We start from the raw sequence: 71,601 nt of genomic DNA, 5'->3' as shown, positions 1-71,601 counted from the left end.
ACACAAGCCAGTCCAGATTTGAGGCGGGAAGATCTATGCCTTTCAAGATTTTGCCAATGCCAGTGGTCGCCACCTAACCTATTTTGCAACACTTCCTAACCCTTCCATGTGCCCTTCACACCTTTATTTCACTTTTCAAAATCACGTCCTTTTTTTCCCTTCGTCTGAACTCTAATCTCTATTCTAACGAATTAAACAAAAAATTACCTTTTTTTCCCCAATTTAGTGACTTTTAGGTAAGTGATTTTAATGTCTGAATTCAGATCTAAAAAGGCAAACCAAAAAAAAAAAAAAGATTCTTTTGTTTTCTATGTCGTTTCACCATCGTAGACAGCTTGGAAATGCTGTTTTGAACACCTCACCATCACACACAATCACTCGAATTCAACAAAGATTCTTCACTCTCAATTGAAAAAAAAAAAAGAACAAAAACTTTCGTTCCTTTCCTTTTATCAGTTTATCACCAACAATACAAAAATTAAAACCCAAAATCAACAACTTTAAACTTAAATCAAACAAAAAAGGAGGTACATGATGATTGATTAAAGTAGGGAGGGGGGGGGGAAGAAGAAACTTTGGAAATTAAATTTAAGGAAAAAAAATATTAAGAAGGGTAAAGTAACAAGAGGTGGAACACAATTAATGCTGCAACATGATGTTACCTCCAGAAATTGTCTAGGATTTTGAAGGAGCCTCCTTGGGTTTTCTGAGGAGAATCATGTGCATGGGGGAAAAAATTCCAGAATCCCCACCTCTGGTCAAATAATCAGCGGTCTTGAACAACATATCGTGAACATCAACGGTTCCTTTAGGAGCTATGCCTATGGCAGCCAGCACAATGACGAGAATGTGGTTCCTCCAGTAGGCGATTCTACCCATCTTAAGCCTAGTCCACCAGGGGAGAGACGGTGGCTTGGCCAGATCCTTCTCCTTCACAATCTCAAATCCTACCTTTTTTGCAGCCTCGGCAATATCGGAGTAGCTCCTGAGGCCAGGCAAAGCATCGCCTCTTTCGATACCTTGAATAACCTCCACGTGCTCGGGGTTATCTGCTCGGTACTTTTCAGTTGTGACCCACTCGTAAGACACGTAGAGAGATCCGGGTTTCAGTACCCGGAAAACCTCGGCGTAGACATCTTCCAGTTTCGGCGCGTGGCATGTTGCTTCGATGGAGTAGGCGCCGTCGAAGCTGTTGTCTTGAAACGGCATCTCCAGGAAGTTCCCGCAAACAACTTCGCAAAGAGAATCTAGCCCGGCTTTCTTGTTGTGCATGCGGGCGCGGTTCACTTGGTAATCGTTGATCGTGATGCCCACGACTTTGGCTCGCGAGTGAGCCGCAATGGCACGCATAGGTCCGCCTACCCCGCATCCTACGTCGAGGATTCGGTCTCCGGGTTTGACGTCGATGAGATCGACGGCCATCTCTTCGTGGAGACGCGTCGCGTCACGGTGAGATTTCCCGGGGATGGAAGGAGAGAAATGGAAGGATTGACCCCAGCCCCATTCGTATATATCGGTGACTAGATTGTAAAAAGTGTCGACGAAGTCCGGGACTTTCTCGGCGGTTTCGATCTCCTTTGGGCGGCGGAAGAAAGACCAATACTGCTTGTAGTTGTCTCGAACCTTTTCAGCGGAAATGGAACCGCCGGAGAGATCGACAGCTCGCTTGCCCTTCTGCTCTGCGGGGCCTAAAACGCAAACGAACCAGTACAGACCGCCGGCCAAAAGAGCCCCGGTACAGAAGAGAGAAAGAGAATCCATGAGAGAGAGAGAGAGAGAGAGATAAGTTTGGTGAGTGACGGTAGAACAACACACCCTCTTGAAATTAAAGAGAATTTTGTTCGACATGCGCAAAGCGTATATGGCGCTAATGTAGACGCGCTAAGCGCGTGGTGACAGATTTGTCCAACATAAGTCCAGACTCTTAGTTGGTCTAACAAAAACAAAAGAAGTAGTCGGATGTACAATGTACTAATTGTCTGTAAGTTACTGTTTTACCCTTGGCAACAAATAAAAATAATGAAGAAAATTACATGTTGGGCTTGGGCATCCAAAGGAAAAGTCAGGATTATACATTAATTAATTATTATTAATATACATCTGATCTAGGTTAGATTTAGAATCTCCAATTTTCTTTATTGTTAGTAGTAGTAAATACAGTTGTCAAGAACAGAATTTGCAGAGACCGGCTCCGCTTAATACGCGATCTGGGCATTCTATAATTGCGAATATCGTGAAAGAATCCTTGATGGTATTTCTTCTATTAAATTCATTTTCAGTTATTTTAGAAAGATCTGTAAAGTTTTTAATTTGCCAATAATGGTCCCCATATAAGACTTCACTGCTTCCACGGACAAAGTGCCGGCTTTGCTTGTGTGCAGGTGCAGCTAATAGTTTTAATTAATCCAATTGCATTCTACTCAGGCTACAAGAGAAAACGGGCAAGGCACGTGACAACAGCTAACGAGACAAACATGAAACAAAGCATCTCACAGCTAATGGAGTGTGGCCAACAAAGAAATGATGTCCGTTATTTCTCACGTGCTTAAGCAAAAACAAATATAAGATCCAATACCATTTTATTTCTCTATTATAAAATTTTTTAAATTTTAATACATCCAATTATTACAAATAACTAATAAATTTATCAATTAATTCAATTCAAACTAATTAACCATAAAAAAATAAGATCATTGGAATCAAGAGATAAAATAAGATCATATTGTGAGAATGAATTTATCCCCAAAAGGTTAAGGATATCCTGTGATGGTAACACGCTTATGACAGTACTTGTTGAGTAGCTTTCATAATGCATGTAAATGGGGAGAGCTTACTCAAGATACTATAGTGGAATGACTTAACGAATAAATGAGTTTATAATTAATAGTAAAAAAAACTGGAACTTAATAATAAATCATTTGAGCTCTAATTATATATGTATAATTGGTCCCTTCGTTAGTTCGTTGAAACCATAAATGAATTGCATGTAGAACCAAATGAACAGAAATAAATGGAAATGATGACACTAGAGAAATGGGTAGCATCCACAAATGAATGTGTTCTCTCACTGAGTATAGATGTAATTTGAGAATTAATTTAAATTTTTCGAATATTATTTAATTAATTATAATTAAATTAATTAAATTAAACTAATTAGTCATTATGAATCTATTGAATATGAAAATTAAATATATTTCCTCATAGATTCTTTTACGGTTAAGAAAACCATTTAATTAGAAAATTAATTTAGTTAATTTGATTAATTAAACTAATCAAATAAATAATATTTATTTTGAATTAAATTATAAAATACGAGATCAAAAGTCAATGAAATACATTTAATTGAACCCAATACATTAGATACCCAATACTACCCCTCACGAATATGAAGGGGCAGCAACCCTGGTAATATTTACTAGGATGTGCCGCCCACCCTTCTCTCAATTAGACTAGGAGAGTGTTTTCTATAAAATGAATATTATATGTGTTATACTTATTCAACCATGATTCTCCTATCTCCATATAAATAGATGATACTGGTAGAGCTATTAATACAAGTTTTTATATGGAAGTTTCATATAATGTTATTCTGCCAGAAAGGAGTGATAATTTATTTTATAAGAACAAATTCTATTTTTTGGGAATAACAATTTCTATCGGTTTCTATTAAGAGAATTATTTTCCTACTGAAAGTAATAAATTGTGTTTGGTTCTATGGTTGGTTTTTGTTGTTCGAGCCCACACTAGACACAATTTGGGGTACGAGGATAGCAGAGAAGGTTGTTCGGTTGAAAATCTAGAACGTTTTGGATCCGTCTCGAACAAAGCACAGGTATTTTTCAAAAAACACTTTATTACTATAAATAACACAAACCGACTCGACTTTCAAAATTTTAAATTTTCACAGTGAATGAAAATTGTTTTCTAAACTAGATTTTTCTAATAGTTATTGTTGTTAACATGAAAAATATTTTTTTAGAACAAAAAATGTCCTCTCAACCACATTTCGAAGCATTGAATGTCTCAAATTAAAGAGTTCACAAGTCGTCTTTGGTGCTTGTGTAATACCTCGAAAATTACTACAGTAAGAAAGTATATTATGACATATTAATTCAAGAAATGATTAAATCGTAAAAGTGAGAAAAATTTTGTTGCCTAACAATAAATACTTAAAATTTGAGGGGTTAAAGTATAAATATGAAAAAGTTAAAGGACCAATAGTGTAAATATTGTGACATCCCTAACCCGTATCCGTCGCCGGATTAGGGTTACGAGGCATTACCTAACAAAACATAGCTTAGCACAATCATTTATTACATTTCATGGACAAAGTTATATCCACTTCTTTACAAAATTTACCAAACTCAATTAGCTACAAATCTCCTATTTACATAAACCAAATTCGCATATTAGATTCTCATAGCCAACAAAAATCAATCATGATTTACTAATCATTTCACATAATCAAACCTTACTTCAATATTTAACCAGATCAATAAAACACAAAATTAAAACACGTAGCTAATTTAAACAAACATGCTTTACTAATTAAATCACATTTTCAAATCATGCTTCAAAATTCAACCATTTCATTACCATTTACCTAATCAAATTTTCGAACCAAACTATCATACATCAATAATACATTACATGTGCTTCATAAATCCAATGTTCGAACCTTAGTACCATCAAATTCATGTCATTCGAATACTTAAAATATATTCAAGCATATATCATTACATTTCATATACCGAGCATATGCCAAAATCACATATACACAACCAATTCATTTCTCACCTATTTGACTATCAAATTAGCCACAAAAGTCCTACCAATATAACCATTAAATCTCACAAATTTTATAACATCTCATGACCAAATAATACTAATAACAAGACACTTTATAATCATCATTATGACCACAAGTATTTCACAAAACATGATCATCATTCACCATTAACTATATGTACCAAAATGACCAATTCACAAGCAATGACATAATCACCTCATAACTTATAGGAACGTGTACCACAAATCAAAAACACATCTATCAACTACCTTGTCATCACACAAACTGAATTGCCACCATCCATCACACAAAATATACCATAACATACTTCCCAATTTGATCTAATTACATGGTCGATTATACATCATCATTAATTTAACTTTTAAGCCATTTCGCATGGCTACTTATATACAATTTAAAACTATCCATAATAAAACTAGCCTATACATCATTTACAAGCCAACTCACATGGCTAATTTCATATCTCAAAACGTATCCTATTGACACTAGCCTATACATCATTTACAAGTCAACTCACATGGCTAATTTCATATCCCAAAATGTATCCGATTGGCACTAGTCTATACATGCCATATAACATATATACAAAGCTTCAAAACTACCAACTAAAATATCTGATAGTGTGATTGAGTCGCTGACGGTCTCCGGATCCGAGCTGGCTTGATTTCACTACAAGGCACACACAGAAAACACAGAGTAAGCTTTATAGCTTAGTAAGTTCGTATACAATTAAACTTAATCTATCAATTGGATATACAATACAGTCAATAAGCATTTCATGATAATTTGCTTATCAATACACAAACTTTCCATTTCATTTCATATGATCATTACTCATTTATATATATTCCATCAAACCTTATACACATAGTATCAACAACCACATAGGTTTTGTACGTATTTGTACTATCTTGTATTTATTTATCACATTCTCACATTTTCGCTCAATATGTTAAACCATCCCGAAACCTTTCAATGCTTAAAGATCTTGCACACTTAGTGCTATATGATTAGCCGAAGCTATAACGATGTCGCACACTTAGTGCCATCACATTAAATCGAAGCTCTCTCAGTATCGCACACTTAGTGCCATATACTTTTGAATCATCACCGAATGCTATTATAGCCTTACATTCACATTTTAATTTATTCCAAAACATAAAAAATAAATTGATAAAATAGTACATATTACATACGAACTTACCTCGGACGTAAAAATGACAAAATTAGTCGATTAGTCAAGTACTTTGTTCTTGCCTCGATCTAAGTTCGGGTTCCTCTTTTCTTGATCTATATTATAACAAATTCAACTCATTTAATCACATAATCTCTCAATTTAGTCAACACACATTTGGGCATATTTACACATTAGCCTCTAGACTTTCACATTTATCACAATTTAGTCCTTGTTACAAACAATCACAATTCATTCAATTTAATACAAATTCATATCAGCCATATTTTTCATCTATTTTAAAATTCAACCACTAAATTTTTATATTTCACAATTTAATCCAAAATTGACATTTTTACCAAAATTCACTTTACAAAACTTGTACATCTAACAACAATGATTTATTTTCCATCATCAACTAACAAAATGCTCATGCATTCAACAATGGAAATATTCAACTACTTTAACAATTTTGAAATTGAAGACACGGGCTAGCTAGTACTAGTTGCAATGATCACAAAAACATAAAAATCATCAAAAACCGAGTCAAAATGGACTTACAATTGAAACATGCATGAACCGAATGCTCAAAGCTCCCAAACTCATCTTTTTCTTTTGATACTCGACTATGGAGAAAGATGATAGCATAAAAATGGTTTTTTTTTGTTTTATTTAATTAAACATTATTTAACATTTTACTAATTTGCCATTAAAATAAATTCATATTTACACAAATGCCAAACCAAATATCCTCCACTAACTCACAATTGGGCTAATTATCACATAAGGACCTTTACTTTAATATTCTATAGCTATTTGAAACATTTAGCTTATAGAACACAACTTTTACGCTTTACGCGATTTAGTCATTTTCACCGAATTAAGCATTTAAACGGTAAAATTTCTTTACGAAAATTTCACACCATCATATATTCATGCTGTAAGCAATAAAATAATAATAATAAAAGCATTTCAACTTTAGATTTGTGGTCCCAAAACCACTGTTCTGATTTGGCCCAAAAAAAAAGGGCTGTTATAAATATTTTAAGGCTGGAATGATCTAGAAACTAAGGAAAATGGATGAATTAGGACCAAATTGAATAGGTGAAGAATTATAAGGGACTAAATTGTAATTTTATCAAATTAAGTGATGACTCTAGGATGAAATTTTAAAAGACCATAAATGGAAAAATGGTCAATTAGAAAGAGAGAGAACTCTAGAAGGCAACAATGATATTAGAGATATATTGATGATATTTTATAATTATTTAATTAGATAAATATTATTTTATTAATATTTTAATGAGATATTTTATTATTATTTTATTTAGTATAAGAAGAAAGAAAGATGAAGAATTTTCATCATCTTTCCATGCATCCACGTGAGAAGAAAAGAGAAGAAAGAAATTTTCCTTTATTTACACACTACACCAAAAGAGGCCTTTAGCGGCGCATTTAGCGGCGTTTAAAATTCAAATGCCACAAAAAACCGAGCAATAGCGGCGAGTGTTAAAAAATGCCACAAATTACAAGCAACAGCGACGATTACCCACAAGCGCCGCAACTGAGTTAGGTAAACGGTACCGTTTTCATAGTCAGATTCGAAGACATTAGTGGCGCTTCAATGGAAACGCCGCAAAGACAAACATTAGCGGCGCTTTATCAAGAAGCGCCGCAAAAGTGGTTAACAGACGACACCGTATTGATTTACGTTTGATGACATTAGTGGCGTTTATAAGTGAACGCCGCAAAATATCCTGTATTCGCGGCGCGTTCACAAAAGCGCGACAAAGTTTTCCAGCGAACGACGCCGTTTTCTATTAAAATTTATAGAGAAATAGTGGCGTTTTAAATGAAGCGCCGCTATGGCTTCAGCGGCGCTTTACTGGAACGCTACAAAATATTTTACTGAACGACGCCGTTTTCGTGATGAGTTTTATACACTATGGTGGCGCTTATAATAAATCGCCGCTGAAGTAAACCATTAGCAGCGTTCTAATTAAGTGCCGCAATAAGTTTTATGCATACGCCGTCGTTTTGTGTTGTGCTTAGGAACATTAGTGGCGGTTTGTTAAAAACGCCGCAAATGTCAAGCATTAGCTTAGCTGCTTTGTTGAATAATTTTGAATAATTTTAATTAAAACGACGTCGTTTTGTTGTATAGGTTTAGGTACATTAGCGGCGCAACCTTTAAAAATGCCGCATAAGTTAAGCATTAGCGGCGCTTTGTTGTAAGCACCGCAAAAAGATTTAAGCAAACGGCATCGTTTTGCGGTGGAGGTTTAGAGACATTAGTGGCGCGTTTTGGGGAAGCGCCGCAAATTGTTAAGCAAAACAATATTTTTTTTGTTGAGCTTTCAATGCATTGCCTGTTTAGGCCTTACAGTTTATTGTTTATTGTTTAAGGGTTGAGGTTTAAGATTTAAGGTTTATAGTTTATATATGTTTTATAATTTAGGGTTTAGGATTTAAGCATGTTTATATGTTCTATGATTCAGGGTTTAAGGTTTAGGCTGAGTTAGGGGTTTAGGGATTATGGTGCAATGGTCGGGGTTTAAGTGTTTAGGGTTAAAGGTTAGGGGTTAGGGGTTTATAGTTAATGTTTTATGATTGAAGGTTTAGGGGATATGGTTAAGGGTTATGTATTATGGTTTGTGGTTTATCATTTGAGGTCGGGGCTTAGGGTGTAGGTGTTAAGGGGTTAAAGGTCATGGTTTATGAATTATAGGATTAAAATTTAGGGTTGAAGGGATAAGAGGGGCTAGGTCAATTTAGGATCAAGGGTTAAGGGTTTAGTGTTTAGGGTTAAAGGTTTAGGGTTATACGTACCCTAAACTGGATTAGGGTTTAGGGTTTAAGGTCTAAGGAATATAGTTTAGGGTTTAGGGTTTAGGGTTTAGGGGATAAAGGTTATGGTTTAAGGGATAAGGGTTGTGGTTTAGGGTCTAGGTTAATTAGTATTTTTGAAGATTACAACTTGACTTCACCGAATTTAATTTTTAATTTGATGTTTTAGAAAAATACAAACACTATCTACGGATTAAGTTCCTACATTAAATTTTAATAAAAAACCATCACTAAAAATCAAATTTCCCATTTAATAGAATTAAAAATAATATTGTCATATTGTTGTATGATATTTTAATTTTTTTAAATTATTAAATAATTGGAAATTATTTACTCTAGTGGCGTTTCGGCCAGAAACGCCGCAAAAATGTGTTTAAAATTACGTAAAATGGCACCGTTTGGCTAAAGGAATTTGAATTTTAGTGCTATAGTGGCGTTTTATATTGAAACGCCGCAAATACATAAATGTTTCTCTGTACAAAAACGGCGTCGTTTTCTTAAATGATTTGAACTCCTTACTGGCGTTTTTATTTAAAACGCCGCAAAATGTTATCTTTAGCGGTGTTTGGTATAGAAACGCCACAAATGTGTATTACAAAATGTTCAGAACGTCACCGTTTCATTACATGAATTTGAAATTTAGTGGCGTTTGTATGAAAAACGCCACAGAAGGTATACAGTAGTGGCGTTTTTATAGAAAAGCCACAAATCCGTATATGTTTTTGTGAACGAAAACGACGTCGTTTTCTTGAATGATTTGAACTCTTTAGTGGCGTTTGTATTTAAAACGTAGCAACTGTAAGCTTTAGCGGCGTTTAGTATGAAAACGCCACAAATGTGTATTAAAAAATTTTCAAAACATCACCGTTTCGGTTGAGGAACAGTTCTGTTATTCAGAACGTCGTCGTTCTGCTTGGCGTCACATACTTTGACCCCTTTCGAACCCTAAAACCCGTACCCAGCCCCTAAACTCAGTTTCATTCCCCTTCCCCTTCCCCTTCCAAATCCCTAATTTCCTTAGCCGATATCTCCTCCACTCCCCTAATTTGAGACATTGACGGAGTTATTTAGTCTATTCGGTTCTTCATTTCGTCGGTATAGTGCGTTCAAATCCTCACAGCATTTAGAGGAAGATGAACAGTGGAATAGTTTTTGGGGTAAGCACGAACCGGTTTTATTTCCCTTTTTTTCGTGTTTAGGGTTCAATATCGTTAACAATCCATTTCGTCCATGGACTTAGGGTTGCCGAACACATAAAACAGTGGAATTTTTTAGTACGGTTGAATCACATCCAGCCCGATTTCCAGAACTCTTTGTCTTCGTTTAGGTATGAAATTCGCATCTCTTAAATGTAGCTTTACGAATTTATTTGTTTAGGGTTTTGAGGATTTGTTAACAAATCTGACTAAGAGAAGAAAAATAAAATTGTTCAGAAGGGAAGAATCTGAGTTGTTCTTTGTTGTTTAAGGAATAGGTTCAGTCAAGATGTAATTGGGGAATATAGTTGTTAGTGTTTACCAAAATTCTTGTATGCTACACACACAAGCCTGCACATACATAATTTGCCGAATACACTCTTAGCAAAACCCTATGAAAATTTAATGCAGCAAACATCATCCCTAACTCTGCAACCATCATACATGAATAAAGCGTTTAATTCACAATCTTTTCTTTACGTTAGGTTTTTACCCACTTTATTTATTATTTTATGTTACCCCACAGTTATTTTATGTAACTGTATTACATTTTGACAGAGGAATGGTATGCTTTCGAATGCATAAGTAATTTTTGTATGTATATATTTTTGTAATTTGTTTGTGGTTAAAGTTAATTGATTAATTAAAAATGATTTTGCAGCATATTGTAAACCTTGTTTTGTATTTCTAATTGTTTTTGTTTAAAGTCTTTCTCGTAGGTTTAATCAAGATAAAATTTAGGTTTAATCAAGATTAAATTTAAGAAAATTTTATATATAAAATACACTATTATAATATTTTGATTTAGATAATTTGACAGTTGATTTTTCACTTAAGTTCATGTAAATTTGTTTTAGTTATGAAGTTGAACAAGTTTAGTTTTTCCTTAGTTAATTTTTTCTTTCATTTGGTTGCAGCATTTTAGTTTTGGCAATCTAGTCTGCAAATTTGGTACCTCTCACTAGTTTAAAGCAATACATAGAAAGGTAAGTTGATCCTTTATTTTAACTTGTTTTTTCGTTTTATAATTTGACATGTGATTTTGGACTGTTTTTATAATTGGTATCTTTGTATTTGGGACTGTTATAATTTGGTATTTGGTTAATGTGGCTGCAAGTTCTTTTTTGCTGGAAGTTCTGCTTAATGTTGCTGATTAATGTTAGGGATTAAAATCAATTCAGTTCTTTTTTTGCTGCACGTTGTGGTTAATGTTGCTGCTTATTGTATTTATTTCTGGTTATTGTTCTGGTCTTGAAGATGTTTTTTGCTCCATCTTTCTACTAAGTGTTTGAATTAATTTCTGTTATGGAATATAATTGCAACTATTATACAGTATTCCCATGGTTTGTAAAGATCCAAATTGAAATCAAATATAATTGCAATTGTGAACTGAATTGATTTAAAGTTTTTAGTTCATGTAATTTTGTTTTAGGTTCAGATTCGATTTGGGTTCTTTGTAATGTTATATTTCAAATGATTAAATAATGCATAAGTTTAGAAAAATTCTTGAGTTTTGTAATTTAAATGGTTTTGGATTTAGGATATAAAGGATTTTAATTGGCTTTTGTAGCTAATTAGATTGTACCTTTTCATCTGTTTTTGCTGCTAAGATGGTACATTTTATTGTTTTTTGCTGCTAAATCAACCATCTACCGATACCGAATTTAGTGCGCAACCTTTCGTGCAAAAAACGCAATCATTTTGGGACACAAATATTACTCATATATTATAAGACAAAATTTTTTTAATATATAACATATATTAATATGGACATATAACCTATATTCCAATTTTATTAATAATAAATTTTATAATTTATCGAATAAATGTCCTTTGGATATATAACCTATATTTCAAATTTATTAGTAAACAATTTTTAAATTACATAACAATTTTTAAATTATATAACTTACATAACTTATAAATATTTTTATACATTTTAATATATATTTTAAAATCTATATTTTTTCAAAATTTATCAATCATAGCATAACTTAAATTTATCAATCATATCATAACTTATATATAAACTTACCTAATACATGCATATCTTAAATAACATACAATACATAAACATGCATATAAACTTGCATAACAATTTTAAATTACATAACAATTTTTAAATTATATAACTTACATAACTTATAAATATTTATATACATTTTAATATATATTTTAAAATCTATATATTTTTCAAAATTTATCAATCATAGCATAACTTAAATTTATCAATCATATCATAACTTATATATAAACTTACATAATACATGCATATCTTAAATAACATACAATACATAAACTTACATATAAACTTGCATAACAATTTTTAAATTACATAACAATTTTTAAAGTATATAACTTACATAACTGACATACCTTACATAAATTAAATAATTGTTCAGAAGGGAAGAATACACTTTATTAACTTGTGTTTTTTGTAGGCGAGGTTTGCTTTAGAGGTCTCGGATGCTTATGTAAAGAAGGCATTGGGAAAAAGATGGAGAGACAATAAAAGTACTTTGAAGAAAAATGATTTTAAGACAAAAACAACCCTCGATGAGAAATTGCAAAATGTCCCGCCGGGTATGTTGAGGTACCAATTGGAAGATGCGGTTAGATTTTGGCATTCTCAGAAAGGCGAGATACGACGTACTTCCAAACTATTGTAATTATTTTGGTTTATAGTATTTACTATTTACGTACTAAAATTTTTATAACGAGGATCGTGAACGAGTTGGAAAAAGCGGTACAAACAACAAAAATTCACTCAAACAGTAAGATTCGAGAAGTTTTGCATGTGTAGTGAGGCGGAGGTATTTTAATTTTTAATTCTCAAATATGTATAACTTTCTATTAAATAATATTTTTACTACTATATTGTAGGAACAGTCGTCCGGTCAAAAGTTGGACGCCTTCAACTTTTGAAATTACACATAAGAAGAAAGATGGATCTGCTATGACTCAAGTGGTGAAATTATGGTACGCTTACTTAATACGATTTCACTTGTTTTAGTTATTTATAGTGTTTATTTTCTAATGGTTTAATTCATTACTTGTAATGCGACTATTGTTATATTGCATTTGTTTTTTTTACTATATATTGCGTTCCTAACTATGTGATTTATTTATTAGGAAAAATTAAAGGAAAAAAGACAGAGTATGAAGCGATTGCTTCTAGTGATAGTTCTGTTCATCTTGAAGACATTGATAACCGGATTATTACTGAAGTTTTGGGTCCTGAAAAGTATGGTCGGGTTCGATTTCAAGGATCTTTTATCAGCCCAACCCAATATTTTGGATCCAGCTCGCACCAATACATAGCTTCGGGGAGTCAATCTCAAGCTGAAGTTCAGAGGTTAAAAGACCAGATGGCTCAGATGCAAGCGACCACATTTGAGGTTCAAAGCAAATATGAAGAACTTCAGCAACAACTTAAATCAGAGGCGGCAGTGAGGGAAGCAGATGCCGCAGTAAGAGAAGCAGCGATAGAAGCAGAGGTTCAAAAGAAATGTGAAGAACTACAGCTATGACTTCAAAAAGATGCGGCATCGAGAGAAGCAGAGCAGAGCAAAAAGTACGACGAACTCCAACAGCAGCTTCAGATTATGATGAAGATGTTTCAGCAGTCGCAACTTCCTCCGTCATAGTGTATGTTGCATAAATACTTTTAACATTTTTGTAAAGAAAAGTCTGAAATTCACTTTTATTTATATCAATTAATATTATTTTATTCATTTAATTTGAAATATTATATAAATTTATTGTTTTTGGTTAGTTTAGATCTGGTTGCTTTTGATTTGTTGTTGCAGGAGGGCTGAAAAAAATAGAAAATTTTATTTTAAAAAAATCCCAAAATTAGTGGCGTTTTCTAAAAAAGCGCTGCTAACGCTAAAGAACACTACTTTTAGCGGCGTTTTTGAACAAGCGCCGCTATAGAACATTACTTTTAGAGGCGTTTTCTTCCAAAACGTCGCTAAAGAACATGATCTTTAGCGACGTTTTTTCCTAAGCGCCGCTAAAGAACATGATCTTTTGCGGCATTTTTTTCTAAACGCCGCTAAAGAACATGATCTTTTGCTGCGTTTTTTCCTAAGCGCCGCTAAAGAACATGATCTTTAGCGGCGTTTTTTCCTAAGCGCAGTTAAAGAACATGATCTTTAGCGGCGTTTTTTTTTGTAAGTGCCACAAACGTTAGCGACGTTGTCGTTAGCGGCATTTTTTGTGGCGCTTCTTCAAGCGCCGAAAATGGATTTAGTGGCGTTAAAAAGCACCGCTAAAGGCCTAAAAAAATGCCGCTAAAAACCTGTTCTGGTGTAGTGACAATTTGGTCATTTTACCAAAAATTCACCATTTTCACTTAGAAATCAAAAGAATTTCCATAGCTACCAAGAGAGAAAAATAATAATGAGACAATAGGGAGCTAGAATATCAAGTTAGATTCAAGAAATAGAAGCTGGAGGAGAGAGAAAATCAAGTTAAAGATTGAAATCAATAGGACAAGGTAAGAACATCAAGATTTCAATATATTTTTGAGTTTGATATTATTGAAAAAGTATGAAAATGATGTTAGAGTAGAGTTTTATTATATAAGGTTCTATGTTCTTGATATGTTAGTGAAGGGAAATAAGAGGAAGTGATGGGAAATATTGTAGAGAAAGGAAAGGAGGGTGTTATAAATTTGGTTATCAACATTTTACATTAAAATAGTTTTGAACAGCAGTAGTAGTCTGACTTTGAAAATTCACCAAAAATGGTAGAAATTAAATTAAAGGTTAATTAAAGTATTAAATTAAAGCCTATTTGGTCTAGTTTTACATAGACAAAACAGTGTAAGCAAAAACATTTCATATTATGATATATATGAATTTTTATGAGACAGGGTCAGATTGATTTCAGGTTCCCCTGTTCTGACTTTGGAAAATCATCAAAAATTGTAAAAAAATAATTAAGGGTTTAAATTTATATGTTTCAATTCTTGATGAGTCTATTTTCAAGAGAAACAAACAAAATATCGTCCAAACCCCGTACTAAGAAATAATTAATTTTTAGTAAGAAAAGGTCAAAGCTATCAAATAGCGAGCAGAGATAAATTTGAAGATTTTACTGTACTTATTGGCTAAACTATAAATTTTGAAAATTTTATGGTAGAAAGATATTGAAGTCTAGTTTCAAAAACATCAAGCGAATCTTAATTTAGAATTCTGTAGCTCAAGATATAAATAATTTATTAACTATGACTCAAGTGGACATCTTTGATATGAACATAAGTAAATAGTAGAATTATAGATAATATTACATATAAGCATGTTATATACATTAAAGATGTGGAATGTAGAGGAGGAGGAGGAAAATATATTAATATTAAACTAGCATAGGTTTTCATTAAAATGGATAATTTGCATGTTTTAGGCTCGGGGACTAAATTGAATAAAAGTAAAATTTTAAGGGTAATTTTTAAAATGTCAAAATGACAAAATTGCATGAAATGAATTGTTTTATTGTCTAAATTAATATATTGAAAGAGATCATTAATATCAAGTGGGTTTAGAGTTTTAATTTTGTTGTATGATGATATTATAAAGTAATTTTGTTAAATATTGATGTTAGGATCAAATTGTAAAATGGTTATAATATTAGGGTTTGGTATTAATTTTTTTATTAAGGGCTGTTTGATAGCCTAGAATATTTGGATAAATTATTAATTGAGGAAAATTAGTTGATTTGATAGATTAATTAGTTAAGGGACTAAATTGTAAAAGTTGAGGTAATTATGTAAATTTGAAAAAATTGAAGGGTATAATTAGTGAAATGAATTGGAACTAAAATATATGTTAATGAATGAGTAATTTTATATTTTAGATTAAGATTTCACAAATACTCATGAAAAAGGAAAAATAACGGAATAATCCCTGAACTTCTACAATTATTACAATTCAATTCAGGTAAGTTGTTATGGTTAAAATTTAATGTTTATTTATTAAATTGATGAATTTTATTATGTATTTCTTCATATCTATTATTGAAACAAAATTAATGTTAAATTATGAAATTGAATTAAATGTTCAAAACAAGTGGAACACAGGATTGAGTACAATCATTCTGTGGAAAAGGATGAATTGGCGAATAATACCATAACTGGGTTATGGCACTATGAACGTAAGACCATGGTTGGACCATGATAGTGTTTATATGTAAGACCATAGCTAGGCTATGACATTTTGATGATAAGACCATAACTGGGTTATGGCACTATGAACGTAAGACCATGATTGGACCATGACAGTGTTTATATATAAGACCATAGTTGGGCTATGACATTCTGATGATAAGACCATAACTGGGTTATGGCACTACTAATGTAAAGGATTAATTGACGAAAAATGTAAATGATAAATTGACGGCAAATTACCCAAGTAAACCGAGGTTCAGCGTTTGTTGCGAACTTTTGTGTTTACTTCCTATTTAGCTCTCATGAGCTTCTGTTCAGCCTTCGGGCTTCTGAAAATGATGTATTCATATCCGTAAGTCATTTTTCGAATGGTAAAATAATATGAGTTGTTTTTGGATGATATATGTATATGAAGAAATAGCAAGAGAATGATATGTGTCATGATATGTATATATATCAATATCTTGATATGTTGATACATGAAAATTAAGTAAGTTGTGATGAGTAATAAACTCAAGTGTGATATGTTGATAAAATAAGTTTATCAATGTTGAATTTATATGAAATATGTTCAAGTATGCTAACAAGTGTTGTTGTTGACGCTTAGACAAGTGCCAGGTTACTGGTTAAATTGTAATATGTTTATTATATGATGCGTTAAAAGGGTAAGTGCTCAAATGAAAATATACTTGTGTTAATGAAATAGTGGTAAGTTTTAAGTTATGCAATTTCTTATAAAATGAGTTATCGTGTGATTAATTCGAAAAAGGTCTATGTTTAAATGCACTAGCTTGTATCTATGGTTGAATGATATGCTTATGACTGATGTGTTATGCATGTAGAATGAGTGTGGAAAGTAGAGAAACGCAAATGAAAATAAAGAAATTTTGGAAGAGTTAAAGTTGTTTAAAATCCTACTATGCTAGGAATATTATGTATAGTTGATACTGTAAATTTATTCACTTAGTGAGTTGTTAAATATAACTTTATGAGTATTGTGGTAGCAATATTAGATTATTTTTTATAAGTATAAATTTCATATTTGAAAAGAAAGTATTATGATTAAAGTTTATACGAGTTTACTAAGCATTCATTGCTTTTGTATTTGTTTTCTTTTACTTTTTAGATTATCAGAAGCTCGATTGGGTTGGAAGCTTGTCGGAGATATATCACACTATCCATCGGTTCTATCGGTATTTTCAAATGTTTTGATTTTGGTTATAATGGCATGTATAAGTATTTTGTTTAATGATGGCTTGTATGTAGTATGTTGAGTTTAGCCAGTTATTTTGACTTGTTTTGAATGCCCAATTATGGTTTGTTGATATGTGTAATGTTGATTGTAGATAGACACAAAATTGAGTGAGAAATATGGCTTGTAAAATGACCTATTTTCATCCACACGGGCAGAGACATGGGCGCGTGTCTCAACCGTGTGTGACACACAGCCTGGTGACACGACCGTGTGTCCCCTGTATCTTAAATTTGCACAAAACAAAATGCTCACATGGCCTACCACACGGGCATGTGACTTGGCCGTGTGACCCAAGTCAGTAAACTCACACGGGCACGGACACGGGCTGAAACACGATCGTGTGACCCCTACAGTGTTAGAAACTTTAAATATTTTTGAATAATTTCCTGAGTTTTTGACTTAGTCCCGATGTGTTTCTAATGCGTAAATTTGGGCCTCAAGGGCTCGTTTAAGGGACAATATGTATGATTTTGATTGGTTTCAAATATGAATGCTAGATGAAATGAAATGTCTGATAATTAATTTGTAATCTCCGATAATGCTCTGTAACCCTATTTCAGTGGCGAATTCGGGTTAGGGGCGTTACAACTTGTGTCTAGCTCCATTCTCTCAAATGTTATCATATTGTAACACCCCTTGCCCAACCTGACCACTGAGTCCGAGCTATGGGTTGCTACAGTCGTTGCCAAAGCAACTACTAACAAATTCATAGTAAAATCATCACTTCACATTATCATTCATGCAATAAAAAACAAACAACATTGAATATCATGAATATTCTTTCCCAGGTCTTATATGAGTATACTAATACTTTAAAGTCAACCCGAAATCTAATAAAGACCTTTTTGCAACATTTTTAAAATTTCAAAACAAGTATATCATAAATAAATCATTCAAATATTCATTCATGTCATAAACACCCAGATATTATGATACACAATTAAATTCGAGTCTGAATTGAGCTTACGAAAGCTCTTTTATTGACCCTAGCACGAAATAGGACCAAATTGTAAAGTTTTAAAAAATTTAGCGCCGATGTTGTGACGTCACCTTCTCCATGTTGTAATGTCACCAAATAGTTTGTCACGTCACGATGTCATGACGTCACATACTGTCCACCGACGTTGCGACGAGGAAATGTGGTTGTTAGGACGAGGACTTTGTTTTTGGTACAAATTAGGTCATTTGGTACCAATTTCATGTCAACCTAACCATTTGCACCTTTGGTGCATTTGTACATATTCAAACCTGCATAAAATATCCCAAAGCATACCAAATCATCACATTCAACCAATTTCAAGCATTCAATCAATATTACTTTTAACTGAATACCAAACATACCAAATTAACTTATAAAAGTTCAATCTTATCTTTGTTCAATCTAACCCATCTTTTACCATACCATTTCATGTTCAAAATTTCCATTCAAGTGACACATATAAAACTTATCACATTGCCAAAACATATACTTATGCATATATAGACATTAGTTTACCAAAATCAACATGAACTAAGGTTAACCAAACTATCAATCCAACGTTAACACATATATTAACACCTATATACATGCCATATAGCCGGACTTTAAAATGATTAAAAGTCTATTGAGTTGATAATAGGATAGTGTGAGCTTCAAGTAGATCTGATCGACACATTTCGCCAACTGACAACTACAAATGAAAACAACAATGGTATAAACATATTAAATACTTAGTAAGTTCAAATGAAATGTACTTAACTTACCTTGACATTATAATAATTTAAGCAATTGAAACACCTAAATTCAAACATGACATCCTTTGGCAACCTTATACTTTCATGTATATCTCAAAAAATACATCAAATAAGTTAGTTCAATTACATGTCATAACTTATAACATAATCATATAGATAAATATATAACCTTTCATCTTATAACATGCACAGACTAAATCATATTCAACTTGCAACATATATATAATTTCATTCATACACGTTCATTTCAACCATTTTGTTTCCATTTAATACCTTTTCATTTCTGATTTTTCGCCTAGAGAACTAAAGTAAATTGAACTCGGATACCGAACTTCTATGCTCACAAGAGCTGACATATTTGGGCTACTCACACAAGCTTCAGAGAATCCGCAACATATGTTGGATTTCAAACCAATATAAAACCCTTGATCAAACCCAATGGCTCATTCAAGCCTAGTACGATAATTGCTCACACAAGCTAACATAATGAATTGAGAATTCATAACAAATGTTGGATCTCAAATAACCATGTAAATCCCTGTTTGTTTTCATATTGGACCTTAATGGCATGCCATTTATATCCTAATCATTTACTAAGCTCACACAGGCATTGTTACCAATTTCGTATCATTTTAAAACCCTGTAATCGTATACACATTTTATACATTCCCTATCCATTTCAATATTCGTTCCAATTCTTAATACAATCCATAATTGCCACAATTCTCATGCTTTACAATGTAGTTCATTTGATGCCAAATTCTATTTCATAATAATTCAAAATCACAAACACAAATAAATACAATTTAACATATCAATTAATCAAATAGTAAACTTCGTATGAACTTACCTGGAAAACAATAAACGAACAAGTCTATAAGGACTGATAAACAAATTTGCCTTTTCCTTGATTATCTTCGATTTGGTTCAAATCGTGATCTATACAATAATTTAGTTCGATTTATTAATTCCAAACATCTTATAACAGCCTATTAAAAGCATAAGTCAATTCAATTTCACTTTTTGAATGTTCCCTAAAGTTTTTCATTTTATTTAATTTAATCCTAAAACCAAATTTGCCATAACTTTCAAATTTGAGCCTTGATTTCAAAACTGATCTCAATTTCACCCTTTAAAAACCCTATATTATCTATAATTATAGAAATTTTACATCATTTTTGAAATATATCATCCCTAAGTTCAAAACTAACAATTAAACTTTACAAACTAGTTTTTTTTTTTAATTTCTAATCTTAAAATCAAGCAATTTAGTACCAAAAGCTTTAAGAAATCAACAATGATAACCTTTTTAAACTTTAACAGTTTTACAAATTGGTACCCGAACTAGCTAAATCAAGCTCTTGGGATTTCAAAAACATAAGAATGACAAAGAAAAGAACTTAGAATCACTTACCAATTGAAGAATAAAGTTAAAAAGCTTCAAACCCTTTCTTCTTCCTTTTTGTTTCATAAGAATGGAAACATGAACACAAAATGGCATTTTGTTTCTTTTATTTTTATTTTATATAGTTATATTAATAATTAATTAATCTTAATTAACTTAATTAATTATAATTAATAACTTTAATCATAATTAACAAAATTGGCGGATACTTGTTGTCATCCACCACATTTGGCTATTTACTAATGATCCAATTTCTTAATTGGTCCTTTTATTAATTAAAATCCATAACGATTAACTTTTACCACTTTTAGAATTTAGTCATTGTACCTTAATTAACTATCTGATTGAAATAGTTAAGGACCAAACTTTAATTAAATTTTATATTAACCTTGCAAATATTAAATAATATTTACGAACTCGCTTATCAAAAATGGGGTTTCGAAATAGCCATTTTCGACACAATTGAAAAACGAGTTGTTACACATACCCTACAATACCGTGCAAGAAAACCTTTTGTATTTGTAAAATTAACATTTACCATATAATATTTGGGTTCACGTGTAGCTTTAATCATAAAAACTTATAGCAAAGTAAATCATATAAACTTATATAAACTTAATTTAGAGAAAAAATTATGTTAAGGTGTAACCCTTTTATAATATGTAAATTAAGTAAAAAGTAATATAAATTTTATAATATATAACATTTATAAAAAAATTATAAAGTCTCCAATAACTATCATATGACTTCTTATAAGGAATATAATTTTGTCATAATTTTAGAAGGTTTTTCGCATAAACATATTATTTTTATAATATATAACATGTACACATAAATAAATTATGTACATGTTTCTTAGTTGTAATTTTGTAAATAAATATATTATAATATTTTTATAAGATATAATTTTTTTATAATAAACTTTTGATTATAACTTTAAAAAAGTTAGCATTTAAGAAATATATTTTTAGTTATAACTTTATAAAATACAAATAAATTATTTTTATAATATAATTTTTAAAATTTATAATGTAATAAATCTTTATTCATAACTATCCCAAACACACATACGTGTGATTATAATATAAAAATTTATAATTCAAACTTGTATAAAAATATATTTAAAAATCGATTTTGGGTGTAATTACATGCGTAATTACCCGATTCTCACATTCTCCTTAAGAATTGGAAAGTATAATTAGAGTGCTTTAATTACACATAATTTAGTGGGACTCACTAATTACAATAATTACTTAAACATGTTATTGGTATATAATTATAAACAATTACACCAAAATCTAATTACTACGTGACTTTTCAAATACTATCCATGTAATTAAAATATAATTACACATGATAACTTTTAAGCCTTTTTATTTTTATTTCTTTAAAATTATAATTACATTCCATTTAAAGAATAAAATACTTGACAATTATAAATATAATCATTATCTTAATAATTACATCACAGTTAAGTCTTAAACACAAAATTCAACATTTTTGTTAACGTTTATCCGTTTAGCACTTTACTTTTTATTTTACTTCAAAATTGAATGACCAAACTTTACTTAAAAGCCCTTAAGACTAATTTAGATATGTGTTGTAGGTCAGCCACGTTCTCCGGCAGAAATCACATGGAAGCTTCCTTTATAAATCATATTATATTTAATAAGAGGAAGCATTTATTTATATTATTGTAAAATTGAAATAATTTTACAACACCTTCTAATTTTTATACAAATAAATATTTTAATAATCTAATTGTTAAATTTATTTAAATAATAATAGTTACTGTTAACTCTTTTTGGTGACCAATCTCAAATGATTTTTTTTTAAACAAAAGCCAGTGTAAGAAATTACATTGATATGGTATATCTTTTGCAAAAAAATTTGGTTATGCCTTTTGCCTTTTCAGGCTCCCTCCTTCCATGTTCATCTTTTTGGGTTTTTTTTCTTCTTTTTTTTTAAGTTTGTTTTTCAGGTTCGCTTTTGTTATTTCAGGCTTCATTAGTCCTAACTAGCATTCAGAAAAGATGTGTCACCTAAAACTATTGTCTTAAGGGATGTCACTTTACAACCTTCCTTTTGATTGGGGAGGGAGAAATTGTCATATATAACCATCTCGACCATTGTACTTTGTTAAGTCACCACTTAGGCTGAGTCGAGGTTTGTTCGTAGAAGGGTTCACCCAATTAGAGACTCTTATATGCTTGTCATGTGGACTGTCACCAAGCCACATCAAGTTCCACTTAAAGACTCTTCTGATCATGTCTAATAAAACTTCTCGTAACTCTACTGTTGACTTTACAAAGTATTGTCGGATCATACCTATCACACCCAAGTAGGACATTCTATCCCCTGTATAAAGTCGAGTCCAAATACCCTACCCTTTTACCAAACTCTGCAAAAATAATTATAATCCTCCAAACACTCTGAAACCATCAGCTCTCAACTCTAGCATCCCATCTTACATCAACCGAATATTTGATAAAAATCCCCCTGCTGCTCCCCTTTTGAGTTGAATTGATATATTTATATATAGCAGAATTAAGAAAACAAAGGTATTAAAGTTTTAAAAGTTAACGGATTTAGGCTAGATTCAAGCATGACAATTGCCTACCATTCGTATCCCTTTCCCCTCAGCCTTTGTGTGAAGATCTCAGAGATGATGAAACAACCTCAAGGATGAGTCTTTCGTGTCCATCATTGCACATGCCAAATGCTTTTCAGTCTTTGTATCCATGATCTAGTCATCATAGACAATTAAATTTTCTCAAAGTAACCATCAGCTCATAGGATATCCATGGGACGAATGATGAATGAACGTCTCTCTTAACCTACAAACTTAGGCCCACAAATACTAGTTAATAAATTTGAATTCGACTTAAATTTAAGTGATCTCCAGACTTAAATGAAGAAATATGTTTTAATGGTGAATGTAGTGAAATATTTCTCATAAACTCCTAAAATAAATCTAAATGTACCAAAATTGATGTCTGAATACAAGTCTTCAAAAATACTAATTACCAATGATCTGAAGAACTTGAAAGCATGATGAAGCATGCAAAACTAAGACTTAAAAAACGTGGGCTTTGGCGCTGCCACCTTGTGGCTGACAACAATGAAAATGTTAAAGCTCATCATTTCAAATAATAAATGAAAGATAAAATTGCAAACCTAAAATATAAATAGTCAAATGCCCCATACCCACACATTTATTAATGACATGCACGTGTATCTTTAAACAAAATTGTTCGGCATAAAGTAAAATGAAAAACATAATTAACAAAAGAAGAATTATAATATTAATATTTTTTTTTTTAAAATTTTAAAAATCCGACAACTTCTCATTTTCTGTTTTGCCTTTGGTTGTCGCAGTTGGCTATGGTCGGAGAAAACAAACCGATTTGCGGGTTGTTGTTCTTCCGGTTATAGCCGATGCGAAGCAAAGAGAACAACAAAATCAACCAGAAAAAAACATACGTAAACCGACTTCAGGTTAAGACATTGTAGTTTTTACATTTATCAACTTAATTTTCAAATTGTCTTTCATTTAATTATTATTTTGATTTGATTCAATGTCGAGCGATACTCCAAATGCTGTTGTATGTCTGCATGGCGACCTTGAGTTGAAAATCATCGAAGCTCGATGCTTGCCAAACATGGATTTACTATCGGAGCGTCTCAGACGATGCTTCACGCCATTTGACCCATTTTCTAGACGAAAGAAGAACCATCGCCACCGTAAGATAATCACCAGCGACCCGTACGTAACGGTTTGCCTAGCCGGTGCCACAGTGGCGCGGACACGGGTGATTTCAAATTCTCAACACCCTGTTTGGAATGAGCGCTTCAAGATCCCCTTGGCCCACCCAACATCTCAATTCGAGTTCTACGTCAAGGACAATGATGTGTTCGGCGCTGATTTGATAGGGGTGGCAATCGTTCCAGCAGTTGAGGTCCTCAGAGGTGAAATAATCAGCGGCTGGTTCCCTATAATAAGCTCTTATGGAAAACCGCCAAAACCTGACTGCGCGGTTCACCTAGAGATGAAATTCATCAAATGCGAAGAAATGTCATTTTTCAAATACGGAATGGCGACAAACTCGAATGAATTTGGAATAAGAAACTGTTATTTCCCTGCACGACACGGTGGTTCGGTTACTTTGTACCAAGACGCACACGTTATGCAATCGACATTACCACCAATTATGTTGGAGAATGGAACCGTGTTTAAGAATGAACCGTGTTGGGAAGACATTTGCCATGCGATTTTAGAAGCCCACCACATGGTTTACATTGTGGGATGGTCAGTTTTTCATGAGGTGAGGCTGGTGAGAGAGCCCACAAGGCCGCTGCCTAAAGGTGGGAGTTTGAGTTTAGGGGATTTGCTCAAGTACAAATCGGAAGAAGGGGTTAGAGTTCTGCTATTGGTTTGGGATGATAAGACCTCCCATAGCAAGTTCTTCATCAACACGGTATGCATTTTCTTCTATCTATTTTGATCTTTGTGGGATATTCTCCCCAAATTATAAACAATTACTCATATAAACTCTTCAAAGTCATTGTCTTTCTAGTAGGAAATTTGTACCATTGCTCTTGTTTATTTTTAAAGTTTTTCTTTTTGTAGATTGTGTGAGCATATATTTTCATTTTTTTATTTAATACGGCAGGCAGGAGTGATGCAAACACATGATGAAGAAACTCGAAAGTTTTTCAAGCACTCTTCTGTTACATGTGTGTTGTCCCCTCGTTATGCCAGCAGTAAGCTTAGCATTTTCAAGCAACAGGCATGCTTTATGCTATGGTCCAGTTCTTATTGCATAATTGGAACTAATTCTTTCTACACAGAGGGATAATTATTGGGAACTGAAGGACGTACTGACTTTTGTGCTGCATGTGATCCAGGTTGTTGGAACCCTCTTTACGCACCATCAGAAATGTGTGATTGTGGATTCTCTAGCGTATGGAAATAATCGAAAGATTACTGCCTTTTTAGGAGGCTTGGACCTTTGCGACGGTCGCTACGATACACCTGAACATCGACTCTTTCGCGATCTTAATACTGTATATAGAGAGGATTTTCACAACCCCACATTTTCTGTGAGTATTTATTTTCATTGTTATTTGGTTTAATCTGTTAGATTGAAATTGGATTTGTGTTAGCCATATCAATTATTACAAACTCTACCTATACAAATTGATCTTGTGCAGTACATATGATCTTCAATTAGTTTGAAGAATCTTGACATCGATTGCTCTTATTGATTCTTATTTTTCTTTTAATTGCTAGGCAGCAATTAAGTGCCCCAGGGAACCATGGCATGACTTACATTGTAAGGTTGAAGGACCAGCTGCTTATGATATTCTTAAGAACTTCGAGCAGCGTTGGCGGAAAGCTACGAAATGGGCCCAGCTTGGACGACGATTAAAAAGGGGTTGTAAGAATGAAGATGTTTTAATAAAGTTGGACCGAATTTCTTGGATACTAAGCCCTTCTGACACAATCTCACCGGATGATCCTGCACTATGGGTTCGCAGTGAAGTAGATCCAGAGAATTGGAACGTCCAGGTACTTACAACATGCCTCTTCAAGCAAGCTACATCATTTTGATCTAAACCTTTGTTGGTTCTGTAAATCGACAGGTTTTTCGGTCTATAGATTCAGGATCTGTGAAAGGGTTTCCTAAAGATGTTTATCAAGCAAATTCTGAGGTTTTAATTCTTACTTCTTTAGAATAAAGAAACATAAGTCTGTTATATTTGAACTAACCATTATCCTTCTTCTAGTTTGAGTTAGTAATAGACAATTTAATTTTGATTTTCTCCAACATGGGATTGTTTAATTCTTTATTTTTCCTTCAGAATCTTGTTTGTGCAAAAAATCTGGTTATAGACAAGAGCATTCAGACAGCATACATCCAGGCAATTCGAGCTGCTCAACATTTCATATATATTGAGAACCAATATTTCATTGGATCATCATATGCTTGGCCATCTTACAAAGCAGGTTTCAGTAATATTTATTTTTCTGCATAATTTTCATTCTCGACCATTCAGAAATGGAGTATTATTGTGAATTTAACAACCGGTTTCAATTATCAAGAAAATTCGTGCTAGAGGATGTCTATTTTACTCGGTCTCAGTTCAATGTTATTAACTTGTTTCTGGTATTGTTAGGTGCTGATAATTTAATTCCTATGGAGTTGGCATTGAAGATTGCTAGTAAGATAAGAGCAAAAGAGAGATTTGCAGTTTATATTATTATACCAATGTGGCCTGAAGGCGTCCCTTCTTCAACATCTGTGCAAGAAATTCTCTTTTGGCAGGTCCTTTTTCTTTCCTTTTTCAAGGAATGATATAGATGATTGATTTGTAAGGTGATGTCTAGCCCTCGCTTGGATTTGGCATTGTATTATACATTAGCTTAGTTATTTGATATTTCAGGGGCAGACAATTAAAATGATGTATGGAATCATAGCAAAAGAGTTGAAAGCTATGCGTATTGAGAATTCTCATCCACAAGACTATCTAAATTTCTATTGCCTTGGTAATCGGGAAGAAATTCCCTCAGACTATTCTTGGTCTAAGTCATGCCTATTATCTCCTACTGGTGATGCGGTAATCAAACAAGTTCTGTAGTTTATTAGAGCATGATTTGAATAGACCTTCAAACGGAGCTAAGCTAAGAACGTGAAGTTATAATTGTTATTTCAGGTTTCAACTTCACTAAGGTTCCAACGGTTTATGGTTTATGTACACGCAAAGGCAATGATAGTAGATGACGAGTACCTGATATTGGGGTCTGCCAATATAAATCAACGATCGATGGCTGGTTCAAGAGACACCGAGATAGCAATCGGTGCATGCCAACCCCATTATACATGGAGTCAAAAGAAGAGACAGCCGCGTGGTCAGGTTTGAACTTTCCATTCTTGCCACCTAATTTTGTATTTATACTTGGTTTTCCCAACAAGGGATGAACCAATATAAGGATCTTTTTTGCAATTCTCTTTCATGTGAAGGATCTTCACCTAATGTTGTTTTCCTTTTTTTCCTTCCTAATATTGGTGAAATGATGCTAATCAATTAAGATGCAGGTCTATGGGTACAGAATGTCTCTATGGGCTGAACACATGCACATGGTGAACGATTTGTTTAATAAACCTGAAAATTCGGATTGTGTGAGGATGGTAAACAACATTGCTGAAGAAAATTGGAGAAGGTACTCGAAGAACGAGTTTACGATATTACAGGGGCACCTACTCAAATACCCGATTTCGGTAAATGGTAGTGGTATAGTAGGGCCCTTGTCTGGACATGAGACCTTTCCAGATGTAGGTGGCAAGGTCCTTGGATGTCGATCAACACTTCCAGATGCTCTTACTACGTAGGCTTCAATATTTTTCATTAGCGTCCAAATTGAGAGTGAAGAAGGGTAGACAGGGGTGGGGCAAGTCTACTTCTTCATATAGAACATAGTGCAGATTACGAAGGCAACATGGGTTAACATACGACTGCCTCGTCTAGTGGGTTAACACAAGAGTCCTTTTAGGCCAAAGGTTTTGTAGATGGAGAGAGGTGCTCTGTTTTTACAGCCATCAACGAGTGAAAAAGCAAGCCAAATATTTCTGATTTGATGGCACTCTATATTTATTTTTTGTTTCTTTTTGGGATGCCAAAAGCTAAAACAATTTGTTAGCTTTGAGATTATAGAGATTGTTTTGCAGGAAATTTAAATGATGTTACAACCAAAATGTACATGAATTCAAAGTAAATAAATAGATATTAAAATACAAGAGATCATAATTTTGGGTTCACTTGGCGCATAATTATCCCATCATTCTCGTTGTTTTTATTACTAAAAAAACTAGTAGAGTTGTAACAGTTGATACATTTGCAAAGTATTATTTTGACATAGACATTGTTAGAAATTTGAGTACAAATTTTATCTAGACAAAAATATAAAAATTTAAAAGGCTAGATAACACATATAATTATACTCATACATGAATATGCCTAACTAAGTTTGATACATAACAGCGGGTAGCAAACCTTGGTCCCAAAAGAGGGCTGCCACCGCCCACGTATATTACTCCTAGAGGGAGTATGCTTTCTCCTATTAAAATGTTATTTTTTGGTTAAATATTGTTCAATTGAGACTTTTGTTATTTTTTCTATTAACGGAGAGTATGAGCTAAGTTAAATTATGCCAATCACCTAGAAATTACTCTGCCAAAATATAGCGAAATTATTCCACACGAAATAATTCTAAGTTTTCATTTCATGAGTAGGACCTACACTCTAGCAAATTCAGGTGAAGATTAATAAAGAAGATCGAGAGGTTGAAAGCTGCGAATCATCTATTTTACTTATTCAAAAAACACAAGTATAATTCGAATAAGAATATTTATTACTATAAATATAACAAAGATTCGATTTTAGAAATTCTTTTAAACTTTCCCTATCCTACAAACATGCTTTTCTAAACCGTATTTTTTCATTTGATCAATTAAGATTTTCATGGCTAACTTTGGCAACTACAAAGTGGCGTCTAAAACTTCGACAAGTCTAATTCCAATCAAACAGAATCTAGAGGAAACCTTGTGAGGGTACGTCGAATGTTTCCAAACTGCAACTTAGGAGGTCAATTAGCTAAATGATGAATGGGCCATTCAAGCTTTCATTTCGAGAGCTAAGCGCATGCCACTTAGATACGTGCTAACTGATGCACAACGAACTAGACTTTATCAACTCCATAAGGAAGTCATGAGGTAATTTGAACTAGAAAAGGCTCAGTTTGCTACGTAAAAAATTGAGCGGGCTAATAAGAATCGAAGAAAAGACAAATAGAGATGACCCGATAAAAAGTCAGACAAAACTAGCTAAACGAATGATAGTAGATTTGCCAAGGAACAACCTTCGTAGGAAAAAAATGAGAACCATTATGCAAACAGGAACGAATCATTTAAATAAATTTCCATACATCAATCTAGAGAAAAAAATATTTTATCACTTATATTTTATTTTAAATGATATATTTTAAATAATTAATTAAATGCTTATTTATAACTGGTCCAAAATATTATAGATTTGTAGTTTGATTTATCATTCACATGCTTTTTTTATATATATATATAACTCATAGAAATTTAAAAAAAAAAATCATTTAATGTGGAGGTTAATACGATCACATGCATTAGAAAACAAATATTTAAATTAGTAAATTAAAAAGAATTAAGCTGGTTATAACTATTGGGCATCCGAACCATCCAGCTAGCCATGACAGCCATGATAGCCATGCAAATATTTTAATGCTTGCGAGATTCCTTAACCTTCAAGGCTTCCTCTCAGATGTTGAAATCGAACTGACCTGACTCACCAACTCGTGCTGTCCCGCCCCTCCGCTGTTTGCCGTTGAAATTATATGAATATATGCTCTCCCATAATCCCGTTCCAAAAAAGTTGATTCCATTTCTATTAATTCATTACAGACCCTCCTCCACCCACCACTTCCCTTTCCTTCCTTTCTGCCAAATTCTGAAACATGTGGTGGTGAATGACGATTTCTATATTCCCTCCATCATTTCCCCTTCTTTTATTGCGTGATTCCATTTCCCATTCTTCCTTCTTTTTATACCCCCACCCCTAAACTCCATACTATCTACGCTGCGATCGCCTGCAACTGCAACCTCACTTTTGCTTGCTTCGTAGTATACTCTCTTTTCTCCTTCCCTTCCCTGTTTAATTTCTTCATTCTTTTCTATGTTAACTGAATTTGAAGTTTCTAAAACTTTTACTTGTTTGCGGATGCAGGGTAGCTCACACTGCACCATTTTCAGCACGATCCAGCGTCAAACTTAGGCCGCTACCTGTTGGCTTATTATGGGTAACACCAATAACGTAATTGCCTTGCGCCACTTCTTGTTCTTTTCCTTTTTTTTTCTTTTTTTCCTTTTGAACATGCTTTCTTTTTTTTTTTTTTTTAAACTTAAAGCTATTATATACTATAATTTTCTCTGAAATGCAGGGTCCCGAGGAAAGCACTGATCTTGGTATGCTGTTCTTCTCCTTTGCTTATATGTTGCTTTTTTCTTTCTGTTATTTGGTTGTTTAATGTTTATCCTACTCTGAATTTATGATTTGGATTTTGGAGTTCCTGCTAGTCCTGGATTAGAGCTGGAATTGTTTAGTTTTCTTTTTTTTCTTGTTCATATGCTTGTTTGTTTGTATATCAAGACAGCAAAACTAACAATATTAAGCTGATGAACATCTCGAATATAATATGCAGTGTCTTTCTTTTTAGTTATACTAATTGAACAGAAAAAAAAATGAAGCAATTTCAATTAAATTTGATAAGCAAGCATGGTCTACGACTTAAAGGCATTTATTTTGTGAATACTAACTTAGGGCCTATGAGGATTATTTTGTGCTACAATTGTATTAATGATGTTATCTTAACTCTTAAGATGAAGAACTGGTGGGTTTTGTTCCTTATCTAAAATGAGTTATAAAGTAGAAAACTGCTTCTAAAGTATGCTTTTGGATTTAATTTCAGGTGCAGTGTTGCGAAATGGAAGAGAAATCCTTTTGCAGGTAAAGGAGACAATTTTGGTCATTCTATTTTATAGGAACTTGGAGACTTTGTTGAGTTCATGAATGTTTAAAGGTTTTCTATGTGTGGACTGATATCATTACTCATCTAGGAATGGTCTTCTCTGTTTCGAAGTTACCATGTCACTCTAAAGTAGAATATGGAATAGTTGCATAAAAACCCTCATATTTCTTTATTTGTTCAACAGGGTTTTAACTGGGAGTCTCACAAATATGACTGGTGGAGAAACTTAGAAAGGAAAGTTCCTGACATTGCAAAATCTGGGTTTACATCTGTATGGTTGCCACCAGCATCTAACTCCTTTTCACCTGAAGGTTAGAGGAAAATTTTCTTCAAAGCACAAACTAGTTTCTAGTCAATTATCCCAAATGTCTGATCAGATATCCTCTTGTCTTATTACAGGGTACCTTCCCCAAAACCTTTATTCACTCAACTCTTCATATGGGTCTGAGCAGTTGTTGAAAGCATTACTCCAAAAACTAAAGCAGTACAAAGTTAGACCAATGGCTGACATAGTAATCAATCATCGTATTGGAACTACTAAAGGACATGGAGGAATGTATAACCGTTATGATGGAATTCCACTTGCGTGGAATGAACATGCTGTCACATCTTGTACTGGCGGACTGGTATAAAGCTATTCATAAAAGTCTCTTTGCTGCTTTACATCGTGTGCTGGCGGACATATACTGCAATGTAAGACTATTTTTTACCTCAAAATATATCTCAGGGTAACAAAAGCACTGGAGACAACTTCCATGGGGTTCCAAATATTGATCACAGCCAACATTTTGTTCGTAAGGACATCATAGGGTGGCTGAAGTGGTTACGTAGTGTTGGCTTCCAAGATTTTCGCTTTGATTTTGCAAGGGGGTAATAACAATGCTGCACTAGTATAGGTTATTGCTGCCTCTAAAAATTATCTGCTTTTCATCACATTGTATTCATATTGCTGCACTGTTTTGCCTCAGGTACTCAGCAAAATATGTCAAAGAATACATTGAAGGAGCAAAGCCTATATTTTCTGTCGGAGAATATTGGGATTCTTGCAACTATAATGGACATGGATTAGACTATAACCAAGGTAATACACTTGATCTGTTTTTCATACCTGAGATCTTCTGTAAAAGATATCCGGCTTGGTTTTCTTTGATAAATCTATCCATATATTTACATTGTATTTACAACCTTTACTGCAGATAGCCATAGACAAAGGATCGTTAATTGGATTGATGCCACGGGACAGCTCTCGGCTGCATTTGACTTCACAACCAAGGGAATTCTTCAGGCATGATCCAAAACATCATATTTCTTTGTACCAAGAGAAAGGAACCGCGTTTCAGTCTATTGTGGCACCATATTCATTCTCCTGATGTTTTTTATGTCATAATCTTCAAAGGAACTGAGATATTTATGTTTTTTTTTTCAGTTTCTTTTGGAATTTACTTATTTGTAACTTTGCAGGAAGCTGTAAAAGGGCAGTTCTGGCGTCTGCGTGACCCTCAAGGAAAGCCACCAGGTGTAATGGGGTGGTGGCCCTCAAGGGCTGTCACATTTATCGATAACCATGACACAGGCTCAACACAGGTACAACAAATTTCTTGATGCTGCAAGTAATTCTTGCATACGATGATTGTCAGGGTAACATAGAAGCAAGTAATTCTTGCATAATGACATGATATGCTTTTTCAAGTCTTGATTTGGGATCCCACTTTTTTAAAGTTTGCTTTAGCTGGGCTGTATTTTGGACTATTTTAACTGACTTGAAATGATGCCCTTCCAATTTTGAAAAACATCTACAGTCCAAAGAAAACATGTAAATAATCTTTACATGCTTTTGCTTAAATAGATTCACAGTTCTGAGAAATCTTAAAGTATGAAAGTGTAGAAATACCAATCTGGTACTTCACTCCTTGAAGCGATAAGCCTGAATTGGTAGTAAGATATTCTTTGTGCTAAATGTTTGAAGTAAGAAGTATTTATGGTAAATTTCAAAACCTGTATCTTCCCAATCTGGAATCTAATCACTTGTCAATCGTTTTATTCTTGCAGGCTCATTGGCCTTTCCCCTCAAATCATATTATGGAGGTATGAGTTGATGTTTGCATCATAATTGCCCGTGAACTAGTTCCTGATATATATAAATACAGTGCATGACTCCATGCGTTCCTACTTCCTACAGGGTTATGCATACATACTTACACATCCAGGAATACCAACAGTTTTTTACGACCACTTTTATGACTGGGGCAATTCCATTCACGAACAAATTGTTAAATTGGTACGATACGCAACACGACCATGAATTTCCAGGAAAACATTTTCCATTGAATGTTTAAAGATTTCGTACGCGTGTATGCAGATGGACATTCGAAGGCGTCAAGATATTCACAGCCGGTCATCTGTCAGAATTCTGGAGTCCCAACACAACCTGTATTCTGCAATTATTGCAGAAAAAGTATGCATGAAGATTGGGGATGGTTCATGGTGTCCAACTGGCAGAGAGTGGGCACTTGCAACCAGCGGACATAGATATGCAGTGTGGCAAAAGCAATGATTCGTCAACCTTATTTCCTTCCTTTCATTGTTAAATCCCTTTGGTAATGGGGAATAGGTGCAAGGCATCCCACTATAGCAATCAAGCATGATGGCTACTACTTACTTTTTACATTAAATAAAGCCATTCCATCTCCAAATCTGCGTTGGAAAGTATTATCGGTGATCCTTAATTTGTATGTCCCCGATAATTAGTGACTGCATTTACCATCAATAAAATTATAGAGCATCTTTAACTTGTGTTACATTTTTTTTCCTGATGTTGACACGCATCTATTCAAGCATGAAAGTAATCATAAAATTCTTGTAAAAGACAAGGCAAATGGCATGGAAGTTAGGTCCCATAGAATGTGAAAAAGTGAGAGAAATGTATTATATCAGACAAATTGATGTACAAGTTCAAATTAGGCTGCAGAAAGCACCAGCAAATGATAAGGAAACCCTGTATACATATAATATAATATTAAAAAAAATGCTGATCTTTTCACTTAGAAATGATTATATGGATCTAACCCTGCATATATACTTAATTTATTAGACCGAATGACAAGCGATAGATGAAACTACTCCAAGCTTGCTTATACTAGTTAAGCTGAGATGTGCATCTTATGAATGGGCTCCAACAACTAGGGAATGCTAGATTGATATCTACACATGCATATAGATAGATGTATATATATGAATGTATGTATGTATGCATGTATATTTGGAGTATTTTGACCAATCTATGGATGAGTAGCAGGTAAGAGGCAGCTTAAAAGTGAGATGTGGAGTAGAGTCCGAGTCACATGGCAATAGAGCTGGAAAGAGACTCACTTGTATCATCAATCATAACCATATATATATAAATATATGGTCATCGCCACCATCATTCATGTTTTTGAAACTAAATAACATAAAAATACAAAGAAAAATTCCTTCCCCACCAAATATTCCTCTGTCTAACACAACATGACAACTTTCTGCAATATTTTATGGGTTGCCTTGCCTGCCTAACAACCGTTGTCCCATTCACAACATATCACTATCCTTCCTCTCTCTCTCCCTCACGTGACATACACTGCATCAAAATCTGTCCATCATCCAAAAACTATTCTTAAATATAAATTCACATCTCTTTAATATCTGCAATTTCTTTATCTATTTGTTTGCAATCTCAAAAAAAGAAAACCCTTTCTTTTTTCCTTTAAATTTCCCATTTTGAATTATCTCAATCATCACCTTCTGTAGCTTTATCCAATGTTTTCCCTTCGAACTCAACTGAGCTCCATTTTTGGATAAACCTGCAACCCAATGTCAGAAGATGAGACTACCAACTTTTGCCTACATACTGCATACATATACATTCATTTGTATAGTATATAATGTAAAGATTCCAACTACTTATACCATTATAAACAAAAAAAAGGTAGGGCAACATGTTCACAAGAAAAAAAAAAGAATAATAATGATGAGGTGCATGAGAAAGTATGATAATTGCATGAGAATTGAGAGGTGGTCCGCATGCATCAAAAGTGAATTGAAGGGTTTTAGCTTTGCTTTGCTACAGCCAATAATCATGGATGCATGGCCTCAAAAAGATAACATATATGTGCTTTTATTAATTTATGGTAAAAGGAATATGAAATTAATTAGTACTAGTGTTAATAACTTTATATTATTTATGAACTGATTTTTCGTCTCTCTCTCTTTTTTTAATGGAATTTTGTTTTGTTGTCTCACTTCAGTGATCCAAATTATCATATATAAAAATCATAGCTATACAGATGCATTTCTTTCACTAAAACTAAAAATATAATGAAATTAATGCCTGAAAAACCATAAAGAAGAAGATTTATTTTGTTATAGAAAGGCATGGGTTTTGAGTATATAAAAATTTATGTAATAAATAGATTTATAAAAAAATAATGAGGGTTTATAGAAAGATAATAATAAAAGTAATGATTTAATTTGTCAAAAAAGGCATGGGATTCGAGTATATTCTCACTTTCTCGTGTCCTCAGAGAAGCAATGTGAGCATTCTAGAATATAATGGCCACTATACATGCAAATTGCCCTACACTGCAAAAGACTTTAGGATTCCATTTTAGCTATGGTGAAATGGAATTTTTAAAGAATATTTTTTAATGGAATTTTGAATGTGCTTATATAACATTTAATGAGATGGATTTACTCACCTTAAATCACCATTTCAGCACAGTCGCACGTCTCGTTGAAGCTTTAGCTTGCTTATAGGGGTAATAGACAGAAATTATGCTACTATAAGTCTTAATCTTCAAACTGCACCCTGAAATGGCAATTCAATGAAATAATTAGACGCTTTGGTATTATACTTTTACATCTTTTTGGGCACCCAGCTGCAATTTGCAAAAACGGATCCCATTGTCCCCACAATCGCACCCTAGAGAGGAAAGCAAAAGTATAAGAGAATAAAAGTTGACACTTGAAATTGCACAGAGCGCAGGGAACAAAGCACCTCAACTTTTTTCCCCATCAGAAGCTTGGATTGAGGCATTCAACTAAGGGAGAATGGAAAGTTATTTCTGTTTCTTCATTTTCTAACGTCGAAATTTTGACATGTTATCAAGTTTTCAATAATGCTTTTTAGATATGGCGTTTGAGTGACGGTTCAACGCATTATCATGTATATGTGTAGTTTATAGCTACGGTGCACAGCTGGTATACTTAATGGCTGGATTGAGCAGTATTCGCCATCTAACTTGCATATTGTTTTTTTCCCCGATAAAATGCTAATCGCAAGAACTATGAATAGTATATACACTAATGGAAATGTAAAGAAATTACTGGTTACCACTAGATAGGATTGAATTTTTTATTTTTAAAATCAATTTCGAGTCAAGATGAGTTCTTATTTCGAATGTAGTCGACTTCAATTTTAGTGAAAATTCAAATCATCCCGAGATAATTCTGAATATACTTATATATAACATTATTGATGAGGAGTATCAATAAATGAGGAGAATGGTGGTGATGCAAAGAGAGTCGATTCACTTAAACAGACCAAGAGTAAAAGAAAGACAAGAGGAGGAAGAAAGTTGCTATGAAGGTAAGGAAGGTTGAATGCAGGAAGCAAGTACTCAAGGATGATATTGAGGAAGAATATCTCTTTCTCTTCGTTGTGGAGGGTACTTATTGGAGGAGGAGCCCTTATTTGGTAGTGGTGACGTGGCTAGGTCGTTGCCATCACAGAGTGCATGGGAGACGTATTGTAACACCTCGTAGACAGGCTTGGAAGTTTTGGCCTCGCAAGTGAAAGGTTCGCTAGTGTTCTGGCGAACTAGGTGTTCGCCAAGGTTTTGGCGAGTTGGGGTTTCGCCAAAAAAGTATTAGCAAGGGGATTTGCCAATAGCAGTGTATGCCTAAAGATGTGGTAAGGGGTTCGTCAGATCCATTACCAAGTTAGGTTCGCAAGTTTCTCTATGAGGTAGGTCTGCTAATGTGATGGTGAGCTGGTGTTCACCAGTCTTGTTGCAAACTGGGGTTCGATAATCAAAGATACAATTAGACTCAAATTAGGAAATAAAGATTTAGTGTATCTAAGAATACTTTACATGCAAGTAATAACTTTCCTAAGTCAAGTAGGGTATCCAAAGATTTTCAGGACTCTTAGGTCTATAAATACGACCTTTAATTCTATGAATTCTTCACTGAATATTCTGTTGTCAAAGTCTCTATTCTAAATTCAGTTTGTAGCTATCAAGGTAAGTCTCTATCTTGTTGAGTATGACTATCCAGGTTCGCATTGCATGAATTTTGTATGTCTTGTTCTGCTTAAGTAATATGTGTGTGTTTGTTGCGAATCAGCTGAACCATCTACCAGCTAGGATAAAGGCAAAGCTAAACTTGTTTAAGTTTCTCTGTTTTCCAATGAGTGGTCTAGAATTATTTGGAGTATGTTAACTGCTATGTTGTTTAGTTTATACTGATATTATTTTTTTAAGAATCGTGTTTTCGAAACAAGTTTCAAAGGTAAGTTTTTTGAAAAGACATGTTTTAAAGTTATGAACCTCTGTTTTCAAATATGGTTTGAAAAATATGATATTTAAAGAAAAATTTTATGCAAGCTCCTATGCGAGCTAAGTTTTTAAAGAACCTCTATTTTCAGTGGCAAGCTGTGTATCAGCGAAGCTCCCCACACGAGCTTAAGTGACAAGTTGTGTATCAGTAAAGCTCCACATGCAAGCTTAAATAATTGTGCTCCTCAGTGAGTCTAGCTTTATATGTGAGCTAATGTGATTTATCTCAAAGTGCGTGCTCCTCTACGAGCAAGGTTGATTATATCCAATGAGACAAAGTGACAAACCAATCTTGTAAGACAGACTCTGTTCATAAGTGATAATGCTCCTCAATAAGCTCAACTCTATGCGAGCTAGTGTGATATGTCTCAAAGTGTATGCTCCTTTGTGAGTTTAGTTGGATTATATCCAACCAGGCAAAGTGACGAGCCAGTCTTACGACCTAGGGCAGACTTTGCTCGTAAGTGTGAACTGGTCTTGCGACCTAAGGCAGACCTCATTCAAAGAAAAGGTTTTTCTAAAAAGTGCAAGCTAACTTTGAGATTTTAGGGTGAACCTAAACTCGATTTTCAAAGGTTTTTTGATAAATGAAATAGGCCTCACAATTTTAAGGCGAGTCACGCCAAGTATGTTTTAAGAAAAGGCTAATGAGTTTTCAAAACTGTTTTCCACAGTTATGTTTTCTGACAGAATGTGCGAACTGGGTCTCACAACCTCACCTGCGAACCCAACACACGAAACGTTTTCAAGACTAAAGTTTCTTTAAAAAAAACATTGTTTCTAAAACATATCCTAACGTTTTTTATTTTTCGCTGAGTTCACAATGAACTCACCCACTCCTCTCTTACTTCTTTTCAGGTAAGTAGGTCGCAAATTAGCATTGGCAAGGTCGATGATGTGGCGAGGTACACTTCTAAGTAGATGTTGGCGAACCTGGGTTAAAGGCGATGAGATTATTGTTATGGGTTTAGAATTAAATGTTATATTTCTAAATTTATGAATATGACAATATTATTTGAAGTTTAGATTATTTAGTTACGTTTAAATTCTCAGTACATTGATTTGCGAACCATGTTTAAAGTACTTGTTATTTCATAAATAAAGTTGATGTTATCTATGCATGAGAGTATTGTGTTTTATTTACATGCAAGTTAGATTTATGATTAAGGTTTACTGCATGGTGCGTGCCATATTTACATGTGTACCCTTGACTCTATGATCCCATAAATGTAAGTGATCCCGTGTAAGTGATGCAAACCTTGATTTCATTCGTGCCCCTGTTATGATTATTTTATTACATACGAACCACTAGTAAGATGCGAACCCATGGTTATATGCGAACCCTATTGAAATATAATAACCCTTGCATGCATGTTCCTTATGATTGCGAAGTCTGTCTATTTGCAAAAGCATGATATATCTGCGAACTGCTTGTAACAGCCCGATTTTCAGTGATGTCGAAAACAACGGTTCGAGGCCACCAAATCTTGTGAGTAAGCTCGTAAATTTTATTATTTAATATTTACGAGTCAAATAAGATTTAAAAAAATTTTAATTAGTAATTTATGTCTTATAATGAATTATTAGATTTGAGTGATAAAACTTTAGTTCAAGTGGTTTTAGAAAATGAGGTATTAGGACCTCGTTTCTATAAATCAAACCGTAAATATTTTTATAAATATTTACGGAGTGTCATTAATGTCGTATTAAAGTGTCGTTGAAAAATTTTAACGTTTCGACAGTTAATTAATTAAAAAGGACTAAACCGAAAAAGGTGTAAAATTTGCTAATTATAATAAAGTGACTAAATGGCTTGGTTAATAAATAAAGAAGGACCTAAATAGAAATTATGCCAAAATGAAAATATGAGGCAGCATAACATGGAAATAATAATAAAATAAAGCCATTAATGGCAAAATTGTAATTAAATTGAAATTAAAAATAAAAGTGAAATTAGAAAGTTTCTAGGCAATTCTTTATTCTTCTCCCAATTTTCGATTCAAAAATAGACATGGGAGAGCTCCCTAAGTTGGTTCTTCAATTTTGCTTCATGTGAGTTCAATTCTTACTCATTTCTAGTAATTTTTATATTTTTGAGATTGTTACAATTAGGTCCAACTAAATCTTACTCTAGTTTTTATTTTGTTAAAGATTTTAATGTTTCCATTGATGAATCTATATGATTTTAGTTATTAAATGATGAATTTGCGATGTTGGTTGATATTTAAAAGTATTTTATTAAGTAATTTTGATGAATTTTTTATTAGGGACTAATTTGTTGAAATAGTAGAAATACAAGGGTTTGTTGTGAAATTATTGAAAAATTGGGCTGTATTGAATGCCATGAATATTCTTCTAGCATGGGTTTGCATTAAAAATGGTTAATTTGCATGATTTGGGCTCAGGGACTAAATTGAATAAAAGTAAAATTTTAGGGGCAATTTTTGTAAAAATGTCAAAAATGACCAATTTTCATGAAATAAATTGTTTTATTATCTAAATTAATAAATTTAATGAAATATTAATTTAGATCAAGATTGAGTGAAAAATCGAGGGAAATAGAAAATTACCAAAATGCCCTTATATCTTGGTATTTCTGCAATTTAGCCAGGTAAGTTCATATGGTTAAACTTTCATGAGTATTTGTTAATTTAGGAATGGTATAATGTATTTATTCATATTTTGTTGTTGAAATTAAGATTATTGTCAAAGTATGAAAATTGAATTGAATGTTTAAAATGAGTAAAACGCGGGATTGAGTACGATCGTTTCGTGGCAAAGAATGATTTGATGGATAAGACCATGGTTGGACCATGGCAATGTTTAAATGTAAGACCATAGTTGGGCTATGGCATTTTAATGAAAAGATCATAACTGGATTATGGCACCTTGAACGTAAGACCATGGTTGGACCATAACAATATATATATGTAAGACCATACCTGGGCTATGGCATTCTAATGATAAGACCATAACTGGGTTATGGCACCTTGAATGTAAGGTCATGGTTAGATCGTGGCAGTATATATATGTAAGACCATAGTTGGGCTATGGCATTCTGATGATAAGACATTAACTGGGTTATGGCACTATGAGCGTAAGACCATGGTTGGACCATGACAGTGTTTATATGTAAGACCATAGCTGGGCTATGGCATTCTGATGATAAGACCATAACTGGGTTATGGCACCTTGAATGTAAGGTCATGGTTAGATCGTGGCAGTATATATATATGTAAGACCATAGTTGGGCTATGACATTCTGATGATAAGACCATAACTGGGTTATGACACTATGAACGTAAGACCATGTTTGGACCATGGCAGTGTTTATATGTAAAACCATAGCTAGGCTATGACATTCTGATGATAAGACCATAACTGATTTATGGCACTACGAATGTAAAGAATGAATTGACGGTAAATTACCCAAGTAAACCGAGGTTCAACATTTGTTGCGAACTTTCGTGTTTACTTTCTGTTTAGCTCTCATGAGTTTCTATTCAACCTTTGGGCTTCTGAAAACAATGTACTCATATCCGTAAGTCGTTCTTCGAATGGTAAAATAACAGGAGTTGTTTTTGGATGATATATGTATATGAAGAAATAGTAAGAGAATGATATGTGTCATGATATGTATATATATCAATATCTTGATATGTTGATATGTTGATACATGGAAATTATGTAAGTTGTGATGAGTAATAAACTCAAGTGTGATATGTTGATAAAATAAGTTTATCAATGTTGAATTCATATGAAATATGTTCAAGTATGCTAACAAGTGTTGTTGTTGACGCTTAGAAAGTGCCAAGTTACTGGTTAAATGGTAATATGTTTATTATATGATGCATTGAAAGGGTAATTGCTCAAATGAAAATATACTTATGCTCATGAAATAGTTGTAAGTTTTTAGTTATGCAATTTCTTATAACATGAGTTATCGTGTGATTAATTCGAAGAAGGTCTATGTTTAAATGCACTAGCTTGTATCTATGGCTGAATGATATGCTTATAACTGGTGTGTAATGCATATGGAATGAGTGTGAAAAGTAAAGAAATGCAAATGAAAATAAGGAAATTTTGGAAGAGTTAAAGTTGTTTAAAATCCTACTATGCTAGGAATATTATGTATAAGTGATACTGTAGATTTATTCACTTAGTGAGTTGTTAAATATAACTTCATGAGTATTGTGGTAGCAATATTAGATTATTCTTGATAAGTATAAATTTCATATTTGAAAAGGAAGTATTATGATTAAAGTTTATACGAGCTTACTAAGCATTCATTGCTTATGTATTTGTTTTCTTCTACTTTTCAGATTATCTAAAGCTCGATTGGGTTGGAAGCTTGTCGGAGATATATCACACTATCCTTTGGTTCTATCGGTATTTTCGAATGTTTTGATTTTGGTTATAATGACATGTATATGTATTTATATGTAATGTGTTGAGTTTAGCCACTTATTTTGGCTTGTTTTGAATGTTTAATTATGACTTGTTGATATATGTAATGTTGATTGTAGATAGACACAAAATTGGGTGAGAAGTATGGCTTGTAAAATGACCTATTTTCGTTCACACAGGCAGAGACATTGGCATGTGTCCCCTACTTCTAAGAAAATTTTTGAAATTTTGGGAAAAATTCCCTAAGTACCTGGTTTAGTCTTGATTTACTTCTAAAGTGAATATTAACCCTCGAAGGTCCATCTAAGAGACAATATGAGTGTTATATAATTGATTCTTAATATGTGTAACAAAAGTTGGGAAATGTCCATATTTAATTCGTAAAGTTCGATAATGCTCCGTAACCCTGTTTCGGTAACGGATGAGGGTTAGGGGTGTTACACTACTCATATTTAACGAACTTGTTCCTTTGTATGTAATACTATGATATCTCATGTGCTTTGCGAACTTAGTTTGATTGTTGCTAAGTAAACTCTTATATTATGTGATTTCATGCAAAGTCTGATAAGTATACAAGCCTATGCCTTAAATTGAACTATGAATTTATATGTTTTCTTGTTATGCGAACTATGTTGTTGTTTGAAAAGTCTAAGTTGTGTTGCGAACTCTTAAATATATTGTAATGAAGCATGCGAACCTACTTATGTTTGTTTGTGAAGCTTGTATGTTTGCTTTTTGTTATCGCTATTGTGTTTTAAGTTAGCGCAACTTTTGTTAAGACTTAAGTGGTGTGTTGGAGGTTAGGTTAGAATTCAACGAAGAGTCATTTCAGTGACTAATGTAGTTTGCTAAATTTGAGCCGAAACTTCTAAATCGAGTTTGAGGTGTTACACATATATAATAGGGCATATTTTATAATTACATAAAAACAATACGAAATTGTCTTACTCAAGTAGACCCCAAAAATCCTTAGAATGATTGTTCACACTAAAAGCAGGTGGCCTGATTGTAGTAGCAAGTGGCTTGATGTTGGGAATGTTCTTGCTATCAATGAGTGATCTCATGGGAGGTGACTTGTCCGGGAGGTTAGGCAATCAATGACTATTCGAAGTATAGAGGGTGAAGAGTCATTTATAGATGCATGCTCTCTTAGATTGCCACATGTCCAGCCCAAGTGAGAGTATAACAATAGTCCCCTTAGTCAAAAAGTAGGTTACAAAGTCACCTATCTTTATATATTCCTACTAGTAAGTTGCACGGGAGGGGAAACAAATAAGAGGTGCAAATGGCTCTGGAGCTGGAAATGAATAAAATCACCATATCAAATCAGGCCGAAAAAACCGTTTTCCATCTCTACTATCCTTCATCAAAACAAACGAAATTAAACAACATAAATTACCAATCCATCTATATGGAATATAGTCATGTAAATAATAGTGGTTCAGGTTTCGTTTGGTTGACCAGTGCCTCAAAACATTTGATAGCAAAACCCTTAATTAATAAACGATATACTACTTGTATTCTAATATCAAAAAAGGCACAAACAAGCATGCACATGGAAGAAAAAGAAGAGAAACATGAATCCCAGTGGGAACACAAGGTTTAAGGAGTTAGCTCAGAGGAGATAAATGCAGTCATATTATAATTGTATCGAGATAGCTAGGGTTTACCATTTAATGGCATTGTTAACATGTTTGGTAGTCTTATAATAGGTCAAAAAAGGAATGTGGAGTTTGAAGTTTAAAGCTTCTTCTACAGTGTGTGAGACCTAGGATTCCACACTTAGTGCTGTAATTTCTGTAGGGACCCCATGAATTGGAAACTTAAGATAAGTTGGGCTCCCTTTCCATCATCAGGTTTGCTTAAAAGCTGTATGATCTGACTCGAGAAATACCCATTGAAAATTGAAAGTCGTCAGATATTTTGGTTTACAAACTGAAAATCAGAGAGGCAAAGTAACCACGGGGGACCAGTCAACACCAGTAAATTCAGTGAACGATGTTACACTTTGATAATGAAAGTTACTGTTCCAAGAAGGAAACAAAGTCCATAAATACTAGATAATGAAAGAGGCTCGTGAGTTGTGAGTGAGATCCATATTCATCTAGAAGCAGTAGCCAGCAAGGAATTAAAAGTTACCGTTCAATTCCCTCCAATTAAACCCCCAATGGAATGGTTTTTCTAGGTGTCATCTTCTCAAAGAAACGAATATGACTGGATTTGACCATTGGGTGGAGCGTGGCTTATCCATAGAGATAAACGTCATATACAATCACCCCAATAAAGTGAATACAACTATAAATGGAGACATCATGTGTTATGTCATTAAAACCCACTAATTATTATGCTTAAGTAACTAGTTCTCTCTCTCTCTCAACGCCTGCAATTAATAGTTCAATTCACTCTCCATGGGTGGTGACAGTTGGACTGGCCCCCTATTTGCCCTTCTAAAAGATGAAACGGTTAGGGTCAAAGTTGTAGTTTTTCCCTCTCAAAGACAAAGCTGTATCTGAAACCAATTTTGCTTTACTCTTGTCATTATTTGGTCAGTGTATAAGGAGGCTATGTTTCATCATGCACAAGGGGGGGAAGGTGATGGAAACTGGGAAGGTTGTGGGGGACTAGTGGGGAGGGTGGCAAGAAAAGACTGAACGGAGGGTGTGGGTTTTTTTCACCAGTAACGAGGGGAAGCTAGACAAGGAGAGAATAACCCCATGATGATGATCCTTCTAAATATGCTCTCCTTATAGGGGGAATGAACCATCCAATCTGATTATTACATTTTTTATCTTTTTTCAGACTGAAGCTCCACCTTCTCCTCCTCTTCCTCTTCTTTAAATAGGAGAACCTATCAACCCTAGTTCTTATTGTCATTTACACTCTTTCCTCTTCCCCTCCTCTGCGGTGAAACACAAGGACTGTTTCTTTGCTTTCATGGGAGGTTTGGCAAAGGGCTTCTTACAGAGTTCATTGGCATTCTGTCCACCTCGCACTATCATAGAACAAGTCCTTCCTTTTCTTCTATGGTCTTTCATGGAGGTGGGCATACTGCCAACTGAGCTCTGTTGGCTTCTCTTTGTAAAACTCTTGTGATGCGTTAGTTTCTTCATGCTTTTCTCTCCCTTGGAAAAATAGTTCCAGTTAAATTTCCATGCATAGACTATGATTATCTTCATCCACAGTCATACATATTTATGTTTTACTCTTTTGTATTCTATTTTTCCGGTGATGAATGATGGCGTTGTTGCAGTTTCTTACCCTTTTAGTTTCTAGTTATCTACTAGCTAGGTGAACCTATACAAGCTTTACAATTTTATCTTGCAAAAAAAGTAAATATGGTGGGAAGAATAAATAATTTACTATATATATGTGTTTGGTACTTTCATTTCATCATTCTTCTTACGTTTGCAGGGTTTTGATTGCAGCAGTTGTGTGCCGACTCCTGAGGTCAAAGAGGTGAGCAACATTCTATTATTTCTTATCGAATTTGATCGTATTCTATAACCTTTCTAGATCTCCTTTGAGGCTTGGGACTGTAAATTAAGCCTTTTTTTAGCGTATCCATTTTCTCCTTTTCATTTCTTTTCCTCCTTTAAGGCTTTACCAACCATTCAAATAGTACTTGAAGGCTTTCTTTCCTTTTTGGTTTGCAGTTGAGGTATCTAGGGTTTTATCAGCCTGTTTTGTTTGTATGTATCCCAGTCAGTAAAGATCCATGATTGGAACCATTTGTGTAGATAGAAGGCCATATGTATGTGTATGTTGAATTGATATTAAAAATCCAAGTAAACCCCAGCGTAATTATCATCAAAATCCAAAGGCCAGAAATAAGAAGATTTTGTCAGAGTTTCAGGAGAGACCCTAATGATGACTCTATGGAAGGTTTTGTAACTTAGCTTTTTTGTTTATTGAAAAACAGCTGTCTGATGCTGTATTGTAGTGCATATAGACAATCATTTAGAATAATTAATTATCAGGTTACTAATGTAATTAAGAAAAAAATTATGTCCATGGCCGCATGCATGATTGCCACAGTGTCCTTTATGAACTCATTTACAGTTACTAAACCATTAGGGGCAGCTCCCTCAAACCTGAAAAGGTAGTCTTTGTGATTGAAATACTGAAAATCCTATTAATTTTTTTTGAGTTTTTTTGACATTCCCATTAAATAATATTCACCCAATTCAACAGTAGTAAATGGATAGCGATACTTATCCACTTCCTTTTCCTTTTATCTGTGAAGCTTGATGGTAAATTATTGAGGGTTCTTGAGGGTGGTCGGTAATTTTGGTCGTAGAAAACGGGATTGAGGGTAAAAAAACAAATATAGCAGGTGTAGGAATTGGAGGATATTCATGTTCATCAAGTTATCGTCGTTTTTGAGGTTAATAGGGTAGATATATGGGGCAAAATTAAGGTATATTTTTTTAAATGTGATTATTTAGAAAATTATTTTATAATATCATATATATATATATAGGAAGATCTTAATTAAAACCCTAAAAAAATTAATGTTTGGTTCATTAAGCAATTTTCTTATAAATGTTTATCAAATTTACTTTTATTAAATAAAAGGTAGTATTTATGCATTTAATTTGTATAATAAATTTTATTCTTAACAATTAAATATTTAATAATAAAATGTAATTAATAATTTTAAATATATAATTTTAGTTAAAAGTAAAATTGTTTCAAATTTATCTTGTATATATTTTCTAAATATAATAAAGCAGTATGGACATATAAGCTTACTTTGGAATCTTTAAGCAAAATTATAAATAATTAAATCATAGAAATGTAAAATTATAAGCGCGTGACCTATAATTTTACACAATTTAAATGGAACAATTCTATTTCATATTTTTTTAAAAAATATTTCATTATTTCATATGTTAAATCAAATTTATAGTTGAAAAGAAATAAAATCAAGAAAAAAGTAAAAATATTTCATTATTTCATACAAATGCAAGTGTTAAATCAAATTTATAGTTGAAAAAAATAAAATCAAGGAAAAAGTAGGAAGAAAGAAGAAAATAGTTTGTTTTTTGTTTTAGATTAATACTTTTTATCTTAATATATTTTAACTTTTTAATCTATATAAAAAATAACATTTCCACCTTTAAAACACATTATCCTATTTATCAACATATTAAACACTGAAATTATTCAAATCTAAAAATAATTACTACTTTTTATACTATCAAACATTATTTAAGAGAAAAAAATGCACTTCATTCAACTCTTAAATTCATTATTTCTCTTTATAATGTTTTTATATCTTCGGTTAGTAATAGTGTGTTTAATTAATATATTTTTGTGGTTAAATATAATGAATTTTAAATATAGATGTTATTAAATTTAATTTTTTAATGGTATTTGTAGGTAGATGCAATATATGTTAAGTTGTTGGTACATAAGTTGAAATATGAAATTGTATAGAAAATTTGGGCATGAACTATAGAAACAAGATTTGGCGCCACATCAATTTTGATTTTAGGATTTAAGTATATTTTTATTTTATTTTTAAATTTTATTTGTAAAGATATTTTATTAATAGTTTGATTAGTTTATTTAATTAAATAAATGTTCAGTTTGATGTTAGAAGAGTTTAATAAAGGAAGGGATATTTTTTTATTTTTTTAGTGTAAACTGTTTGCTTCAAATTACAAATTACATTTGAGTTACTTTTGTTTAAAATGTTACGTTTTAGTCACTTATGTTATCGTTTTGTTGCGAAGTGATCACTCTACAGTTAAACCCCGTTACCTCCCTAACGGCAGTCCAAAAGGGTTTTAAATTTCAATTTGGACTGCCACGTAGGACCGCTATTAAGGAGGTAATGGAGCTTAACAGTAAGTAATCATAACGTAAGCAACATTTCAAACAAAAGTGACTATTTTTATAGATTACCTTTTCTTTTAACAATTTCATCTATTGTTAACTAGCTAAAGGTAGATTGAAGATTGTTTTTTTATGTTGGTATTTTTGTATTTTGAAACAGACAGGATGGCCTCTTAATATTGTTATTAGTGTTTTTTTTACGAAAAAATCCTTTATTTGCTGCTTGGAGTAATGTACGGTTGGTTAAAATTATTTAATCCGTAATTTTCATTTTATTTTAATCAAAGAACAGCAATCTAACTTAAATGAGTTTATTGATCAGCAAGGCTATATATTTTAAAAATTAAATTGTATTGTCGGACAATTAATTTACACTTAAGGAAGGATTCGTGGTTTGAATCTGTTTTTAATCACTTTAATAATTACAAAATCGAAATGGACTTCGTACTTTCATTATATAGTTTATTTTAAATTGTATTATTATTTAAGTCTTGTTTACTTATTTTCGCAATAATTTAAAATCTTTTTTATTATTTTTAAATAAAAGCCTTGAATTTTCCCATTATGTTCATTTTCGTTTTTGATTTTTAATATTTTTATTATACTCTAATTCACTGTGATGTTTGATTTTTAGATATAGTTGTTCTATTTTTATCTTTTAAAAGTTTTAGTTATTATTTTTGTTATACCTGTAACACTCTTATACCGGTTCGATCCAAGGAACCTGATATAGGATTATTATATTTGGTGCCAAAGTGATTTTGGTATATATTTGAACATTAAAAAAAAGTATTTACTAAATTAATTTTTATTTTAGTCCCTACTACTTCGAACACACTTATCTTCTTAAGTACATGCCATTCTATTCAAAATTTTGAAACATATCCTTTTGGCATGAGATGGATGTCAACGACCTCAACTACGACTCTTCAAAATCACTTTACCTACACGTTGAAAATAAACGCATTAAGTCTATGAAGACTTAGTAAGTACCCATGATATTTAAATTCTATTAAATTTCTTAATTTCCAATATCTCGTTTCTTTGTTTATTTATCATATTCATTTGTAACTTTTTACTTAATTTACAATTTAGTCCTTAAGTCCTCAAATCAACTTACAAAAATTACTACTTTTTTATACATGTATCATATTTCACCATTTAGTGTAAATTTTCATGATTTTCTTACTATTTCTTTCACAATTTATTTTTACATAGTTACCTTACTAGTTATTGTCTTTCTTATACTTCCTCAAATACATTCAAATTATTTATGTCTTCACTTTACTAATTCAATATTTCAAACATGAATCGGAGATAAACGTTTACCTTGTAACGAAAATTGTTTACCTTTTTAACAGAGGCCCAATAGACTAAACAGAACACTTAGGATATATGGAACTAATATAGAGATGCATTATTATGCACTATTAAACAGAGAGCACTAAAGTGCTATACAGAGAGCACAAATATGCTAATAATCGGAGCGCACGCTAGGGTCCCTTAATGGCATGTCATTAATATCCTAGTAGTTCTAATTTCGTCTACTTGCGCAAATTATATCATGCACACATATCACTTTTACACTTTTTGCATAATGCTTTTATATACTTTACAATTTATATTTCATGTAGCAATATATTTTACTTTTAATAACACATATAACGTAATTCAATATTTATTAATATTCCAAAATTCACTACAACATCATTTTTCTCATTCTAAGTGTCATGCACTTCACTTTTCTATTTCTAATATTTTTTTCAAATTTACGATTTAACCCTTAATTTCCATAACTTAGGAAATAATTGTAGTTTGGATTACAACATTCATATATTCTTTTATTTTCCACTATATGCTTTATTATCAATATTTCCTTGTAAACTTTTATAACTTTCCTATTTAATCACTTTTTTTTATAAAATTCACTATTAAACAATTTTTCTTTCACATCTTACTTAATTCACATAATTAATTCCACTATTTCATTTTTCACACCAAATTTCTATGTATTTCACTTGTATTATTTTCACCACATGTATTTCTCAAGTCTTTTGATTAACTTAGTCATTGTTTCCATAAAATTTCACATTTTCCATAATTTCACTTATCTAATACTTTGTATATTTTTCACTAACGCATAACTCAACTATTATACTTTTATTATAATTCCCCTTCACTTAAAGAAATTATTTCACACTATATTTTTTTTTACTTAATTGCCACTTACTTTACAAAGATCACATTTTAATCCTTAAATAACAAGGAAGTTCATGGGTACTTACCTATTTTCTATCAAAATCTCTTATTTTGCTCTTCTCCTATCACTTGATTCACTTACTCAACTTCTCTCGTATTCTCTTGAAGCCAAACTTTAACTTAATTTTCTCTCTCCTCCAACTTCTATTCTCTTGAATCTAACTTGATATTCTAGCTCCCCAAAGTCTCCTTATTATTTTTCTCTCTTGATGGCTATGAAAATTCTTTTGATTTCTAAGTAAAAATGGTAGATTTTTTTTGGTAAAGGACCAAATTGTAAAGAAAAGAAATTTTTCTTTCTTTCTTCTTCTTCTCATGTTGAGAACATGGAAAGATGAAGAGAATTTTCCACCTTTCTTTCCTTATATACTAAATAGAATAATAATTAAATATAATTAAATGTCAAATCAAAATATTAATAAACTAATATTTATTTAATTAATCTAAAATATCACCTGTAACACCCCTAACCCGTATCCGTCTTGAAAGCCGGTTACTGAAGCATTCTAGGAGATTACAGATTAAAAGCATGTAAATCTCAAACATTTTATATCATCAAAACAAGTCATCAAAGCATCATTTTAATCCAAATTATAAACTCTCCAAAATAGATTTTATAACTTCATTTACAATCAAACCACAAAATAACTAATATTTAGACACCCTAGGTACATGCCAACACAAAGAAATAAACATCACCATATCTGAGTTCGGGATCGTTGTTGGATGCTGAATCAGCGATCAAACTTAAGTACTTAACCTGCGCACGGAAAATAAAACCGTATGCTGAGTAAAAACTCAGTGGTATTTCTATAATCTGAATATTTAAAAAAAATAAAACAATAAAATATGTATAATAAAATGTTAAACACAATTGAACATTTAAAATCACACAATACTCGATTTTCATCGCTTGCTATATATAATACATTTTCATAATTTATTCACGTATCATTTAAACAATGACACTATCCATTCCACAATCAATTTATGAGTATATAACTCGTGTATTCCATGTATTTACAACATATTTTACATTCTATTTTCAGTTTACTATCTCATATTCTTATTATTAGCCCAAAGTAGATTTTATAGAACACACCAGATATACGGAACAAATACAGAGGTGCATTGTTATGCACTAATGAACAGAGAGCACTGAAGTGCTATACAGAGAGCACAGATGTGCTAAACAGAGAGCACTGGCGTGCTAGTAATCAGAGAGCACTAACGTGCTAATAATCAGAGAGCACTGATGTGCTAATAATCAGAGAGCGCGCTAAAATTCCTTAATGGCATACCACTAATATCCCAGTAGTTCTAAATTCCGTCTACTTGGGCATTAAAATTGAATTTTATACATATAAAAAATAATTCAATTATCATATTTGCACAATTTCACATTTACACACACACACACACACACACATATATATATATTCCAATTCAATTCAACCAATATAATTTCATCACATATCAAGACAATCCATTTCAATTGTAAAACACAATAATTCTCACCTCAATCACTTACTATAACAATTAATCAAAATACAATAATTAATAATTAGATTCGGATTATAGAAATACAAACTAAGAATTCCGAGCTATTCCTCGTCAACTATATTTTTCCTCTTTTTGTCGAGAATTCCGGTACGATGCTAGCTACGGAATTAAAACAATTAAAAATCATCAATACAACATCATTCAATCTCACATTAAATATTTCAATTTTTACTCAATATTTGCCTAAATTCCAATTTAGTCCTTGAACCGAGACTAACTTTTATTCTCAAAACTAATTTCATATTTTCATTCCATTCCCACTTTAAACTAATTTAGCTCTCTAATTTCACCATAAATCCTTAATTTCGAAATTCTCTCAATTTAGTCCCTACTAATTCAAAACCTATAATTTATTTTACAATTTAATCCATTTCTCTGTTCTAACTTGAAATTTTATCAATTTAATCACTAATTCTTCAATTAATTCAACATGAACAACATCTAAAAATTTACTAACTTTCAAATTTTCAACTTAAATCAAGTAGTATTTTGTTCTAGGGTTCCAAAAACATAAAAATTATAAGAATAGAGACTAAATTGACTTACCAATCAAACCTTGAACCTTGAACCTTGAAATCCCAAATTCTCTTTCTTTCCTTCCCTTTTTCTTTTTCTTTCCTTTCTCCCCTGTTTTCGTTTTGCTATTCTGTTTCTATTCTCTTTTTCTATCTTTTATTTCTTTTATTTAATTAATAATATAATAAATAAATATCTTTTACTTAATTAATAAGTATGTACATATATTAATTACAAATGAATACATATATTTATTACACATTTATTTATAATTACCACACACTTGTCACTTTTATGGTTTAATTTTTAGTTTAGTCCTTTCACCTTTTTCTATTTTATAATTAACTTTCACACTTAATTCAATTTAGTCCTAATACTCAATTAACTTTAATTTAACTAAATTTACTTAACTAAAATCCAATTGGTGATATAACTAATTCTATAAATATTTTTAATAATTATTTTACGAGTCCGTTTTACCAAGACGGAGACCCAATAATTCACTAATTCAAAAATATTTCTAAAATCACGCTTAACTTATAATTATTAATTAATAATTTTTTCTAACTTTTTCATCGGATTTAGTGATCTCAAATCACTGTTCTGACACTACTAAAAATTGGGCTGTTACATCACCAACATCATCATTACTCTTCAAAATTATCTTCGTTGCTAAATGACCATTTTGCCTCTTATGATCCTTCAAAATTTCACCATTGAATCATCACTCATTTTAAAAAAATTACAATTTAACCCTTCATACTTTTTTCACTTATTCAATTTGGTCCTAATTCATCCATGTTCCTTAGTTTCTAGATCCTTCCACGCTTAAAATATTTTCACTATTGGTCCTTCAACTTTTTTATATTTACATTTTAACCCCTCAAGTTTTAAGTATTTACTCTTGGACCACAAAACTTTTCACTTTTGCAATTTAATCCTTTCTTGAATTAATATATCATAATATACTTCCTAAATAGATTTTGTTTACATAGCTCAAACTTTCCCTTTTTGTCACTTTATTTCCTTATTTTACCATATCAAGGACAATATCTTACTTTCATACTGTAGCAATTTTCGAGGTGTTACATATTCCTACTTTGATTAAGACATATAACGATATGAGAAGTGATCGAAAAGAGATCCGCGAACGACCTTCCACCTTGTATCGTCGAGATGATCACTTAGTGACCGACTACCCACATATTTGGTATCACTCAAGTGAAGGGCCATCCATCCTTAATCACCTAGTTGGACTTCTTGCGAGGCCATCCGCTATTAACGAGAATATTCTCCTCAAGAGGGGATCACCTGAGAACCATCACTCTACCCCAAGGTATCAACATAGCAAGGGGACTCTTCTCCTCTCTCAAAAGCCTAACATACTAAGCTCTCACCCTCTTTCGCACAATCCCCTTATTTTTTCGACTCTCAATCCCAAAAAAGGTGAACCGGCTTTGTTCAGCATGATCTCCCCTCCACCTTCTCCACCGTTGTTGATGTTTCAATTGATTTAATCAGTTAAACAAAAGAATTGAAAGTCCAACTAGTTAAATTTTGGGTTGAATTGCCTTTAACCCTTTGGAGGTTAATTTTGGGGCTGACTCCTGCAAAATGTTTTTGATTAGAGAGGTATGTTTTCAACAGTAAAGTCTCTGTTCCTTCCTTAATTTTGGTTCCTAATAATCATGTATGGTCCTGGAACCAAGGGCAAATTTTAATTATATCTTCACTATTATTCCAAAGGGCTAATCTTTTTTACCATAAAAAGAACTAAAGAAGTGTGTGTAAAAGAAAGAAATCAGATCTATCTACAGATTAATGCATGGATCTACACTTTATAAAGTCTGATTGACATTTTGATTGGAATGAAAGTAATGAATAATTCTAAAATAAATTTAGTTTGAAAATTTTAGAACAATTATTTAAAATAAAGTTTTAAAATGTTATAAGGACAATGTTGATGGTATATGAAATAACGAATAGGCTAAAGGTTAAATTCTGCTATTAGTATTTATATTTTAATTTAATTATCTTTAGTCGTCCATGTGCTTTTTAAATTTTAAAATTTTAATCCTAACCAAGCGAAGAATCGTTAAAATCATTTAGTTAAGTTTTGTTATTTTCAAATTTTGATGTGGTCGGCTTGTTATTTTAACATATTACTCACTAAAAATTTAGTTAATGGATCAACGATTGTCATTTGCATCAAGATTGAAATTTCAAATTTTAAAAAGTATAGAGACTTAGAATGATCCAAATGAAGAATATGGATTAAATCTACAATTGTACACATAGTACTGTCCAATAATTGAATTTAACTGAACAAATTTAATTGCTACTTTTTGGGCGAGACTAAAGTTTCAAAAATAAAAAGTATTTACAAACATAAGTTTTTCTATAATATAATCATGTAAAAATAAAAGGGTAACAAAGATATTTATATCTTAAAAATTTTATTTATCTTCCTCTCCATAACTTTCTTTCTGATTAGGGTAATTAAAATTTTAGCATTTTGAAGGAAAGCAAAGGATTATCTAAATAATAATAAGTTAACCAAATTTCTTTTCTTTATCTTTATATTACCTCAATCCAAACATAGAGATTAGGATTTAGGATTTATATTTTAATTTGACATGATTTTGTTATTTTTTATATTATTATTAGTTAGTCCAAATAATTGACAGCTTTAACTATTTTAATTAAAAATTTGAGGCAGAATTTCTTCTAAAAATGCTCATTTTAATTTATCTCGTTTTTATTAGAAAAAATTTTAGGAAAAAATACATTAATATTTTAATTGAAATAATTGAGGATAATAATTATTTGGATTGATTAATGTTATTTTAAAAGTAGAACATCAAATTAAAATATAAAATTAAATTTCAAATGTAATTTGGAGAGGGGTTAAAACTGAAAATTTGCCATTTATCTTTTATAATGAAAAGGAAAAAGGCAATGTACACGTATTATGTAGGAAGGTCCCTTTTATTTAGAGTAGTGTAGATTTTGTCAACAAAATTTATAATATCATTGTTATTGGATCCCTAAAGGCCCGAACCTAGACCGGACTCGATTGCTTGAACGAGCTTTAAGACAAGTTAAGAACTGGGACCCACTTCTATGTCAGTTCCATATTTATCCTCTGATTTAAATTAATATATTAATTCCATTTTACTCGTTCAGTTACCCCTTTAATTGCATTGACCCTCATCCCCATCACCTTACCCACCAATCTAATCTGTTAGCTATCCATCATCATCATCTTTGAGAAGCTCCCATGGCTGATAATTCTGCTTGCAACCCGGACCTCATTATTGCTCATAAATTCCCCGATGTATGTATCTCCTTCTCTTCAATGGATTTCATGTTTTGTTATGTGTTTCTGTTATTTGATCCTTATCCTAATATTGTTTGCAGACAACTTATGCTTATACTGAGAGGTACTGTTTTGTCCCCCTCCCCGAAACTTAATACATAAGGGGCAATTTCCTTTTTGTTTGATCTGTATGACAATGATGTGTTTCCTCCTACACAGAGATGTAGCTGTCTATGCCTTGGGTGTTGGAGCATGTGGTCGGGACGCCGTCGATACCGACGAACTTAAATACGTTTACCATGAAAACGGACAGCAGTTTATCAAGGTTATACTTATACATCACTTGGATGGGTTTTTTTTAAAGAACACCACTGTTCTTAATTGGCAAATGCGTTTATATTTGTTGTTGCGGTCTAGCTTAACTTGTTGTATTAAGGGTGAATTGAAATTTCATTTGAACTGCAAATGGGACGCCTAATCTGCCCAGAATTGAGTAAAAAAAGAAACCCTTTTGTGTTAATCGATTAGGGGAGGAAGTGGAGTTGTCTTAATCTGCTCGTAACAAACCATTGGTGCTTGTTTACTTATGGACATAACATAATACCTTTCCTAATTTCTCCTCCTCCTCAGGTTTTGCCAACATTTTCTACTTTATTTTCACTTAGAGGTCTGCCACAACTTAGTGGTGTGCCTGGCTTAAGGTAAGTTCTTGGCCCGTGTCATTTACCCTGTCTTGTCTTTCTCAAAAATAATCCTGTCTCTCATTTTCCCTTTGATTGATTTAAAAGATTTTAACAAATTGTTTAAAGCTTTTAAATATAAACTCGTTAACATTTCTAGCTTTTTTGTTTTAACAGGTTTGATAAACGTCTTCTGTTGCATGGACAACAATACATAGAAATACACAAGCCACTTCCTTCAAATGCCTCTGTAAGTCTATAATACTACCAATTGCTAACTCAAAATTTTATCTTAGGTTGAGGACTTCATTCTCTATTCTTTTAAAATAACATCTGGCACATAAATTCGATGCTGTACACTTAGAGAATATTTGGTCTTCCTGCGGAAATTGTTTTGAAATTGCTGTTTATTACCAGAGTTAATTGTTGTTGTTATTAACTTTTTTTTTCTTGCAGATACTTAACAAAACAGCCATTGCAGGTTTCCATGACAAAGGTTTGTACTCATTACCTGAAATGATGTCAAGTAATTCGGGTGGTATTTGTCACCATGAAATCGAGTTGTTTATGGCAGTGTAAATCTGTTACTCTCGTAGTCTTTCGCTTTTTATCGATATTTCTGTATTTAAAAGTGAACTTGTTAGGATAACAAGCACAAAGGAATTGGTTGTTGGTTGCTTCAGTATTTTGTTAACCTTGGGAAAACTGTAAAAAGTGAATAGAAAGAGAAGTGATATCTGCAAGTCTATTTCGAAAGGATAGTCTTGATGGTTTTTCCCCTCCCCTCTAAATATCAGGTAAAGCAGCAATACTTGAACTTGAAACCAGAAGTTATGAGAAAGAGTCTGGTGAACTATTAACCTTGAATCGGTAAGTTGTATTTCCCCAGTATCTGATCTAACACTCTCATGCTGCAGTTTATTAATGTATAAATGAGTCTTCAGGACAAGTGTTTTTCTACGTGGTGCTGGTGGCTTCTCAGATCCATCTAAGCCCTTTACATACTCAAACTATCCAGTCAATCCGGCTTCAGCTATGAAAATCCCAAAAACTCAACCTTCTGCAGTATTTGAGGATTGTACCCAACCACCTCAGGCATGTAGCAACAATACTAGAATTTTATCCCTAAGAGCTTTTATGTTGCTTTCAAAATAAAAAAGAAAGAGATGTTCTCCAGTTAATTCTCTTTTTGTCCATATACTATATAGTCTGTGGATTAGTCTGATCTGGTATCAACTTCTGCTTCGACAGCTTGTGCTATGAGATGCTTTTTTATGATGACAAGCTTCTCCAAAAGTTTTGAACTACTATTTTTTGGCTTTGGCAGGCTTTATTGTATAGGTTATCCGGTGACTATAATCCTCTGCATTCAGATCCTATGATTGCAAAGGTCGCAGGGTTAGTTCATTACTTATGTTGAGGCTATGGCTATTAGTTGCATTACTTGACACAGCTCCTTTGCATCCTAAGCTTTTATACTGATTTATGCTTTGCCTATCCCATGTTCATAGATTTTCAAGGCCAATTTTGCATGGATTGTGTACCCTTGGGTTTGCGGTACGGGCTATCATCAAATGTATTTGCAGGGGAGATCCAGACATGGTCAAAAGCATCTTTGCACGGTTCCTTTTGCATGTGTATCCTGGTGAAGCACTCATCACCGAGATGTGGCTTGAAGGCTCGAGGTACACTTCTTTCTTTTTCTGATAATATTCAAGTGAATGGAGATCTGATGCTGGTATTATAATCTGCAGGGTCATATATCAGGTAAAGGCGAAAGAAAGGAATCGAGCAGTGCTGTCAGGCTATGTTGACCTCCATCGATTAGCAGCTTCACTATAATCAACTAGAAATCAACTTGATATATATCCGACTTGTGTTATAAGTGCTGCTTCAAAGTGCAAACTTCATAAATAGGGAACTTAATGAATGGAAAATTTGAAAATGAAGTTGAATTTCTTAAAACTTATTGAACATCAAAGTCTGATTGGGGATGTTTTAGTTGTTAATTGTATTGACATGATCTTATTATCACTATTTTTTCAACACAATAAGGAAAATGAATTAAAAAGCAGTCCAAAGAACGTTGCTTCATTTTTCTCAGAACTGAAACACAGCCATAAAAACTTTTCAGTTCCAGAATTTCTTCAACCATACAGCAGCAAAAAACTTAAAGAAACAAATGCCAAGATAGATGGCTATCCATTACAACAGAGAAAAAATGCGCCTCTTAGATTGACATTGACATTGAAATTGAGAAGTCAATTTTACATTCTGTCCTCTCTCTTCCTTGGAGCACATGTAATGATTTCATCGACCCTAAGTATCATCTCAGCAGCCTCAGTTGCAGAGAGCAATACAGCTTGCTTGACTTTGAAGGATTCAGAGATTCCTAGCTCAGCCATATCTCCTACCTGTTTATATAATCATATGAAGAAAAATTATGAGTATCCGAAGCGGTTTTAGAGAAACAAAATCTCTAACTGTACACAATAAATTCATTAGACTGTTTTGATTTTTTAGAATAATTGAATTTCCGCACTTACAGATCCAGAGATGACATCAATCCCTGCATTGCATCCCTCCTTGTGGTGCTCCGCACGAAGCTGGGCCACCAAATCTGCACTGTCCAGACCCGCATTGTCAGCAATAATTGTCGGGATGGCTACAAGTGCCCTCGAGAAAGCTTCAATAGCATGAGATTTCTTCCCAGGAGTCTTGCGTGCTAGCTCATCCACTTCCTTTGCCATTACCATCTCAGGCCATCCACCTCCAAGCAATACCCTAGTGTCATTAACTGTCTGAGACAGTACGCACAAGGCATCATGCAGAGACCTTTCAGCTTCGTCTAGCACATGATGGCTGCCATACACAGTAGCATGTCACCCCAAAGCAAACATATCAATAAACAAGGAAAACAACTAGAGGAAATAGTTTGACACCATACCTTGCACCTCTCAACACAACAGTACAAGCCTGACCCATTTCAACACCAGAAAAGTGAATTAACTTGTCCTCACCAATCATAATCTCTTCAATAAGCTTGCAATGTCCAAGCTTAACAGACTCTGGGTTGTCAAAGGTTGAAGCAATTTCCCCACCTGTTACCAAAGCCAGACGCTCTATCCCATCAAAATCAGCATGCTCGATTGCAAGTATGCCTGCATCGGCAAAGAGTTCTTCAGGGAAATTGTAGATCAACTGCCTGTTAACGAAGCAGTTAATCCCATGTGCTATGATCTTTTTCACCTTTTCTCTCATCTTTTCCTTCTCAGCCCCTTCAATTTCAGCAACCTTAGACATTGAATCAACACGAACACGTGCACCATATATCTTTACTTTGTCAGTATCCATTGCAGTATTTGCAACCAAAATCTTAGCATTTTCTATCCGTTTTGGCTGTCCAAGCCCTATTTTCTTGTCGAGAATGAATCTGAAATCATAAGATGTAAGTTTAAATCAATAAAAATCAGATTATGGGAAAGGCCGACATAACTAGAACCCCAGCCAATCCAATCAGAAACGATTACAGTGAATGAAGGCAATGCGAAGCTCACAAGGACTCACCCTTCATCTAAGAAAGAATCCTTCAAGGATCCCCCAGGCTTCTTGATAATTTGGATAGCCTCTAAATTTGTGCTCCCCTGCAGTTGCAAGTAAAAGCCGTAGAAATTTGATAAAGAAAAATGAGAAGGGAAACTCAATAACAGCATCCACGGCCAGTTGTGCAAAAAAGAATCCTCAACATAATTCCGAATAGTTGAAACACTAATATTTGATCTTAAAATGTTGGATGGAGAGAAATTATCACCTTTAACCTCATAACAGCATCCACAGCCAGTTGTGCAAAATGTTCTTTATCCTGAGAAAGAATTTTAGAACTCAAAGTGGTCCTTGCAATTTTCATCAAGTCTGACTTGAATTTCTCTGCAAAATTCAGAAATGCCATGCGCTATAAGAAGCAACTACAAAGAGTAAAGACAAATTCTAATACGGAAACAACAACTTGATTACAAATTTTATCAAGTCAAACAAATTAAAAAATCTAGTTCAATCAGGAACCAACAAAGCCTAAAACATTGGGCAAATAATACAAAATGAAGGCATATCCTACAATCCGCACAAATAAAAAGAACGTATTCATGTCCAATAATTCACCTGCATTCCCTTTGTTATCCATAACCCTCTGCAACAAAGCATTACGAGCACATTCAGCTGCCATTCGGTAACCTATAAAACAACCATACATTGTTATAAACTCTGAAACTTATTTGGCAATTGGCAATCAACAAAATAAAAGATAAGGGAAATAACCAAATAATCCCTCTGTCCCAATTAAATTCTCATGGGTTAAATTTTTCAAGTCAAATTTTTTAAATTTTGACTTTTTTTATTTTAAATATTTTAATTAATTATATTAACAAAAATACATTTAAGAATTATGTTATTCATATATATATTTTAAAATTTTCATCAATAATAATTTAAAATAATAAGTCAGAAGCAACAATTTGTGGATATTGGTACTGTCACTGCACAGCAAGCAAAGGATTGGGGATTCAGTAGTCTCAAGTAAAGTCAAAATAAAATTACCACAAAAAAGTCAAAACGTGACAAATTTATTGGGACAGAAATAGTATATTACAAATATAATTACGCTGTTATAAGTTCAGAAAAAAATTGAGCAAATAAAATAGAAAATGTAATGCTGGAAATTTTACTCCTATAGGGGAGTTAAGAGAGAAGTATTAAAGTTTATAGTTATATCTCACGCTCATCTTAATAATATACTTCCTTTAAATTTTCTATGATAGAAGCAAATCAGGAAAAAAGAATCACACTGCTAACATGCCTGACTCTTTCTTCAGGCTATATAGATATCAAAACTAGATAACAAGTTAAAGCTCGAAGCAACTTAATGCCTACAGGCCACAAAATGCAACATTTAGTGGAAACGAAAAAAAAATTTAAAGATATTAATAAAAAGATTCTACAGGATGAACCGTGACATGCAAGGTGCCATAATGGAGAAGAATAATAGAAAGCAAAGTACTAAATGAGGCTAAAAGAACCTGATATTATAGTCATGGGATGAATCTTTGCAGCCACTAGCTTTTCGGCCTCCCTTAAAAGTTCTCCAGCCAAAACAACAACAGACGTTGTCCCATCACCAACTTCATCATCTTGAACTTTGGAGATGTCTGAATTTCAAATTAAGGATGTAATCTAATAAAATAAAAGCTCTTTCCAAATGAAATCAATGACTGTGTTAGCATGGCTCACTGAACCATTTACAGTTCTGTCATGTACTCTTGTGTACCAAAATAACATTGCGAGTTTTATCATGTTGAAGAAACCAAGCAATTTACTCATAAAGTGTAATAACAATGAAGATAATTATAAGGATACCAATTAAAACTTTTGCAGCAGGGTTGTCGATATGCAAGGACTTTAAGATGGTGGCTCCATCATTAGTAACAGTGACTTCATGTCCTCTGCCTGTTGATTGTAAAATTTTATCCTGGCAGATAATTTCACCAATAACAAAGTCAAGGATTTAAAGAACTAGTACTCGCATTTAATCTGTATGCACAATGTGGAAAACTTACCATGCCTTTTGGCCCTAGGGTTGTCTTAACCAAGTCAGTAATTGCAATTGCCCCAACAAATGATGCCTGAATGTAACAAAGCTCATGAATATCAGATGTTACTGAAAATAAAATACCCCAATAACAAGAATGCAATACAAGTATAATCTTAGAATTCCAAAAAAGTAGTAGAAAAAAAATTCATTTAAACCATATTATCAGCATTAAATGTACACAAATTATAAATAATAATGACTCAACTCACCATTCTGGCACGCTCCCCCTTCTCTTCACTAGCGTCATCTTTAAGAATTTTTTCAATCTATCACATTCACCCAACCGGTAAGCAAAATAAAACTTCAAACCAAATGCATAAATAAATAAATAACCTAACCAACTGACAGTAATTTAGTAGTAGGCAAATAACGCACCGCCATTGAATATAACGTGGTCGAGAGTAGCTGGAGCTTTGGTGCTCAAATAAAACCCTGAATCGCGAGAGCGAGAGAAAAAAATTTAGTGTTTTTAATCTAACAATGAAACGAAAAACATCCAAATGCTGCTTAATAAACCATAAATTTGTATAATGAGCTGGAGAAATGTTATGCTCAGCAGCACTTTCATTAATCATTCATTTCCTCATTTCACAACCAACGGAACCAAAGTAAACAGTAACATAATCGCGAAAAAATGGAAACAAAGGCTCAAGTTTCAGAAACCCCAGAAAGCTTTGAAAGGAATAAAGCTTTTACCTGATCTTAAGCGCGATGTAGAAAATTTGAGATTGAGATCCGAACGAGAACAGAAAATAGAAGCAAGGTTTTGAGGTTTTGGTTGCCTCGGGGCTTTTGCTTGCTCTACTACAAACACCAGTGGTATATACTTTTGAATACTATGCTTATTCAATTTAAATCTGAATTCTGAAAGGCTTCGAGTGAAGTGACCTGAGCGAACTCTCCGGAAGTAGGAATTGTTGAGAAGAAGGGCTATGAACCCTTAACTAATGGGCTTTTACTATATCCCAATTTTAGTCTTAAAAGGCTCGTGAAGTTTATACATTGCGTTGTCCACCATCTTAGTCTAGAATGCAATTGGTTCAAGCTTTATTTAGGCTATAGGGTCCATAAACCATAATCATCAATTTTTTATTTTTTAGTGAATCATTTGTGAAATGATAAATAGTTTACTTATTTGATTTACTGCTTGAGTTGAAAAACTCTAAAAAGGCAAAATTTATCACATACCATTCATTTAACCTTGTCTGTACCCTGTAGACAGAGTCAGAAGCAATGGCTAGCTTTCCCAGTCCCTATATTATATATGTAAAAGTATAGTTAATTTATGCCCTTTAATAATATTTTTAGTTTAAATTTTATGAATTTTTAGTAGTTTAATATCTGTACTTTCTCCATCAATTAAATTAATATATTCTGATATTAAAATTTTTCATAATTTATATCAATAAACACCAATATCATTTAGAAACACCATCATACATGCCAACCAGCATTGTAATGACCAGTTATTCAACTCTTAAATAATACTTATAAGTGATCAAAATATATACACATTCTCTGGAAGAACAAGAGCAAAGAGCTGCTCCTTTTTAGCTTTGCTCCTTTGCATGTGAATGCAGTACTTGAACTTAAACAACACGCCAATTATGATAACAATAAGATAGTACCAACAATTTATGGTTGGAAACCTGAACAATTCAAAGGGAATACAGATCTGATCTAAAGTAAAAGAATGCGACCTCGAGCTGAGGTCCATTAATTTTAGACTTGAATATTACATGCTAAGCACAATATAATGAGCTATATTATATAATTAAAGATATATATATATTAAGATTAGAGGCAAAACTCTACTCTCTTCAATCATCTTCATCCATCCACCACCCAACGTTCCTTATCCTATGGTGGCTTAGAGCGGTCGGGTGCTTCGGCCAGCTGCCCTACCGCAGAGGAGAGCATTCTTGGGGATGGGGTATTCATCCCTGAGAGATGTTGAATCTGTGTATACACGCAAGTAAAGCTGTTGCCCAAGGTACTGTCTTGCCCAGTACTCAGACCTCAAGTTCCAGATCCCCACGTTGTCAAGTGCCACATATATGGCTGTCCATGATTTTGGATACACCTGCATGCAATTCACCGCATATATACACCAAGTATATTAACATTGGGTCTTAACTAAGATAGCTAAATTAAATTGAATAAAGATGATTAATTTAGGCACCTGAGTAGTACAACGTGCAACTGCGTCACGTAGGTTGTATCCGTTCCTACTAGCTGCTGTCCATTGCCCTCCGTCCATACTGCATTTCAATGTGGTTTCAAAACCAATATGTTAGCACAGGTTCGTGCATAATGTTATGGTGAGAAATGATGTTCTTTAGTGCTTAGTGCTTACCCAACGACAAAGAAAGAGTAGCCATTGAGATGCCAGCTCTGTATGATGTTCTCAGTGTTCTCAAATACAATCTCAACAAAAGCCCTATAATCAGCATTCAGAACTGAAGTGTCAAGGTATATCCCTCCACCATAAGGATTATCTGATATGCTCCCAGGCCGGAAGACTCCTCCAATTTTGAAATAGTCGGCAAGTTTCAAAGGAGTATCTGGCAGAACAAAGGAAACACTGTTAACTGCATATCTTTGCTTCCCATTAACTTGTCCCGCAGAGTTTGCAAGCCTGATGGTTCTGGTTGTATTAATGAGACCATAGTGGTAAGAGCCCTGAGGGTTAGGCCTTGGTCCACTCGCTGTAAGGTTAGTCCTGATAGAGCGTGCCTGGTTCAAAGACCAGTCGATTTGGATGGTGGGTCCACCAGGAGGAGGACCAGAGACAGGACCAGCAGAATTACTGTAACGAAGGGTCGCAGTAGTGGTGAGAACAGGGTTGGTGAAGCGTGTAGAGGCAACAATGTAATAGTCTTGTGCAGGCTGATCAGCTGTGAATAAAACGGAGCACGATTGGCCTAGGTGAAGGTCGATGGAAGAATAGGTCGTTTGCAGGGTGTGTGTTCCCTCCACTTCAACCAACGTCAACCTGTGGTTTTGGATGCGGAAATTGAGAGAATTTTGCAGTCCAACATTTGATATCCTAAGCCTGTAGGTTTTGCCTGCAACACAATACATGATCCTCATTATGCTTGATCCTGTTTAGTCTCTACTAGTATAAGAAAAATTAAGTACCTTGTTCAACATTGAAGGAGGCACCACCAGGTCCACGACCATTGATAAGGACTCCATCAGGGAAAGGTAGCTTCTTACCACCATCCAGATGAGCTTGCAAAACCTGCACAACCCCATTTTTTCAGTTTCTTATTAATTACCAACACCATAATACTTCGTATAAAATCAAATTCTTATGCAGCTGTTATAATCATTACTTCATTATCCCCGCTAGGAGACATGCGCTGGCCCCAGATGGCAAGCTACATAGAAATGTTGAATATATACATGACAATAACACACCTAAGTTGAGCATCCTAGGAAACCATCATATCTGTGCTGATGATTAAGAGAGAAATAGACATATATCAGGCGCAACGCATTTGCGGACAACTTCTTGATCTAATGGTAAGATATTTATCTTTTGTGGTATAAAAGTTCAGGTTTAATCCTTAGCATCACTACCCATTCCAAAAAAAACAAAAAACAAAAAAGCGATGTCTTTTCCCTGTCACGTTTAAAACGTATCAAAATAAACCAAGGCTGAGCCAAGCAGGAAATGACAAAGAAAATGACAGTCCAGAAATCCAGCTGTAAAAGGGGGTGATAAAGCCATAGCCCACAGCCAGCATTGAATAGTCAAAAAAAAAAAACCAAATTTGCTTTGCTTCGTTAATCCAACTAACGCCATTATGCTGCCGACAGACACTGGGTGATCCCACCATGTTAAATTGTTGTACGGCCCCATACTGCCATAGTTATGAATAGCAAGCATTTTTTTCCAACCTAAAAGCAAGCAGCTTTAATTTGAAAAAATGTATAGTACCGTGTGATTGGACTTGTACCAATCGCCAATGAGCACAGTGTAATCCCCGGCCGGGTCAGGGAAGGGGACTGGGATTCGTGGGCGACTAAGGATCCTGATCCCTCCAAAACCACCAGCTGCCTTGTGGAATCCAAGTGATGGGTAGTAATAGAAAGTCCCTATTTGATCCTTCACCTGAAGCATGTATGTGAAGTTCTTTCCTGGTGGAATAGGGCAGGTTGTGCCAAACACGCCGTCTTCATACGAGTTCCTCCTTTGTTGGACTCCATTCCTACATATTTACAGTCTTCAGCTAAGTAAATAAACCTTGCAAATGATAAAAAAAACAACTAATATTTGCCTATTTAAAATGTGCAGTCTAATTCACGATCCAATTTTGAACTGGTTGTCTTTCACTGCTTTGCTTTGAGATGCTAAAACAACCACCCCACCTGTTCTACTTGATTCACTGTCTTTTTATTTTTCAAGTTTGTAAATGAACCATGTCAAATTTTGTTATGAGTCCTTATATTATACATAAGATATAAGATGTCTGTACTCTAATTGCATCAATTTTAATTATATATTTTTCAAATTTTTAGATTTCAATTCAAATGGTAATAATTAAATTCGTTAAGTCAAATTTACTAGTAGTCGGGCATAATGTATAAAGTGTAGATTTAATCATTGTTCTCTAATTTGATTATTTTTAATTCATTTTTTTTTTAATTTCGGTCATAAGTCAAATGATAGACACTAAATTCATTAACTAAAATCACATGATATTTTCATTAGTATTATGTAAATATAACAAATTTAAATGTTTTTCAAAAATACATAAACTAAAAATGACAAAATTAAAGTAAATGTGCACATAAAACAAAGACTAATAGCAGGATTTGAATATAAATCATCCAAGATAAACACTTTTAGGTCAAATTATGATTTTGGTCCCTATTGTACTCAAATTAAAATTTGATCCTCATATTTTAATATTTATCCTACTTTTGCAATATTATTAATTAATCCAAATTATTAACACAATTAATTGTTCTTGTTAAAGTCTTAATATAGATTATTTTTAAAAATATCATATATCGATCTATTGCTTAAGTTTTTTTTTAAAGTACAGTCAAATAACTTAATTTAATAAAATTTATATGTCAACAGAACATCATTTTGATGCAAATAGTTAATAATTTGGATTAACTAATAATATTATTAAAACATATAATCAAATCATGCTAAATTAAAATACAAGGACTAAATCTTAAAATTTTAATTCAGTAGAAAACCCAAAACCAGAATTTGACCAAACATTTCCTACGTACAACTATAACAGACTTCATAAAAACACAATGTAAAAAGAAGGAAAAATTGGACAGGTCAGTCAACTTGTTTCCAGATTATGAAATTATAAATATGATAATTAAGGCTAATATCCTTGTATTCCTAATCCACTTGAGCTTCTTCCCCATATATGTTACATGTAGGAGACAGCTAATACAAAATAAATGGTCCACTTGAATCAAGGATGATTAATGAGGTTTTAATTAGGTAGATTAACGACCATTAATTCAACATTTTTTCCCAATTAATTTAAAAGCTCAATGCTGTCTTTCTCAATCGAAGGACAAGCCGCTTTCTAATTACAGCAAAGCAAAAAAGGTACTTGTTTTAGCCACATATGCTTACTGTAAAAAAAAACACAGATCTGCCATGATGAGATCAAAGCACATGGATGTTTTTTCCCTAGCGTTCACCTTTACCAATGTAGGAAACAAGACAAGAATAACCGATCATGTGTAGTGACCGACTATAATGGTCTCTATATGGCAGTGAAGTAAGTGGAAGAAAAAATGGCACGTAAAAAGGTTGCCTCCAAATAAATCATACCAGGAGAGGAGAAAAGATTCGTTTAAGTTGTTATAGACGTTGATGATGAGGTTATCGTTGGTAACAGAGTGAATATCAGGGCCTGGGAATTGCCCATTTATGAGAAGACCCTGGAAAATAAAAGATTTATAAGGTGTTGACCATCATTCTCATATATAGACCGACAATGAAACTATATTATGAGGCTATGAAAAGCTCACCGTTTGACGAACGCCAAGAGGGTAAATGTCACCGTACGTAACATTCCAGCTGTAGAACCTGTAGGGATCTTCGGCGCCAGCAATGGCGAAAAGAGAAGCTGCGGCATAAAACAATGCTACCGCCGAGTGAAGCGGCATTTTGGGTCTAATGGAAGAGAAAAGGAGAGGTTTAGAATAAGAGGGCAGGAGCAGTGAACTGAAAGAGTTAATAAGGGGATAGGATGGCACAATATTTAAGGGAGGCTATATTAAATGGGTTGAACAGTTGAAAGTGTGAGTAAGCCGTAAAGGAAAAACCAAATAAAAAAAAGGAGGGAAAATTTGAGGAGATAAAAATGGAAAAGAAAGAGGAAAGAGAAAATTGAATTAAAGTGTCGGTGGAAGGGTGTCCTTACATTAGCTCACTGTTTGAACTGTGAATGTGTTTTGTCTCCCACATGGTTTTGGGGTTCTTTGTTTTGTTCTTCCAAATTATGGGAGGTAGAGAAATACTACAACACAAATGTTTGTTCTTAATGTTGAGTTCTCCATTTTTTTTAGTAAGAAAATGCTTTTTTGATAAGCTTGCAACATATGGAACTATTATCAAGTCCACAGTTTAGGGTGGAGTTGTGTTACCAGTAGAGCAGAGGTTGTTGGGATTATTTAGTAAACATGGACGATGATGATGGCTCAATTGGCGCTTTGTTTTGTTCTGAAATATAAATATTCATTACCCCCTAAATAACCCAAATCTAAAGCTTGCTTGGTTTGTTACGCTCAAACCTTACTTGTCACTGTAGTACTACAACTATCAGCCAAGCATTTGTATTCAAGATGACAGCAACAAAGAGAGTAGTAAGACTGGCTAAGTCTTAACTCTCGAGGAGAATTTTCAATATCTCTCGCATCATAGTATTTAACTTATATACAAATGTTCGGAATTTTTTAAAAGCAATTACAAGTTTTGATGTTTTGGGATGCTAAAGAGAATGCTGGATTTTACTTTCTTAAGTCAGGTGGTTGGTTTTTCTTAAATTGAGGTCGTCGGTGTTTTCATTGAGCTTTTAGTTAGTTTTATCTTTTTTAAGTGTCGATAGAATTTTATTATAGCTGAGAAATGGCTTTATTGGGTGGTTATTAGTGATTGAGGCTAAGTTGTTAGGGCTAGCAAATAAAGAGCTCATTGGTTACATCGAAGACTTATCAGGGAGTTGAGGTTAGCAGGTAAGTAAACCTACTGGCTCGCATCAATCTGGTGTCAACAAATGACCACTGGAGTAAAAGCATAAACATTTTATATCTCAATTCATAACCGATGGTGGATCATCTAATTCAAATTCAAGGTATAAATCAAATGATTAGCCGATGCTTTTCAAACAAAAGAGGGGTCACTACTTTTCACTTTTTCCTTTATAGCGACTTGGGAGAACGAGCTTTGGTGAACTGGAAGGCACATACACTGCATAATTCTCCTAAACCTTGCCTCGAACTTTGCTTTTCCCTTTTATTATAACTATCATTTAGTAATTAAGTGTATTAACTTTGATGTTAAATCTTCCCAACTATATGTGCAAAAACCCAATGATCATTGAATGGGGACTTCAGGAAGAAATAATGGAAACAATACTGCTGCTAGCTAGCATTGGCCTTGTCAGTTAAATGCATGAAAAATAAGCTGTGCTGACGATGCCATAAATGAATGGTCACGACATGAGGCAAGGCAACGTCCCCACATCCTTAGTAGCATGTGCCATCATCGCAATTTGCAAAGGCGCCTCAATAACGCAAAACTACAAGACCATACATCCATGAATGGAAATCCCCTATTTCAAAGTAAATCCAACAACATCCATTTAACTCGACCCACAGTTTTAAGTGTCCTTTAAAATTGAATTTCAAAAGCAACCTGTGATATGTTTGTTTGCCAAAGATAAGATTAGGAAATTCTGCAGGCTCGTAGGACCAACCAACCCGCAATTAGTGGGCATGTTATGCTCGTACCATACAGGCAGGATAGCGTTAGCTATAAAGACTGCAGAATAATGAAAATTGCGACATGAGTCCAGGAACACACATGGAAATTTAGCACTTCCCTTTCCAACTACACATGTCAACTAAGAGACTGTAAATGAACCGAGCTTAAACGAACAAATCTCTTTATTTATGTTCGCTTATTTATTTTTAAACTTATTCGTGTTCAGTTTATGTTCGTTAAAAATTTCAAATTTTTGTTCATGATCATTTATTTAAAAATATGTGTATTCATGTTCATTTGTTTAATGTTCACAAACATTAAATAAACATGTTCACGAATAATATAAATAAATAGTAAACAAACAAGCAATAAATACATACATACACATACATATATTGTTTAAATATAAAATAGTCAAATATAAATATTAATAATCATATTATAAATGAAAAAATACAAACCAAGATAATTTTATTAATATATACTAATAGAACAATAAATGAGTTTTAAAATAATTTTATTAATATATACTAATGAAATTTTTATAAAAATATCATTAATAAATAAACGAGTCAATAAACGAACTTGTTCGTAAACATAAACGAACCAACATACCTCTATTCGTGTTTGTCCATTTATTAAATAAACATAAAATTTTTGTTTATACAAGTTTATTTAACTTAATAAACAAACATTATATAAACGGTTCACGAAGACTTCATCGAACATTCTATTCATTTACACCCCTAATATCAACAAAGCAGCCATACTATTAGTCAATAACTCTATTTTCACACCATTCATAACTTTGGTATTGAAGTATCGTTTCTGATCATATATAAATGATATAGCCTTGAATCGAATACACACGAGGCTTTCACCATTTCTACTTTTCAATACCCTTTAGATTACCGAATAATATGCCTACTATGTTGAACGAAACCTAGAATGTGTTCATTATATGGAGCCACCAAATCACCATCCACAGTTCTAAATCCCCCTCTTGATTCGGATGGCAATGAAGAAGGCATATAAAACAACTAATTTCTCATGAAAATCAAAACGAGTGCTGACTGCCGAGTCCGAGTACCCATATAGCAGTTCAAATTATTCAATCACTCATCCAACAAAGCTTTAAGTTATTCAATCACTAATCCACTCATCCAACTGTTGAGAATATATATATAAGATCACTAGAGCATTTGACCTCAATAGAGGATAGGTAGTTAATTGAAAAAACTGGTAATAGATGTTTACATTTTCATATCGAAGAAACCAACCTAAAGAAAAAAGCTAGTGGAACTTGAATCTTTCTAGAAAACAGAATATACTTTTATCATGATAATTCCAATTTGATGCAACAACTAAACAAAGAGCACTTTCATAACAAATATAAGATCAAACAATCCCCCAGAAGCCTAAGTTCATGATAGAATCTGGGTAAGAAATGACCCAGTAATTAGCTGCACGACTTTTAGAACTTCAAAAGAACTAAGTTTTAATTTTCAGAATCAAGAGAGCTAGAACTTATCCTTCTCAGATTTATCCTGAAACCTTTGACGCAAGTCCTGCTTTAGCATCTCTGTGTATTCCTGA

General features: G+C 33.1%; 7 protein-coding genes and 2 long non-coding RNA genes across 11 annotated transcripts in view; 4 read left to right on the top strand and 5 right to left on the bottom strand.

The window, feature by feature from the left end:
* Window positions 1–478: 478 nt before the first annotated feature.
* Window positions 479–1,830, bottom strand: LOC105770011 (24-methylenesterol C-methyltransferase 2). Its single transcript, XM_012591039.2, has one exon. It carries the CDS (start codon window positions 1,759–1,761, stop codon window positions 676–678), a length of 1,086 nt encoding a protein of 361 aa, XP_012446493.1. The 5' UTR covers window positions 1,762–1,830; the 3' UTR covers window positions 479–675.
* Window positions 1,831–24,168: 22,338 nt separating this feature from the next.
* On the top strand, window positions 24,169–28,377 carry LOC105770010 (phospholipase D delta). Its single transcript, XM_052631002.1, has 10 exons — window positions 24,169–25,068; window positions 25,264–25,380; window positions 25,466–25,693; window positions 25,884–26,162; window positions 26,237–26,305; window positions 26,456–26,600; window positions 26,771–26,919; window positions 27,038–27,211; window positions 27,308–27,508; window positions 27,691–28,377. Exons 1-10 carry the CDS (start codon window positions 24,169–24,171, stop codon window positions 27,982–27,984), a joined length of 2,556 nt encoding a protein of 851 aa, XP_052486962.1. The 3' UTR covers window positions 27,985–28,377.
* Window positions 28,378–30,138: 1,761 nt separating this feature from the next.
* LOC105770751 (probable alpha-amylase 2) lies at window positions 30,139–34,006 on the top strand. 2 transcript variants are annotated; one of them, XM_012592084.2, is made up of 13 exons: window positions 30,139–30,303; window positions 30,407–30,493; window positions 30,621–30,645; window positions 31,149–31,186; window positions 31,393–31,519; window positions 31,608–31,834; window positions 31,936–32,078; window positions 32,177–32,289; window positions 32,405–32,493; window positions 32,670–32,792; window positions 33,258–33,293; window positions 33,388–33,486; window positions 33,568–34,006. In XM_012592084.2, the coding sequence occupies exons 2-13, from the start codon at window positions 30,476–30,478 to the stop codon at window positions 33,760–33,762; spliced, it is 1,233 nt and encodes a 410-aa protein (XP_012447538.1). In that variant the 5' UTR covers window positions 30,139–30,303; window positions 30,407–30,475; the 3' UTR covers window positions 33,763–34,006. The 2 variants fall into 2 exon arrangements, with proteins under 2 accessions (XP_012447538.1, XP_012447541.1); XM_012592087.2 differs by having other exon boundaries at window positions 30,166–30,300.
* A 10,539-nt stretch (window positions 34,007–44,545) lies between these two features.
* Window positions 44,546–46,722, top strand: LOC128041287 (uncharacterized). The gene is made up of 3 exons (XR_008196040.1): window positions 44,546–45,244; window positions 45,617–45,661; window positions 45,859–46,722. It is a non-coding gene; the product is annotated as an uncharacterized LOC128041287 (long non-coding RNA).
* A 4,139-nt stretch (window positions 46,723–50,861) lies between these two features.
* LOC128041176 (uncharacterized) lies at window positions 50,862–52,504 on the bottom strand. Its single transcript, XR_008195834.1, has 3 exons — window positions 52,415–52,504; window positions 51,897–51,967; window positions 50,862–51,065 (listed from the first exon to the last, which is right to left on the bottom strand). It is a non-coding gene; the product is annotated as an uncharacterized LOC128041176 (long non-coding RNA).
* A 3,055-nt stretch (window positions 52,505–55,559) lies between these two features.
* On the top strand, window positions 55,560–58,348 carry LOC105770003 (enoyl-CoA hydratase 2, peroxisomal). Its single transcript, XM_012591025.2, has 11 exons — window positions 55,560–55,721; window positions 55,805–55,827; window positions 55,923–56,028; window positions 56,334–56,404; window positions 56,561–56,633; window positions 56,840–56,879; window positions 57,181–57,253; window positions 57,328–57,478; window positions 57,711–57,781; window positions 57,895–58,068; window positions 58,138–58,348. Exons 1-11 carry the CDS (start codon window positions 55,665–55,667, stop codon window positions 58,223–58,225), a joined length of 927 nt encoding a protein of 308 aa, XP_012446479.1. The 5' UTR covers window positions 55,560–55,664; the 3' UTR covers window positions 58,226–58,348.
* A 99-nt stretch (window positions 58,349–58,447) lies between these two features.
* Window positions 58,448–62,952, bottom strand: LOC105770002 (T-complex protein 1 subunit beta). The gene is made up of 12 exons (XM_012591023.2): window positions 62,724–62,952; window positions 62,403–62,459; window positions 62,237–62,293; window positions 61,993–62,058; window positions 61,793–61,904; window positions 61,456–61,584; window positions 60,542–60,613; window positions 60,195–60,310; window positions 59,951–60,027; window positions 59,331–59,816; window positions 58,930–59,245; window positions 58,448–58,797 (listed from the first exon to the last, which is right to left on the bottom strand). Exons 2-12 carry the CDS (start codon window positions 62,406–62,408, stop codon window positions 58,651–58,653), a joined length of 1,584 nt encoding a protein of 527 aa, XP_012446477.1. The 5' UTR covers window positions 62,409–62,459; window positions 62,724–62,952; the 3' UTR covers window positions 58,448–58,650.
* A 658-nt stretch (window positions 62,953–63,610) lies between these two features.
* LOC105770001 (L-ascorbate oxidase homolog) lies at window positions 63,611–68,317 on the bottom strand. Its single transcript, XM_012591022.2, has 7 exons — window positions 68,049–68,317; window positions 67,849–67,958; window positions 65,974–66,244; window positions 65,169–65,271; window positions 64,384–65,095; window positions 64,210–64,288; window positions 63,611–64,110 (listed from the first exon to the last, which is right to left on the bottom strand). Exons 1-7 carry the CDS (start codon window positions 68,184–68,186, stop codon window positions 63,898–63,900), a joined length of 1,626 nt encoding a protein of 541 aa, XP_012446476.1. The 5' UTR covers window positions 68,187–68,317; the 3' UTR covers window positions 63,611–63,897.
* A 2,889-nt stretch (window positions 68,318–71,206) lies between these two features.
* Window positions 71,207–71,601, bottom strand: part of LOC105770000 (ubiquitin-like domain-containing protein CIP73) — a 7,569-nt gene continuing 7,174 nt past the window's right edge. For both annotated transcript variants that reach the window (XM_052631307.1, XM_012591020.2), the window contains exon 18: window positions 71,207–71,597. In XM_052631307.1, coding sequence (XP_052487267.1) covers window positions 71,526–71,597 — 72 coding nt within the window. In that variant the 3' untranslated portion in view covers window positions 71,207–71,525. The remainder of the gene's footprint in view (window positions 71,598–71,601) is intronic.

Source organism: Gossypium raimondii, chromosome 5 (assembly GCF_025698545.1).
Source record: "Gossypium raimondii isolate GPD5lz chromosome 5, ASM2569854v1, whole genome shotgun sequence".
In the NCBI taxonomy this organism is placed as follows: Eukaryota; Viridiplantae; Streptophyta; class Magnoliopsida; order Malvales; family Malvaceae; genus Gossypium; species Gossypium raimondii.
The sequence above is the reverse complement of the archived record's forward strand: the minus strand, read 5'-3'. Positions and strand labels throughout refer to the sequence as shown.

Coding starts and splice junctions, on each gene's coding strand:
- LOC105770011 (XM_012591039.2), bottom strand. CDS start 1,761: ATGGATTCTCTTTCTCTCTTCTGTACCGGGGCTCTTTTGGCCGGCGGT.
- LOC105770010 (XM_052631002.1), top strand. CDS start 24,169: ATGTCGAGCGATACTCCAAATGCTGTTGTATGTCTGCATGGCGACCTT. Junction 25,069..25,263: donor GCAAGTTCTTCATCAACACG/GTATGCATTTTC, acceptor TTAATACGGCAG/GCAGGAGTGATGCAAACACA. Junction 26,306..26,455: donor TTTATCAAGCAAATTCTGAG/GTTTTAATTCTT, acceptor TTTTTCCTTCAG/AATCTTGTTTGTGCAAAAAA.
- LOC105770751 (XM_012592084.2), top strand. Junction 31,187..31,392: donor GAAGAGAAATCCTTTTGCAG/GTAAAGGAGACA, acceptor TTTGTTCAACAG/GGTTTTAACTGGGAGTCTCA. Junction 33,294..33,387: donor CCTCAAATCATATTATGGAG/GTATGAGTTGAT, acceptor TACTTCCTACAG/GGTTATGCATACATACTTAC.
- LOC105770003 (XM_012591025.2), top strand. CDS start 55,665: ATGGCTGATAATTCTGCTTGCAACCCGGACCTCATTATTGCTCATAAA. Junction 56,029..56,333: donor ACGGACAGCAGTTTATCAAG/GTTATACTTATA, acceptor CCTCCTCCTCAG/GTTTTGCCAACATTTTCTAC. Junction 56,634..56,839: donor CACTTCCTTCAAATGCCTCT/GTAAGTCTATAA, acceptor TTTTTCTTGCAG/ATACTTAACAAAACAGCCAT.
- LOC105770002 (XM_012591023.2), bottom strand. Junction 60,614..61,455: donor TCCCATGACTATAATATCAG/GTTCTTTTAGCC, acceptor GTTGTTTTATAG/GTTACCGAATGGCAGCTGAA. Junction 59,246..59,330: donor GTTGTGTTGAGAGGTGCAAG/GTATGGTGTCAA, acceptor TGTGTATGGCAG/CCATCATGTGCTAGACGAAG.
- LOC105770001 (XM_012591022.2), bottom strand. CDS start 68,186: ATGCCGCTTCACTCGGCGGTAGCATTGTTTTATGCCGCAGCTTCTCTT. Junction 65,272..65,973: donor GGTACAAGTCCAATCACACG/GTACTATACATT, acceptor GGGGTTGTGCAG/GTTTTGCAAGCTCATCTGGA. Junction 65,096..65,168: donor CTCCTTCAATGTTGAACAAG/GTACTTAATTTT, acceptor ATTGTGTTGCAG/GCAAAACCTACAGGCTTAGG.